General features: G+C 37.8%; 3 protein-coding genes across 5 annotated transcripts in view; all 3 read left to right on the top strand.

Annotated features, from left to right (window-relative positions):
• Positions 1 to 3,269: 3,269 nt before the first annotated feature.
• tlx2 (T cell leukemia homeobox 2) lies at positions 3,270 to 18,422 on the top strand. 2 transcript variants are annotated; one of them, XM_046848853.1, is made up of 4 exons: positions 3,274 to 4,508; positions 12,633 to 12,870; positions 16,622 to 16,802; positions 17,343 to 18,422. In XM_046848853.1, exons 1-4 carry the CDS (start codon positions 4,040 to 4,042, stop codon positions 17,352 to 17,354), a joined length of 900 nt encoding a protein of 299 aa, XP_046704809.1. In that variant the 5' UTR covers positions 3,274 to 4,039; the 3' UTR covers positions 17,355 to 18,422. The 2 variants fall into 2 exon arrangements, with proteins under 2 accessions (XP_046704808.1, XP_046704809.1); XM_046848852.1 differs by lacking the exon at positions 17,343 to 18,422 and having other exon boundaries at positions 3,270 to 4,508; positions 16,622 to 17,328.
• Positions 18,423 to 23,577: 5,155 nt separating this feature from the next.
• Positions 23,578 to 48,457, top strand: npm1b (nucleophosmin 1b). Its single transcript, XM_046849585.1, has 11 exons — positions 23,578 to 23,696; positions 24,252 to 24,334; positions 25,076 to 25,195; positions 28,876 to 28,969; positions 29,139 to 29,233; positions 30,088 to 30,170; positions 31,448 to 31,499; positions 35,806 to 35,889; positions 45,126 to 45,233; positions 46,545 to 46,619; positions 48,059 to 48,457. The coding sequence occupies exons 1-11, from the start codon at positions 23,648 to 23,650 to the stop codon at positions 48,101 to 48,103; spliced, it is 888 nt and encodes a 295-aa protein (XP_046705541.1). The 5' UTR covers positions 23,578 to 23,647; the 3' UTR covers positions 48,104 to 48,457.
• A 10,579-nt stretch (positions 48,458 to 59,036) lies between these two features.
• The window catches only part of fgf24 (fibroblast growth factor 24), an 8,747-nt gene continuing 6,738 nt past the window's right edge, over positions 59,037 to 61,045 (top strand). Inside the window, exons 1-2 of one of the 2 annotated variants that reach the window (XM_046850494.1) lie at positions 59,037 to 59,856; positions 60,044 to 60,080. In XM_046850494.1, the coding sequence (XP_046706450.1) occupies positions 59,825 to 59,856; positions 60,044 to 60,080 (69 nt within the window). In that variant the 5' untranslated portion in view covers positions 59,037 to 59,824. The remainder of the gene's footprint in view (positions 59,857 to 60,043; positions 60,081 to 61,045) is intronic. The other variant, XM_046850493.1, reaches the window with a different exon arrangement.

Raw genomic sequence — 61,045 nt, 5'->3', positions numbered from 1 at the left:
TAGCGTATTAATACTAACATCATCATTCTCATAATAATTAATAACAACAATAATCACTGTATTAATTTACAAATGAAACAATAACTGTAATAATAACTGTAAATAACTGTATTACACTTTTGCAAATATGCCATTATTATTATAAAAGATATTAAAGATATAATAATAAAACATCTTCACCGTTTTCATCATCATCATCATCATCATCATCATCATCATCATCATCATCATCATTGTCTCTAATAATAGTTTCATGCATTTTACGTCATAATGTACTATCGATTTTTGTCAAATTACATCACAATGAATGATATCATAATAATAATAATAATAATAATAATAATAATAATAATAATAATAATATACTCTTCATCATTATCATCATCATCGTCGTCACCATCTTAAGTAATGGTATTGATTAGCATTTTAAACAATTAATTACCATGATATAACAATGGTGTAAGCTTTACTTTTAATATACTTTTTACATTATTTTATTTTATTTTTATTTTACTATAGAAAATCACCACGGCTAATAAAAGTGATTTTTATTTAGAATAATAATAATAATTATTATTACTTGCTAAAATATAATCTACATATCGTATTAGGCAACTTGTATTGAAAAAAATTATTATTAGTATTAATAATAATAATAATAATAATAATAATAATAATAATAATAATAATAATAATAGTGTGGGGTTTATTTAGTTGTTTCGTTCTTTTATTTACATATTGTTTTTAATTCAGAGAGCATAAGAAAGCCACTTCAGCACTTATAACCAGTCTGATGCAGTGATAAGACCAGGTGGGGGCTCGGAGGCTGCTATGAAGCCTGCAGCTGCGCGAGGTTTCCTTTCAGTTCCACGTGTCGAGACCGAACTGAACTGAACTACGCTGGCAGGTGTTTCCGGCGACGTAATGCCAATAGCCATTATCCTGTTATTCTTTCATTGCATACTTTAACTATTTGCGAAGCAGAACGATTGCAGCTTTTATGTACCGGTTCTAATCGGCATTTGTCAGTATGGCCTTTCCCATATCAGACCTGTAGAAGCTGATCCCTGTGGCAAGATGGCAGCAGTTATGTGCAGATCTCAGAAAGCTGACTGAACCATGCACCATGCGCGAGGGCAGCGGGTCACTGAAAGACGACAGGGAAAAAAGACCCGTGAAAAATTTCTCATTGTCTTTGCGTTTCCCACTTTATTACAGAGCGCAGCGTCACGGCCCGGGGCCAACGATTCATCACTGCTCCATACAAACTCCTGCAGGGCCAAGACAGCGCCTACTGGCCACCAGTTCTGCTTATTGTCCTTCTTTTGTTGATTGAGCTCGTGTAAATAGATGATCGATTTTCTGACAGTGCATAAACATCTCTAAGGTAGGCCCTTGTTACGTTTTTTGATCTAGCATCCAGCCACACACACCTATGAAGCCTATGTAAAATAACTGATTATCGACTGTTATTGTGTATTGTCTGCTTTGCTGCATAAACAGGGCAGTAATTAGCGTGTCTTTTTTTTAATGGACTGTTCACTGCACAAAGCCTAATGAAATGAAACAAGTGAGGTAGGCGCGAATTGTCAGTTTCAATAATGCGAGCACTTCTTAGCATTCAAAATAATGGCAACATAAACGAATTAGTAGATAACATTTGCCTCCCCGAGAAAAAAAAATGGATTGTATTTAGCATTCAGTGCTGTCGAAAACATCTCAAGAACGCGGTGCACGGTTGTCCTGAAATTAAATTCAAGTCAATAACCAGAGCAAGAAAGAAACACAATTAAAATAGCAGCGCGCTTCTTTTCGGCACATTTCATTTAGTCAGATAATAATCGTGTTAAAGTATAGCATTCACACACCAAATCACTGCTGAAGTAGTCGTTGTAATTGTGGAGGGAATTACTGCTTACTGCTACAGTTACACACAGGCCAATGCGACCACTATCACTATATATATATATATATATATATATATATATATATATATATATATATATATATATATATATACACACACACACACACACACACACACACACACACACACACACACACACACACACACACAATAGATGCAAGTTAGTAAATTAGTAAACCTTCAACTAGTCTGATATTGCCTTTATATATTAACACACACACACACACACACACACACACTATATATATATCCCTTGTGATGTAGATCTTGTTCCTGTAAATATATACATGTTGGCCATCATTTTTTTTTCCCAAGAAAACGTTAATGTTTTCCCCCGTCATATTGCTTTTCAACAAATTTTAGAAACAGCTCGAGACACATATGGAATATCTGAAATGAATCGTCACACTGCGGTATAAAGAGCACAAATATGGCTTGGTGTTAGAAGCCCGTACCTTAAGTGGCTCTTCACGCTGTCTGTACTGAGGAACCAGCATGTTCTTTTCCTATTGAGACACACAGGAACGCTGCTTATTGATACAGCCTCGAATTCACAAAATTGATTTTTATTCTTCCCCCTAGCCAGTTTGTACGGCAGAGAAATATTTTTATTCGTGCGAAAGCTGAAATAAGTGCGTAATAAAACGATGATATATTAAATTCGTTTCCCCCGTGTTGAGGTTTTATTATGCGTCATTTTTCATTTTTATTGAATTGAAAGCGGCGAATCCTCCGTGTTGCTTGAGGCGCAGGAAGGTTAAATTATTTGTGCCAATCAGGCGAGCCTGAGTATCACTGAAGGCAAGCGAGGATGCTCTATAGCTTGACACCCCATAGGCTATTACATATATCAGCTGAATTTGATTTCATTTGATATAACAGGCGCCTGTCACACCTAAATATTTCCACCTGTATTACTGAATCATTAAACAAATATGATTTTCATCGGTGTCAGATTGAACGAAAGAGCTCGCTAAGATTTATAAGGTGAGATTTTTCGCTATCTATCTATCTATCTATCTATCTATCTATCTATCTATCTATCTATCTATCTATCTATCTATCTATCTATCTATCTATCTATCTGTCTGTCTGTCTATCTATTTATCTATTACACACGAGCACACACACACACACACACACACTATCTGTCTATGCACTATATATATATATATAGTGCATAGACAGATAGTAGTCATACAGTAGATGCACATGCAGGACAGCATTCTTTAAAATAATCAAAAATTTAGTTTTTGTATAAGGATTTGTCGTTCGCTCGGGACAACCAAGAGCCCATGGATATATATATTTGGACCATTTTCAAATTCAATTAAAATTATTTTTAGATTAAAACTATATTCGATATGAATATGTCGTTTTTGTGTACTCCTGGTCCGTGTACTTTCGGATTGAGAGCACTGTTATGGAGCGCGTATGGAAAAGAGGTGCGGCCCCTTTAAGAGCAGGGCAGCGCATCTCAGTGTCCGTCCACGCGTCCAGCCAATAAGGAAGAACGTGGCAGAGTTTGGGCTAGAAGGGTTGTCTCACCTGCACAAAATCACTTCAAGAGGAACAGGCCGTTTTCCACTTTCTACAATTAATACACACATATCAGACAGTTAACTATTCACTTTAGATAACCATGACGTGTTGAAGTTGCGTTTATCAAAAGCCATGCGATTTTCTTCGCTACCGGTATCTGAGTAGTTCTTTTTTTTTTTCGCTCACGGCAACTTATCAACTCGTCACAAGGAATTAATGGTTAGTAAGGATACATTTTCTTTCTTTTTTTTACGTGGTCTTTTTTCCTGGTTTCGGAGATGATTGAGAAGAAATGCAAGAAGTTGGTGGATAATTTCAATTGAAAGCCGTGTGCATGGTGTCTGACAGCAGATGGATTCGCTGATTTTTTTCTTTAGGCATCAGGCCAGTCTTCCGTCGAATGGCTGCATTGCACATTTTTTAGTGTTGTGAACATTTCCAGGGAACACTTTTGCTAAAAAGAAAAGAAAAAACCATTGGGAATTACGACCCGAAGTGAAGGAATACGTTCAACGCGCGACGCTCGATTGTCGTGGCTTTTGCGTGCATACAGACCGTAACCGCAAAACGATGGAGCACACGGGTATTGAAGAGGTGAACCAAACGCACCAGCAGCACGAACCCATCAGCTTTGGCATCGACCAGATCCTTAACAACACGGAGCAGCCGAGCAGCTGCATGGTGCCAAGCCGCGCGGGAGACGCAGACTACCAGCTCGCACCCAACGTATACACCAACGGGTACGGCGGCGTGTACAGCCCGGCATGCTCCATGGCACCCGGCCTGGCAGGTTCATACAACGTCAACATGAACATGAACGTGAGCATGAACATGAACGTGAATGTCAGTTCGGGGAACGCCGGGGGTGTGATCCGGGTACCAGCTCACAGGCCCATGCCCGCTGCACCTCACCCGCCTCCCTCTGCACATCCGCCCGGTATCTCGGCTGGCTTGCCCACCGTGCCCATGGGCAGCCCATCCAGCTTCACCTTTCCCTGGATGGAGAGCAGTAGGAGGTTTGCGAAGGACAGACTAACAGGTAAGAGGGTTTGCATTTTAAAGAAGTCTATGAACAATATAAATATCTGCAAATATCAAATCTATCATGCGACATAATAATATTCCGAATTAGGCCTTAGGTCACACATATTTATGTCATTCAACTGAACATACTAACTCAGCTGTAAGAAACTAATAATAATAATAATAATAAAAAGATTTCTTATTGAAAATGAGATCAAACCAACACCAAGAACAGTATTAGTAGTAGCAACAACAACAGCAGCAGCAACAACAACAACAACAAATAATAACAATAATAATACTAATACTAAAAATAATAACAATGATATGATGATAATAATAATAATAATAATAATAATAATAATAATAATAATAATGCTATATAATTACAATGCTTTTTGGTCCTATACTAGTATTGTAGGACTTTTTATTTGCTTTTTATTTAACAACGTAATATATATATATATATATATATATATATATATATATATATATATATATATATATATATATATATATATATATATATTTAAATTCTTCCTCGTCAAATATGTTGCAATATTAATCGAAATCTACCCCAAGGCATTAAAAAATAACCATAAAACTGTGGCATTAAATATATTATTTCTATTCAAAATATTCAGAAAGGCTACGATACTTTTAATTTTAAATATGAAACCTTCCACGCAAATGTTTGAAATAATTTCATAAGAAATATAGAATTTCTTAGTAGGCTTTCAAAATCAAAGGTATGTTTACTTCAATATAACTAATGTGGGCTAAATGCTTTAATTGAATTTTACAATTGTTTTATTTAATATTGTGTGTGTGTTTGTGTGTGTGTGTGTGTGTGTGTGTGTGTGTGTGTGTGTGTGTGTGTGTGTGTGTTTGGGGGTGTTCTTTGTAGAATTGTGTGCGTGTACACAGGGATGGGGGGAGACGATTTACAAAATCATGCGTTGGTCAGTGTAATAATTTTGTACATAAAAAAGGAGAAATAAAAATCAGCATTCATGTTAAATATAGTTTTCATAGGGGACTTTATAATTTATTACCGTAGGCCTTGTAGCACTGTAGTAGTAGTAGTAATAATAATAATAATAATAATAATAATAATAATAATAATAATACTTGTTTATTAAAAACTGTATTGTATTATATATTTGCAGTTGTATGTATATTTATTTGATGATATATACGGCTTTGTTAGATTATTAAATAAATTATAAATTGACCTACGATTATGGATTATTAAGGCATGTCGGAATATAGGCTATGTGTAGTTGATTTCACAGTGGTCTTTCCATTTTTAAGCCTGAGAGCAACATATATTTTAAACAATTGCCATTTTTTTCAAAGTCACCAAATAAAGACAATAGGGAAAAATTCCGTGTTTGTGTGTGTGTGTGTGCGTGTGTGTGTGTCGGTTTCTCACTCCGACGCGAGCTCGCTATGACGTCACCTTTATTAAGATGAAAATGAAGAACACTATGGATTTCTCCACATCAAATATTCACAGGAGCCGCTCTATTCTCATCAATTATTAAAATGAGAGAATGATATGTCAACTGGAAAAGCTCTTTTGTAAATATGCTTATCAATTTTACTCATAGTCACTTTGGGCCACTCGTTTAATATGTTTTATCTTTGCCCAATCTTTGAATGGTTTTTTGAATGGTGTTGCGCAGCCCCCTTTTGTGTCTTTCACACTACAGTGAATTGTGGCAAGCGTTCATTTTTTTCCTCCTGTGGTTATGTTATAGGGATTTTGCAGAATCTGGTCTCTGGTATATTTTTTTATGCACCACGAGCTTTTTATTAAGATAAACGTTGTTTTTTATGAAACACAGGAGACCTGTGAGCTTTACATGGAGTTTTACACGTTTATAGGCCTCGACCATTTGTTTGCGAAATGTACACGCCTTCATACACCCGTCCTTTCATTATTATAGTTTTTCATGTAATTTTGTTCCTGAAAATTCTCACACACTATATTACATTTTGTATTTCTTAATATACGTTTTTGATATATATATATATATATATATATATATATATATATATTTTTTTATTTGCAATTGTTCATATTATTTATAAATTATTTGCGCAATCAAAACGTCATCATTTTTTTAATGATTTTTTTTTTATTTTGTTATATTTTATATAATTGTGCTCGATTAATACTATTACAATCTCTTCTCACATTTATTATTATTTTTTTATTTTTATTATTATTATTATTTATTATAATTCCTCGTTTATTTTTATTCCAACTCATCTCTGGTTTAATTACAGCCCCGGTTGTGTAAGAGTGTGAATTCTGTAGGACTTTCTCCCAGCAGTGTTCTCCATCATCTCAAGTCGCATGTCCGCATTTCACAACAAGTGTCCCACCAGGGCTGGTGGTGCTGCCTGAGACCTGATATTCACCGCGCGCCGCACATCTCAGGACCTGCGAGGCGATGAAAGGCAACACCGCGTGTTTTTTTTTTTGTTTTGTTGTTGTTAATTGACTCTTTGGCAGTTTGCAAGTTTGTTAAAGAGCAGAAATGCATAAACAGCCCAGTCAATAAAAATAGATGGTGCGGTGAAAAGGACAAACTCGGATCGGCGTTTATTTATTTATTTATTTGTTTATATCTGAGGGGGGTTTTGCCCTAGCCATAAACGCGTTTAAAATGGAATTATCACGAGGCAGTGTGTGTGTGTGTGTGTGTGTGTGTGTGTGTGTGCGCGCAATGCGTGCAATGAACACAATAGTCATTATTGCTATTGCTGGCCTCGTGTCTGTAACCTTAATGTGTTTTTTTTTTTGTGAGTGTGCATTTGTGCTCTAATGTTGCTCGGTTGCACAGCATGCCGCATTACAGCAGCACGAGCAAAAACCAGGACACATCAGCAAGCCGTTATTAACATTACGAAGGAGAAATGAAATTGCACGTGATTAGTGTTCAGGCTGAAACGACCATAAGAACCACGCTGTCCCATAAAAATCCCCGTAATGAAAGCCAGTGGCCATTGCACAGCGTCATTGTCCGGATCTCGAGCGGACGTTTGATGCAAATGATTGCTTTTTGATTTTATTCCATCTTTTCTTTGAAATCTGGAGGAAAATCTGAATCATCCCGAAGCGCCATTTCCGAGCATAAAGTGCGACATTGGGTTCCAATATTTTTTTGCAACACACACACTCCATCACCACCACCACCACCACCACCACCACTGCATCTATTATATGTATATTTATTAGATTGGCACAAAGGTAATATTCGCCACGGGAAAAGGCGAGCGTTGTCGCATGAAGGTGATATTGCGTTGAAGTGATTTTATTACTGTCCGCATATTCTCTGAGGTAGGATTTGATATTTTGTGTATGTGTGTGTGTGTGTGTATCTGTGATGTACCCACGCTAAATTCTATTATAGCGACATATCATTTAGAATTCCCTCTGCTTGTCTAGCTCGCAAAGGGCTCATATGATTTTGGTTTCTAGCTGACCCGTTTATTTATTTGCTTTCTCAATCTTACTCTCTGTGATATAACATTCACTCTCTGCGATACGTTCACCACTGGCCCTGTGGTGACAAAACAAAATAAGTAAAATACCTTCTTAAATATTAAATTTCATCACATTCCTTTTAAAATCCAGTATCTACTTTGGAAGTGTTTATTTATTTTTGTATTTTTTTTCTAAGCACTAATTTCATTTATAGTAATTATATTCATATTAATAAGCTCACATTGTAATAAGTCATTACCGTCTGATCACATTGATTCTGTTGCGACCTTGAAAGGCTGTCAGTCAGACTCAGGGCTGTAATTAAAAGCAATCAGGTTTCATTGTTTTGCAGAATTGATGTGATTGAGCATCTGATCACATAACAAGCCTCCGTCACTTCACTTTAACTCTAAGATGGACAAAGGTGCATGCACACATCCAGGCTCATTTGTTAGAGGAATTCTTTTTATTTATTTATTAGTATTTTTTTTTCCTAATGTTTTTAGACCTTAAAGTATTTAGTCTGCAGTCCTGCTGGACTGTAAGGAATTCGTTTTACATTTAACAATTCATTTTAAAATATCTGTACTTCATCATATCTTATATTTCACATCATTAAATAAATAATAATAATAATAATAATAATAATAAAAAACATGCTGTTGCTCACTACTTCTAAACGAATACATAAATTGCATTCATTGATAACCTGTAGACCATAAATACTAATCTCAAGGTTCTCAAGAGAGTTTGCGTGAAATGAGTTTGCTCTCCATGTGCAAATGTAACAATAGAATACGCTCGCCTTAAAAAGCTGTGATGAACATTAAATAACAAAGATTATTATTAATTTAGTTCTCATAGATATTATTTATCTTCGATACTTAAATCAATTCAAAAGCAAGCACTTTTACTCAAGTAGAAATGTAAAAGGATTACTATTACTTAATTACAGTTTAATAGGGTATTTGTACTTTTACTCCAGTACTGGATGGCATGCTTTTTTTCAGGACTGTTAAACTGCAGGAAATGAAAGGTCGGACATAAAACCTGAACCAGACTTTTAATTTATTTTTATAACTAAATTAGATCGGGTGTCAGCTCTTGTGTATTCTTTCCAATAATGGCAAGTGTGGATAATGTCAAAGGTCTTTTTGAGTTCCTGTCTCCTGGCATCGGCTTGTGCAGGAAACTTCTGTTACACATGAGCGTGTCTGAATGTGGAAGATGTTTTTGGTAAAAAAAGACTTTATAGAAACCTAGCTCAGTATTAATCCCATACTGGTTCATATGACACAGTGTTAGCAGAAAACCAGTAAAGCTTCACATAGTATCCTCACATCACATTTCACCCATTTATCCCACATCTGTGTATGTCAGTTATCTATAGGCCTAACGTAATATAAAATCAATTTTTTTGTTCTCGGCTGTGACAAGACCTGTCGAGTTTCGAACACGGTGTAAGCATAGACCATGGCCAAGAAAACCAGCCTAAAAAAGGTTAAAATATTTGTAATCATTTCCCTAAATAGCTTCTTTATTAGCTTCTCAAGTGTTAACATGAGAATGCTTCTGGGGAAACCCGGCCGTGAACCAGTAGGCCGTGTAAACGCTGACTTTTAAAGTAATTATACAGAGCATCTGACATTTCTAGGTTAAATTACAAAGCTATACTGTACCCTCACCACACCCCCACTGCAGATGTTTTGCACCATTAACACACGTCAAGCGCTTTTTAAGGGTTCATTTCATAATTAAGAGTTCGTACCTGAGTTCTTCTCGGAAGTCCTTTTCAGCTAGAGAAACACTGATGTAAGGATCGTTACAGAATCTTTTAGGTAATTTTTTTTTGTAGAATGCTATTTGTAGGATCGTTCTTTTTTTTTTTAGAGTACACCTTAAATGCAAACAAATATATTGAGCAGAAAACATTTATGCTCTAATAAATGTCTGTACAGTCTTAGGCAATTATTTGACAATATCTAATTATACATTATAGTTCAATGAGTATATCCAATTATTTTTTTAGACATTCAATTTGTGTGTGTGTGTATGTGTGTGTGTGTGTGTGTGTGTGTGCTTAATTCCACTTGATCTTCATACAGTGAAATCCTTTATTCCATATATATATTGCATCACATTACTTTTCAGCTTGATCCAGCAATTGTTTATTTATGCAATGGTGTATGTATGTCTGTATGTCTGTCTGTATGTATGAATATATGTGTGTATGTATGTATGTATGTATGTATGTATGTATCTTTGTGTGTATGTATGTATGTGTGTATGTATGTTTGTATGTATGTATGTATGTATGTATGTGTGTATGTATGTATGTATGTATGTATGTATGTATATATGTATGTATGTATGTATATATATGTATATATATATGTATGTATATATGTATGTATGTGTGTATGTATGTGTATGTATGTATATGTGTGTATGTATATATGTATGTATGTATGTATGTATGTATGTGTGTATGTATGTATGTTTGTATGTATGTATGTATGTATTTATTTATTTTTTGTTAGATTTTCCAATTTTGTTATCAACTAACAAAATATATTGCAGTGAAAATGTACATGGAAAAATCTAATTCTATATATTTTTACACACATACAAATACACATACAGAGAAAGCGAGAACGAGAGAGAGAGAGAGAGAGAGAGAGAGAGAGAGAGAGAGAGAGAGAGAGAGAACGAGAGAGAAACATTAAGTGTAAACAAGACACTAGGTTTAGCCAAGCTCATATCAGTTACTCACCGCTGTCAGTGAGCAGGCCCGGGTGTGTGTTCGCGATTCACCCCTTAACACAGTGCACTGTTGATAAACTTGAACAGGCTGTCGATAAGCACTCAGAAGGCCTTTCTGTGCCTGGGGCTCTCCTCAGGTCTCTACAGGGCTACGGTGCCTGCGAGCCTCATCTGAAGTAAACTCAGCCAGGGTCTTCTCACATGGTAAAGTTAGAAAGCAGTAACTTTAGTTCCCATGTCTTTGTCAAGCTGTATGTGTCCAGGTGAATTGCTTATCTTTTAAAGGCTCTGGCATGCAGGAGTTGGTGTTGGAACTATGATGATCTCAAATGTTGCGCTATTTTATGAGTTCTGGTTCCACATTGTCAACTGACTGTATAAGACTGTAAAAAGGAGTCATAATCACACATACTCTGGTACAAATGGTAGTTCTCACTCTCCAGTGTTCTGTATTTTTTTTAAAGATTTATAATCACATCCTTGATATCACCCAAATATGGATGGGTTCCCCTTTTGAGTCTGGTTCCGCTTATGTTTCTTCCTTATTCATCTATGGAGTTTTTCCATGTCTCTGTCACCCCAGGCTGCTCATCAGGGATAAATACACATCATTCACTTTAATTCTTAAGTTCTGTAAAGCTGTTTTGAGACAATGTCCATTGTAAAAAGTCCCATAGAAATAAACTTAAACTTGAACTTTACTACAGAAGTATCCACACATAAATAACCTTAAGAGCACACTCAAGAGCAGGCCATACAAACCTGTGTCCAATTATCCAGGCAATCTGTTCTCACACTGAAACAGACAAAGTGTAATTAGAGTTACTGTTATGCAACAAGTAAAAACGTATGCATCAAAATTTCAGGCTGTGGAAGAAAATACTGCAAATTCATAGCAGATATTTGTATTTTAATCTAGTTTTCTATTTAGCAAAAAATGTATATTCATTTTATAAGTAGATAAACAATTGAAGTATAATGAAAAGGTCCTTCTAGATCTATTTGCACATTTAAATCTGGAAAGTACCTCTATTTTACATATAACTTTTTATCTAGACAGGTGCATAGAGTGTACATTTAAAATGTTAGCCTTTCATAAAGATACTCTTTATAAAGGTACATTAAATACACATGCCCATGTAAAATATGCATATGAAAGGTATTAAAGATTAAGGTATTACACCAGGGTCAAGGAAAGGTCATTGTTATTATTATCATAAGAATGTATTACAAATTGAATTCCGGTTAAATAATAAAATATTTCATTTATTTAATTCGTATCTATCTATCTATCTATCATCTATCTATCTATCTATCTATCTATCTATCTATCTATCTATCTATCTATCTATCTATCTATCTATCTATCTATCTATCTATCTATCTATCTTTTTGCTTGCATGTTTGTTTGTTTGTTAGCTACATGTATTTACACTGCACATCTGTGACGCTTTGACAGTGCCCATATCTCGGATGTTGTTAATCCTGCACATCTGTAATGGCTTTAGCTACGCGCGTTTGGGACGTTTTAACGCTGCGCATCTGTAGTGTTTTCAACATTGCACATCTGTAATGTTTTCAACATCATTTTTGCAACACTGCACATCTTTTGTGGTTTGAACACTGCGCATTTGTAGTGTTTTTGTTACCACTGCACATCAGTAATATATTTTTTTTTTACCACTGCACATCTGTAGTGTTTGTTTTAACACTGCACATCTGTAATATTCTTAACACTACACATCTGTGATGTGTTTTTAACGCTACACATCTGTGATGTGTTTTTAACGCTGCGCCTCTGTAATGTAATTAAACACTGCATATCTGTCATGTTTTTAATTTAACGCTGCACATCTTTTGTTTGTACATGTTTTCCAGCTGCGCTCTCTCCGTTCTCGGTAACGCGGCGGATCGGTCACCCGTACCAGAACCGCACGCCGCCCAAGCGGAAAAAGCCGCGCACGTCGTTCAGTCGCGTGCAGATCTGCGAGCTGGAGAAACGCTTTCACCGCCAGAAGTATTTGGCCTCCGCGGAGCGCGCGACACTCGCTAAAGCGCTCAAGATGACGGACGCGCAGGTGAAAACCTGGTTCCAGAACCGCAGAACCAAATGGAGGTGCGCAAAGTTTCTTTCTTTTATTCAGCGCAACTCTTCCAAAACAAACAAACAGCCAACCAAACAACCACCAACCAACCAACCAAAAAAACAAACAAACAAACAAACAAACAAAACAAAATTGTATTAGCACAGTAACTCCAGAATAAATGTATGAACGAATAAAGAGAGATCATGTGTAATAGAATTGTACATGATTAAATGAAATGCATTTTACTGCAAACAGTTTTACTGCGACAAGTTTGCCAACCTCGTTTACTTTAACACCAACACCCCTCTCCATCAAACAAACAAACAAATAAACAAACAATACTATTGGCTTACTAAGGATAATAATATTGGCTGTGGCTATCTAACTCTCTCTCGAACAAAATATATTACAGTAAATAGACAGTCAAATAGTAAAATATATAGTAAATAGTAAATATAAGGCATGTTTTTCTCATATATCTGACATATTTTTCTGAAGTTTCTTTTTTTTTTTTTTTTGGAGATCCAGGTCCAGAAATGTTTAAATACAGTGATTAGCTGACACCTCCAGGTTTCTGGGATATAGATAAAAATATATATTTAATATACCCAAAAGCACTACAAACCTAAGCGAAAACTAATATTCATTTCAGATGTTAGATATTTGGTAGCTTAGTTCAGGCACACTAACATCACTAACCTATTACAATTTCTTTAAAATAAATAAGTATTTAGGTATAAATGTAGAACATGCTAGAAGATTTCAGCACAAAGAACAACTAAAAGAATGATTTAACAGGTCAAAGGGCAAAAACTGTACAGAAAACTCAACAAAATGCAACACAGAAAATACTGAAATAAATTATGAATAAATGATCGAGTGTTTGATTAGACAACAAATGTTCAGAGCTCTGCCTACATATGCAAACAAACTTGTCATTTTGGATACACTGTTTTGTTTGCAAATACTAGAGCTGTATGTCTCACTAGTTGCATGAGGAAGTGTTGATCCAAACCTGTGCAATGAAGTGGATGTAGGAGAAAACAATCACAAAGTGCAGCTTTAAAATTTAATTTGACATATGTGAAAAGTGCTGCAGGATACAAAATGTAGCGCATGTAATGAGAACAATAAAAAAAGCACGACTTTTAGATTGGAACCGTTTGTTAATATTTGGGCTCGATCACACCGATCCCCTGTTGGCAGTAAATGTTTGTGTTTCTTTCGCACCAAGTCAGACAGCTCTCTTTGCCAAGAGTGAGATTCATTGAAACGGGCACTTTGCATCTCGTGGTAAAACAACACTTTGGTTTTGCTTAGCTCTGCTAAACGTTTTCCCTTTCGTTTTCTTTGCATGCCATTTTCCTCGGCCAAGCAGGAGTGCTACAGCTCTTAAAAGCTTACATTGAAACTTGCTTTCTAGTGCATTATGGAGCCCATAGGTCTGAATAATTGAGTGTATGTCCATCCTTTCGCTTTAATCCAATCAACCTGTTGCTGTTGGCTCTTTTAGGACAAATGAGTGTGCAATCTAATTAAGGCCAGGCTGACTTACCTTGGTCTTTTTTATCAACGAGCTACAGTGGGCAGGCGAGATGCTGCTAAAGCTGATGCATTTATAATGAAGCTGAGTCATGGCCTTTAAAGAATTAAAATAGATTAAAGCCATTTTGATGTGTCAACTCAATAATATATCCTTCTCTATTTCATTTAGACATTAGAAGAATCGGTTGTTGGCTACTTAGGTGAAATTAGTAGACCATATAGTATGAATGTATCTTACATATAGGGAAACGTGAGAGCTTCATTATCTTCTGACAAGGTATTCGCTATTTTACTGTAAAAAAATATTTGTGCATTCAGATAAGTGGAGCAAGAATATTTGGAATATATATTAACAAATAAAAGTATGTCATATAATATGTCGTCGATGTCTATTATATAAAGAAATTACACTCAATACATGATTTGGTATTTGACAAACCCACTAATAAACAAACCTACAATACTGCATATACTACATAATATATATTCATAACTAAACTCCATCTCATTTCCCAAATTGGCAGTCTGAACCGCCGAAATGTTCAAAACGTAAAGGTTCATTAAAGGCCATTGATCCGTTGCAGTATGAGAAATCTGAGACCCTGAAAAGGAAGCTATGTTTACTAGCTTCATCATATCTATATAAGAATAAATGGATGGATTTGTGTAGTGTATTATCATCAAATTTGCTCTAACGGTTGCTTAATGGAAGCTGCATGGATATTACAGCATTTTAGGTCAGCATTTTCCTTGAAAGCATCTCCCAACAGGTTTCTAAATTATTTACAGTGTATGAGGAGTGCTTATCATGGGCAATACCCAATGCATGTCACACACTTACCTATGTAGCTTTTCCGATATTGACCCTGGGTGGAAATGTTGCAGAAATATGATGTTCTCAAAGTAGAGACCACAGCATCGTTTCAACACGTTCACACCCTCTATGTGTTAATCAATGTTTCTGCCTTAAAATATACATCTCGTTGTTTTAATTCCCACACTACAAGAAAATGATTTGGCTTATCTACAATGTCTCTATAACATGTTCAAACAGGATCTAAAACAGGACAGGAAAAGTCTATGTCAAATGATCCGTTGAAAAAGCATTCTGCCTTATAGGAACCTACAATAGATGCAATCGATTCTAAATACGGATATTGTGTAATGTGAAAGGAAAACATCTCGTTAATTTATTCATTTTATTGGAAATTGGTGTTTCTTCTGTCAAGCTTGTGAAGTATCTAACAAAAGTGTGATGCTTAAAACTAAATATAACATTTTTATTTTCAAAATACAAATAAATATTTGTAATTAATTCAATGCATTTATTTAACTACATATTTGGCCTGCATAATGTGTCTGAATGTGAGTTATATTTATTAGATGAAATTATAGATTATATTTATTTAAGTGACAAATCTACAGGTTTGTGAGCAGTCATTTTAGTAGTCATTTCTATAATTAAGTTGTAGTTAAAAAAATATATATATTATTACAGATAAATATGAGGTATATGAGAACAGACTTCTGTGAAGTATTTAAAAAAATATTTACTAAAAAATCGATACTAAAGAAATGTTTGCAGATATAATTATGGCTATCTAGGATATAATAGTATATGTGGAATAATTATTTCATTTTTTGGCATCTTTGATCTCAAGCATTACTTTACAAATACAAGAAATGCTTGAGTGTGCTGTATTTATTACAGGATTATTTATTGGGTTTTATTCACATCTTAGTAACTCACAAGCAAATGAACCTATACATTTTCCCTAATTTAGGCCTTAGGTGTTCTATTGTTGGGAAATTCAGGAATAAAAATGCTCTCGAATAAAAAGCTAGAACATTACTTTGCCTATTTGAATAATGAGCCTATATTTTGAACTCATGAAATTTCTCTTACAATTAATGTGCTCCATGGTTAAAAACAAACTTGAGAACTCACTGGTTGATGCTTATTCAGTGAATAAGAATTTTCATTGAAATATAATCTTTGGTATTATTACAAAAAAAATATAAACAATATTTTTCATCTGTCCAAATCACAAAATGTTTATGTTTAGACATGATCATTGGGCATGTGTGCAACTTTCAAAACGCATGAAGCCATTGAAAAAAAATCAGCAATACTTCCTATAACTATGCTGAAACTAATTGTTTAATCATTATGTTGAATGCTACATATTGTGCTAGGAGTTATTTCTAAGTCTTCTCTATTATCTTTGCTCACAGGAGACAAACGGCTGAGGAAAGAGAAGCTGAGAGGCAGCAGGCAAACCGTTTAATGCTTCAGCTACAGCAGGAGGCTTTCCAGAAGACACTGAGCCAACCGCTCCAGCCCGACCCTCTTTGCCTCCACAACTCGTCGTTGTACGCTCTGCAGAACCTCCAGCCGTGGGCCGAGGACAACAAGGTGACCTCCGTCACCTCTGTCGCATCCGTGGTCTGACCCACACCTCCCCATTTGTATTGGCTAATGAGAAAAGAAAGGATTTTTATAGCCAGGGTTTAATAGGATTATGGGACGCAAATTAGGGGAACATTTGGGTGGATCTCAGACACACATTTGGACTGGTTTCAGGAGCCTCATTTCTAAGCCATAAGTTAAGCGTATTTATTTTGTAAAGCCCTAGCAGAGATCTTACTTCATTCTCTCCTGCTCATTGGGTTCTCTTTCCAATCATATATGGAAGGAACTGAATCATTTAAATGCTTAATTTTACATGAATGGTGTGGAATCAGCTTCCTCTTTGTAATGAGATAATACTGACTTGGAAGAATTGTGGGGGAGGTCAGTGACAAATGAGTGTGTTGCATTTCTTCATTCCCAAATGGACTGTAATGGAGGTTGAAACCCAACACACTCCTTTTTTTCTGATAAATATTGTTACTCCCACCTGAATCTGGTCATTAGTTCATCGCTTACACTCCGTTTTTACTCCTTTTCCTTCAGCTGCCCGTATAACAGAGGGCGGCATCCTGTTGTCTCTTCCAACCCAAACGCGTGGATGAATTTCGCCCATCAAGACGGCTGCTTGTCTACGTGCCATCTGGCATCAACGAGGCCGACTCAACCACTGACTCGTTTGTTCTTGTTGTTTTGCTTTGAGCTCCGTAAGATGTATTTGTGATGCATGTTCACCGCGTCTCTTGTGTGTAGACTGGGACTGAAGACCCGGAGTTCTTCTTTACCTGAACTTTGCAAGCAATTACAGAAGTGCTCCCTGTGTATTCTTCATGATATGACATTGAAAAGTCCTTTTATATTAAACATGATTGTGACTTCTAAAAAAAAAAAAAAGGCTATCGTTTTGAATCACAATTTTTTTTTTTTTACTGCGTCTACCTCTGTCTTTGCTTGAACCCGATAATGAAAACCGACAGATAATTGAGCGGATAACTGCACTTGACAATACTCATACTCTGTAATGTTTTCCACTATCGCTGTCTGTAGCTAGGAGGCTTTGAGTGGGGTTGGTATAAAACCTGATATGGCAAGGTGTTTTGTTGCCCGTGATCCATGTCTATCCAGTGCATGTGTGTGCTGGTAAACAAGTATTATCGTCCAATTTTAAAAAGGAAAAGAAGAGTGAGTCAAAACAAAACATTTCCTCTCTGGATGCCACAGCACAGTGCTATCAGGGTTAATCTCCCGAGGAGGGGCACAACGCTCTGCTGTATTCTCTGCACCAAATGAGCCTTCACACTCCACACTATACATGGCTGCCTCTCCCAGGAAATGCTGAAGAAGTAAACTGATTAGAGGAGTGTGTGGTGTGCAGTCTGTGGCCCACAGCAGAGAATCCACAGCAACATAAATCACAGGCTGCTGCTTGGATTGGAAAACAGACTATATTTAATACGAATGTCAGCGTTATCTCAGTAAAACATTACCCAGCTTTCTGGGTTACTCTTTTTTTTTTTTTTTTTTCTTCTAAACATTATTTAATCTTGATAAAATGATTTACTCAATTGCTTAAAAATGTTTAAAATAACATTTGAAGGTTTGTCTGATTAAAAATATTTCTTTTCACTAAAGTGTTTTCTGATCCTTTACAATGTTCAATTTTAAATATACCATTAGGGTAAAAAAAAAAAATTGCTCTTAATGGTTTAGAAAACAGCAACATAGTGTTTCCTTATGAACCAGTCTTACAGTAGATCTATAAGAAACACTGAAAAACTCCTTTATAGACTATATTATAAAACACTCTAATTCTAATTGTTGTATATTAATTTTTTTAAATTAATATAAAACAGATTACTGTGGCACTGAATCACCTTTAAATATTAAAAGGGTAAATATTTGGAAAACTTTTTAATTGATTATTATTATTTGAAAGCTTTTACTATTCATATACAAACCATAGCATAACATAACATAAAGAACAATGCTAGCATCTGTCTGTATTATCATTTCCTGATACTTTAGTGAAAACTCATTCTAAACTCCAGTCCCTTTTTACATCCTGATGTTTACATTTATCACTGCTTATCTGTAGTATGAATAAACTGAAATAAAAAAAAGAAGAAAATGTATCTTTAGAAACAGGACCTATGACCTCAGATGTTCTCGAGAGGTCAAAGGTCGAGAGGGTTTCATATTTCCATAATTTCTGCAATCACGATTGCAATGTGAAACTCAGCAAACTCACTAGCGATCCTTTAACACTGACAGTCGAGCTGTGTGTATGAATACTGGAGGTGTTAATTCCACACTTGCTTGTGTGTCTGGTGGTATTCAAAATCTGATAGCTTGATAATTGTATAATGTTTATTTCATATCTACATATAACTTTATTTAAAGAGGTAAAACTCAAAACATTTAGAAATCTAAATATGAATTACAGAAATACTTTATCGGGTGTAGAAATCAATATTTTAAGTAAAGTAAATGCGTTTAAAACCAGAATCTGAAAATCAGAACATTGTAAGTTTAAATAATACAATGTGCATTTCTGCAGGTTAATATAAATATGTTGTGGACTGTTTTCATGTTGGCAACTAAACTGTAGCATAAGAGACTTATTCACATTCCTTATTTCTTTTTTAAGTGTTCATATTGTCTGAACTCATAATGATGGAAAAAAAAAAAAAAAAATATATATATATATATATATATATATATATATATATATATATATATATATATATATATATATATATATATATATATATATATATCTTTACGTCTTCACTCAACACTGGTCTGAGTTTATAGTCAGAATTGATGTTGTCTTGCCTGGTTTAGAAGCTGTCAGTATGAGCAGACTACCTGGTGATACCTCTTTCACCCCTATTTCCTCCTCTAGCCCTCAACCACTTTCATCTCTCTGTCTCATTGCCGCTGTTGCGACGTGACTTGGATCCATTTACAAAGCAAAAAAAAAAGTCCTTTTTGCTCAGTTTTCAAAACCTGGTATTGTGTTTAGCTACAGGTGCTGTGAGATTCTTTTTATCACTGAAGATGCCTCTTCATTTTTACAGTCTACACAATGGTCTTCAGAGTTTTGCGTAACAATAGACACCACATAAAGCAGTCTAGGTTAGAGGTAGATGTTTACAGACAGTACAGGGGTAAATCAGTCTACAGTGTCTGGTCTAGTGGTGGAACGGTATTTAAAAAATCAGAGTATGATAAGCATAGAATCCAGTACCGCGGATTCCAACGTACTGTGATATCTATAATAGTATCTTCAGAACAAGCAACAAATTTTTCGTTTACAGGAACACATTACAATTTTATTTTTTTATTTTATTTAATTTTTTTTTTTTTTTACCATATATTGTTTATTAGATGATCTTAAGATAAGCTATATACATAATATTTATGTCATATGTCATGATCAGTCCACATATACTATAATATCAAATTAAATGTATATTTTTTTATAATTTGTCTTACAATATTTTAATTAACTATATTTTATAAGTATCATTTTTAACAGTCTTATTATTGTATACTTAGAAAATATATACTCATACCCAGAGTGTGACCCCTTCGTGCTTCTTGTTGTACTTTGCTTTGTTGATTGATGCATTGATTTCATAACCTCGGCAATTAACGAAGCAGGAAATTAAAGGCTCGTCCCACACCAAAAAAAAAAAAAAAAAAAGAAGCAGCAAAAAAAGACAGTAAATAGGCAGTAAATTTTTTTTAAGCTACTGTAATTAACATTTTAGCATTCTTAGCGTATAATTTGTTGAAAATTATACCTTATACTGTATTTTTTAAATTGGGTGCCACTGTAGTTCTCTATTTTAAAGAGAATTTGAACATTTTGATATAAAATATTAAAAATAGTAGGAAATCCTAACATTGGAACCCAAGAAAAAAAGTATATATATATTTGTTGTAGGTTTAATTAAATTTTACATAAGAACAAAGATATAAGAGGACATAAGAAAATGCTTTATACGGTGCCTCTCACAGTTTGAAAAGACTGATTTAATTGTTTTTGAGACACACGCATTCCTTTTGTTTATATGAAATAAACTAGGTGAATGCAAAAGAACAAGAATTGGACAATGAAGGAATAGAAAAAAATTACTGCGGACAAATGACTCCAAATTTGAAATTTTTGGCTCATACAGAAGAACTTATGTAAAACAGAAAACAGGTGAGAAGATGTTACAAGACTGCCTCACAGCCCCAGTGAAAGAGGAGGTGGAAGCTTAGTTGTTTGGTGTTGTTTTGGAGCAGGGAAATTTAGAGATTTCAGCTGAATGTTTGGAGAACAGTGTGGAGAACAGTGTGAAAAGTGTGTAAAGCTGCTGTTGATGGTGGGATTTAAAAATAAACTTTATCATCTTTACATTAACAACAGTATGTAAATCCTCAAATGAAAGGTTTCACAATAAGAAAGTGTTAAAGCATAAAAAATAAGAATGACAGTAACAGAATCTATGTGGAACCAGTAAACGTGTAAACAGTTACCTGAGCTCAACCCCATGTGAAAAAAACCTATACAGTGATGTGCTGGACATGTCCTTCTACTATCCCTGTTAAAACATCAACCACTACACACCAAAATATATGCTTTTGGATGAATGATGTAGATCTGTGCAATAGAATAAAGAAGACTCAGTGGCGAGGCAAAATTAAACATTTCTTAATTAAATTTCCCAAAGAAAAAAAATACAAACGGTTAAGAAAAAGGTTTTGAGTGATTGTATTGGTAATAATTAACATTTTTATGGTGGCACAGTAGTAAATATAGTACTGTTCCTGTCTCACATGTACAGTCCACAGTTTGATCCAAAGCTTGTGTTACTGTCTGTTTGGAGACATGTCATGTCTCCCTGTGTCTGACTGGATTTCCTTTATATTATACAGTTTCCTCTTGCCTTGCCCTTTTGCCCCTATTCGTGAATGAGTGTTCCATCGAAGATGTATTCCCATCTTACTCCCAGTTCACTCATTTAAAAAAAAAAACTCTGTCACTCTGAACTTCATAAAATTTTTATGGAAATATGACAGCATTTTCCCCAAATCTGTCAGGATCATGCTTATTTTACACCTGCACAGATAACTGCAGGTAGCTGGAAAACTGGTCTATTGGTCTATTGGTCTATTGTGGCAGTTTAGTCACACCACAGCGCACAGCTCAATGAGCCAATCACAACACCTCACACAGCTCAATGAGCCAATCACTACACAGCACACATATCCACAGGATAATCACAACAAAGCACACAGCTCAATGAGCCATTCACAACACAGCACACAGTTCAATTAGCCAGTCACAACACAGCACACATATACACAAGCCAATCACAACACAGCACACAGGTCCACAAGCCAATCACAACACAGCACACAGGTCCACAAGCCAGTCACAACACAGCACACAGGTCCACAAGCCAGTCACAACACAGCACAAGGGTCCACGAGCTAATCACAACACAGCACACAGGACTAGGAGGCCAATCACAACACAGCACACAGGACTATGAGCCAATCACAACACAGCACACAGGACTATGAGCCAATCACAACACAGCACACAGGACTATGAGCCAATCACAACACAGCACACAGGTCCACGAGCTAATTATCACACAGAACTATGAGCCAATCACAACACAGCACACGGGTCCACAAACTAATCTCAACACAGCACACAGGACTATGAGCCAATCACAACACAGCACACAGATCCACAAGCCAGTCACAACACAGCAGACAGGACTATGAGCCAATCACAACACAGCACACAGGATTACGAGAAATCACAACACAGCAGACAGGTCTCTGAGCCAATCACAACACAGTGCATGGCTCTGACACTTTTTCAGGTCTGAATCTGTTCTTTTTTCTTCTAGACTTGAGTATATCCGAAGAAATGCTTCAGGATGCATTGAGGTGCTGCATTCATAATTTTGAGGAAGGCTATTATTATTATGACAAAGATATTAAAGATAAAATTTCATACACAAACATAAACTCCATCCTTGCTCTTAAAGCTTCTCACTGATTTCAGCAAGCACCTGAATTAAATAAATTATAGACAGAATTCTCAGGAATTAGAACTGTTGTATGATTGTAAGTATGAATGAAAGAACGGGAAAAGGATGAATGAAAGAAAGTGGGAATGCAAAAAAAGGAAGAACACATGTGGGTCTCAACAAACCTGCACACAAGCTGCAAAAACAGGTCTTTGAAAAGGTTCTGCATGACATGCACTTGAATATAACACTACACCAGCATCTACCTGCTCTATTCTGCACTTCATACCTGTCGCTCAACTCTGCTTCAACTGCACACAACGCTAAATACCTCTGCTGTGGCGAAAATAGTACAAACCCTCTTCCAAAACAACAAACCAGTGTCTTGGCACCAGATCACTGTGCTGCACTGACATACTGTAGATGCCAGGCTAAGGCACAGTAATAGCTACAGCACTGTGGTGGTTTTAATATTCACAGACAAATTAAATAATACCAAATAGGAAAAAATAGATGTGGCAAAAATAAAAACTAAACTAAAACATATTTAGTTCGTTTGCTCAAATTCGTTACAATTAAATGATTTTTTTCTTTAACATTCATTTTGTTTTTGCGCCATCTAGTGGACAATTGAGTTACGTTACACATTTCGGTTTTTTTTTCTATTATTAAAAAAAAGGAGACGAGGGCCCGCCAGAAGGACTGCAATTCAATTGGACGACAGATATCCTATTGTGCTCGCCGATTGGTTCGCGTTGCCGTCAATCACGAGGCAAGGCGTTACCTTCAAGTCGTTTGTGGCGCAAAAAAATGGCAGAGAACCTTAAAGACCCAAGCAGACCCCAAATGTATTTATTTGGTGAGTTCCTCCGATATAAAAAAAAAAGTTGCATAATTATTTTAAGGCGATAAATATTCCACATGCATGCAAACTGGTGAAATATGAGGTCTGGGAGAAGTAACTTTATATTTGAAATGCTAGCTAGCAGTTAGCCTGGTTTGCCTTTGTTTTTAGCTAGCAGGCTAATCTGCAGAAACATAAGGTAGAGTCTTCGTACCTCTCCTGTAAATCCGGTTATATTTACAAATATTTAGCTGTATTCGATTTTTTTTGGGGTGCATTCACTTTTACAGTCTGGTACCAGTGTATATAATTGTGTACATGATTAGCCTGTCCTGCACTGCTTCATTTCGATATTGAGCCTGTAAGTGGGGCTGCATCCCAAATGGCTCTTTACTTCTTCTACTAGTGACCTTCATGTGCAACTGAACTCCCTATGCAAGTGTACCCTATTTAGTGCCTTAACTGTCTAATCTGGATTCAGTATATGTTTATATGTTCAGCTGAAGAATTGCATTGTACAGTCCAGATGTGTTGATGGCTTTTTTTTTTTTTTTTTTTGGTGTTGCACAGGGTGTGTGCTGAAGGCTGATAAAAAAGAGCACAAAGTCGAGGTCGACGATGATGAAGTTGACCACCAGCTCTCCCTAAAAGCGGTAATTTCGGACAGCTGTAATGGTGCAAAGTTTTGTACTGGACCGCACTGATTTCACTAGCAGTGCCGAATAGAACGTGTTTAGAATCGGCTTAATCGACTATGTGTTTCTGAGCAAACCAGGAATTTGATTTCAATTTAAATTAAACCGTTTTTATCATACAGGAACTGCAAGACCGCACACTCCAATGCTGAACCGAACAAGACATACAAACAGGATTACAACTAACCACAATTGCATAAACAAGCATAGAAGACAATACACATTGGCCTTTGGGAGAAAGTAAAATAATAGTGCAGTGTTTGTCAAGTTGGTTTAAGAAGCATATTTTAAGGCAAAAACTATTACATCCATGATCACACATAGCACAAACAAAACACAACTAAACAACCAAGCATAGAAGAAGTACACATTGGCCATGCCAAAGTGACAGTAGAGGAGATCGAGGTTTTTGACAACTTATATGCATTTTATTTTGTTAGCATCATTTAGTGTTCATGGCAGGTTTGATTGTTCCATTTGATATAAGCAGCCATTGCTGGGCCCATGAGCAAAGCCCTTTAGCTTTTAGTCACTCTGGATAAGGCCGTCTACCAATTGCCATAAATTTAAATATTCACGAACTCATAAAACATTATGCAAAATGTATAATGCACGTAAGGCTCTTAAGAGGGTCCAACAAATGCCTCGTATCTTTCCAGTACTTCTTCACCTCTTTTGCTGACCTGCGTATCTTCTCAGGTGTGTCTGGGAGCAGAAGCCGAGGATAAGTTACACACAGTGGAGATAGAAGGAGTGACATACGATGGCAAGACGACCAAAATCCCTCTTGCTGTGCTGAAGCCGTCTATCCTGCCTTCTGTAAGTGTTTTAAGCCAAATGCTTTCATTCCAAATCAAGTCCGGTTTATAAACTGTCTTTATTGTGAGCGTTCTTTGTGTAGCCAGTGTGTATTTTGTTGTTACTCTAGTTATAAATGTGTTCTATGTAGTAATTAGGCTAATGTTTTGAGCTTATAGGGAACGTAACATGTCGTATGCCAGAATCAGCTCAATGCTAAAAATATTTTTTATATGATGAACACATAAGATTTAGCTGCACATTTGTCAAATTCGTTGTTGTTGTTTTTTTAGTGTGTGTGTGTGTGTGTGTGTGTGTGTGTGTGTGTGTAGACTGATTACCTGACTGTTTTTGTTGTTCCGTGTTTCTCAAAGTTTGAACATCAGCACTGATCAATATAAATTTTCTACCACGTTTGAGCTTTTGCACAAAAGCATCATTTCAGTAGTCATGCTTTTAAAGCACGATAAAAGAATGTGTTTTGTAAAAAGGTTGAGTCATGATTGACGGATCATCCGAGGGTTGGGCTGGCTTAAATCTCTCTCTGACTTCACCGATCACTCATCCCTATTCAGCATCGGTGTTGGAAAACATGACTTATTCCGTAATGAACGAATGCTATGTCATATAGATCTGTGCTCACATGACACAGGGTTTGTTCTCAACACCACATGCTTAGATGTGCATGATCTTGGTTGACTGTTGACTTTTAAAAAAGGTGTTTACAGGATAAAAAGTATTTTTCTTTTAGGTTGTAAGTATAGATATATCCGCATAGACTATATGGACAAAAGTAATGGTGCGTCTGACTTCCCGTTCGAGTGGAATATATGGGGTGGCCTGCTTTAGATCTCTGACCTCAACCCTATTGGACACCTTTTGGATGAAATGGGACACTGATTGAACCCTGAGCCTTCTCACTCTCCATCAGTACCTGACTTTCTAATGCCCATGTAGCTGAATAAGTAGAAATCTCCACAACCACATTCCAAAATCTTGGGGAACATCTTTCCAGAAGAGTAAAGGTTATTATAACAGCAATTGTGGACTGGGATGCTGAAAAAGCACATACAAATGTTATGGTCAGGTGTGCACAAACTTTTGGTAATAATTTTATTTGTCCAAGATGTATTGCTTTTACCACAGGCTGTTAAAATTTTCAAACTCGAATAGTCAGAATGGATCATTTACATTTTCTTTAACATTATGGCTTGGAAAACAGTTTTATATGAATGCACTTGTCATTTAATGGTTTCTATTATTCCTTAATATTATTATTATTATTATTATTATTTGCAAACGTAATAATTTATTAGCTGTAATTAATCTCATTATAAAATTGAAATAAAGTCCTATAAACTATGCATACATGTAGTATGTGGTAGAGATTGTCTGCTTTAAAATGAAGAAACCCTAATAAACGAGGTCTGTTGGTTTTTGTATTTGAAAACCCTTTTCTTTGCTTTACGAGTAAAGACATTCACAGATTTCTCAAGCACAGACTTGACAAGCACAGAATCCGAAAATGTTATTTTTTTCTCTGCTCGAGAGTCAGCCATGCTTATCGAGGCAAAAATAGATAACATTTTTCTTCATCTTAAATACATGTAAATCTCCCAACATCATGATCATCTTCTTTCAGCTGCTCCCATTTGGGGTCGCCACAGCGGATCATCTGTCTCCATACCCTCTGTCCTCTACATCTGCCTTTTTTAAACCAACTACCTGCATGTCCTCCCTCACCATATCCATAAACCTCCTCCTTGGTCTTTCTCTTTTCCTCCTTCCTGGTGGCTCCATCCTCAGCATTCTCCTACCGATATAACCCATGTCCCTCCTCTGCACATGTCCAAACCATCTCAATCTCGCCTCCCTCACCTTGTCTTCAAAACGTCCTACACGGGCTGTCCCTCTAATAAACTCATTTCTAATCCTGTCCATCCTCGTCACTCCCAACAAAAACCTCAACATCTTCAGCTCTGCTACCTCCAGCTCCACCTCCTGTCTTTTACTCAATGCCACTGTCTCTAAACCATACAACATCGCGGGTCTCGCCACAGTCCTATAAACTTTCCCTTTCACTCTTGCAGATAGCCTTCTATCACTAAATCTCCCAACATGTTAGTCATCACAAATGAGTTTTGATACCGTCATCAATTATCCCAAACTTTCATCATAACATGGTATACTAGGCAGGTTGATTTTTTTTAGGGTTCGGTCTAGCAATCGTATTCACGTTCAAATCTTCGCTCAAGTCACAATATAAAGGCAGGTTAATCACAAGATATCTATTCGGGAGCACAGAAGTAGATCAAAATGTCGAAACCTAGACGTGTTGAAATGGAGATCGAAGGCTCACAATTGCAATTTAACGTTGACACGTCACACAGAGGCACAGGTATAGGAAGGTATAAGATCACAAATTATTCAAAGGTGAGCAGGATTGAGTGGCAGAGACAAAATGCAAACCAAAATCACACACACTGCAGTAAACAAAGAGGTACAAAGAGACTGAAAAGAGAACAGCAGCAGCATGCCCATTGATAGGGATTATTTCACATACAAAAGGAGGCAAAATGGAAAAAATATTTTTGCCTGACAAGGTTCCTGAGAAAAAAGAGAGGCTAGTGAGGGAGTTAGGTGCTGAAAGGAAATAATCCACAATATTAAACTTTGAAGTAATACTAATATACATTACAATTACATGTCAATTAAAATCTGTAGAAATATATGGTTAAAGGTGTGTTTTTCACTAATATATAAAATATATGTGTGGAATAAGAGGAGCAAAACACTTGCTGTTGGAAATGACTCAATTTCAGGGTAAAAAAATGTCATTTCATGTCAGGCCACGTTACATGACTTCATCCCATATTATTTTGCAATAACACCACTCCCTGTCTTCTTTTACTCCTCTACTGTGAGAACACACACCCATCTCTTACCCATTTTTAAACGTCAAATCGAATTAAAACGTGCTTTTAATGAACCTTAATTACAGACTACTGTCCAGTTTTTTACTCAGGAAGTGGCTGACATTATGGAATGATTTTGGATAATAGCATTCTTTGCCTAGCTATGTAATGTAATTGCACAGCTGTCATGCAAACATTAACCAGGACACGCTTGCATGCCGTTCGCTGTTTACGTTCAGTTGCTATGATCGCACGCATCCTACCTTTACCTGGAATGTTCATTCAAAAGCTTTGGCTGCATTTCGAGATTCCAGAGTTGCTCAAAGTTGTTTTTAAAGACGAGTTTGTTTAACTGTAGGTCCATTTGAGAATTACCGGTATGTAACGTAATGTTCAGAATGTCTCACGGCTTGGGAACGCATCAGTTTTTGGAAAATGAAGACTAAACATGAAGGATGCGGGCCCTTTCACTGTCAGTCACTACTGTGTGTGTGTGTGTGTGTGTGTGTGTGTGTGTGTGTGTGTGTGTGTGTGTGTGTGTGTGTGTTTTACAGACAAACTCTTTTCCAATTTGTCATTTAATTTAGATTTAATATTTAATATATATTCAGTGTTGAATCCGAAACCTAGACTGTCTTATCTTGATTGTAAATCAGCTCACACTTCTGTAAATATATGTGATGCATGTAAAAGAAAAACTTTAGCAACGATAACAACATGGAAATAACACTAAGATAATTACATGGTAATAATCTTCTTTTTCTGTATTTTTATTTTTTTTACCAGCTTAGTTTAGGCGGGTTTGAAATCACTCCCCCATTTACATTCCGTTTGCAGTCCGGAGCCGGCCCAGTCTACATCAGTGGCCAACATTTTGTCAGTAAGTTTCTTTTTTCTTGTGTCCAATTTTCCTTTATTCAACATTTCCTCATTCCTTGTTAAAAAAGATGCAAATTATCTCCTCTTACAGTTAAAAAAATAATAAAATAAATCTCATGACTGTAGTGTACATCATATAATTTTTATTTTACATTTTTTTGGTGGTTTAGGTACGAAGGAGTCTGATGATGAGGATGAAGAAGAGGAAAATAACACATCACCGGTGAAGAGACCTTCTAACATGGTCACTGGAAAAGTGCCACAGGTAAGCAAATACTTTCAATATCAATTACTTCAAATAGTTGCTAGACAGATGAGCTAGGAAGAAGTCTCAGTTGTTGCACCTTGTCAGAGGCTGCCACATTCATTTTTAATTTCAAATATTTTTTAAAAATAAAATCTTTCGGTACACTGCAAGTGAAAGTGTTTTGACATTTAAAAGTTTCATAATTGTATGTTTAAATTGAATGATTAAAATTTTAGTCATTTGGATTTTTAGATCACTTAGTTTCAGCATTCATCCTAATTTAATCTGGAATCTTTATTTAATAATCATAAACAAATAAATAATAATAATAAATGGTTTGGGATCTCAAAATGATAACATCCTTTGCAAGTCTTCAACTCTGATCCTTAGAGAACTTATTTTGTGTGTGGGCAAAATACACTTCCTTCCTTTACAGGAAGGTTCATTAGAAATTTGTTTTATATGCCTAATTATTGCCAGTCGTCATGGCATTTTCATTCATGTAGCTATTTTTCAGAACCATTGTCTGATTCCCCCCACCCCCCCATTTAGTTTCTTTATGCCTATTCATTGTTATCTTGATGAATGACTGAGTTTGGCTGTTGTCACCTCATAAGTGTTGCCCAATAACAGGAAGTTACCACTGCCTGCTCAAGAGTTTATATTTGAACTCTTGAGCTTATTGAAAATAATATTAAATAAACTTTGTTTAAATTTTGTTTGTTGCCAGTAATTCAGAAGCTGACTGCTGTGCTTAAATTAAGCACTCTAGGACCAAAGAAAACCCCTAAATATTATATATTATGTGATTTAAGATTTCAGTTTATTGATTCATGTTTGTTTTATGCTGGTTACCTTTGATCTTTTTGCAGAAGAAGCTCAAAATTGATTCAGACGTAGACGAGGATGACGAGGATGATGACAGTGAAGATGATGAGGAAGACGATAGTGATGAGTGAGAAATTATTTCCAGATTGAATTGTTTATTTAAAAAATCCAAGCTTTCAAGCTATTTAGAGGGTACTTACATCCAAAACGTGTAAACAGAGTAGAATTTACAACACTTTTATTTGGTTCCATTGGACAATTGGCTACTCGGGTGTTCTCTGGCCAGGTCTGTGTTATTCCCTCTTTATTTCACTTACAAATCAAAGGATGCAAGGTGTATGGTTGATCTCAAATGTGGCCCTTGTATTAGAAATCTCTTGCTGTTAACTCTTCGTATAAAGTCCAAAGAGCTGTAACTGCCAGTGAAGCACGCCGTCATTAGACTGAAATATCAACACAACCCCATCAGAGAGATAGCGAAAACATGGTGTTTAAACATTTTGTGGTCTACATTTTTGAAGAGCAAGAATGCACTTTTAAACCCCTTCATTACATTTGAACACTTTTTAAAAGGTATGCATATCTGTGTCAAAATTAGGATGCCAACAAAGTAAATATAGATGGTTTGGCACACCATGTATACCATTTGTATGAATTGAAAAGTGTAAGACAACATTAGAAATAGCCAAAAACTCTTTTATTAAAAAAAAAATTTTAAAAAAGGGAAAACCTGTACAATTCTGGCACAACATCCTTTGAACAAATGTAACAAAGTTCGACTACTTCTTGAATGATGTGAGGAGAAAAGTATGGAAAAAGGAAGGGACTGCTTATTATCCAGAGTATTCCACATCTTATAGTGTGAGTCGGTACGGCTGCCAGTGGAACTGGTTCCCGTGATTTGTTAATTTAAATAGTGTTTAATAAAAAAAATGTTTAGCGTTTTAATAATTAGTCAGTTGGACAACTCAGTAGATATGGACAGTTACATGAAGCAACTTCCATTGTTGGCTTCATGTAACTGTCCATATCTACTGAGTTGTCCAACTGACTAATCCAAAACATGGAGACAGTTTAGACACATTTTTGCCACCCTGCCCCTCAATGACTGAAGTCTAAAACTTTTATATCTCACCAGATGTTGAGTTTCTTCCCTGGTGAGATATAAAAGTTTTAGACTTCAGTCATTGAGGGGCAGGGTGGCAAAAATGTGTCTAAACTGTCTCCATGTTTTGGATGTAAATACCTTAAAATTACAGCTGAAAGTCTGCAGTTTAACTTCATATTTATGAGCAACTTCACCTCCATTTTCTTTTGTGGTTGACAAAGTTAACTGTCTAAATGTCTGTCTAAATATTTATGCCATAAAATGTATTCAAATCGAAATTGCCTTTTATCTTTTAGACATGACGATGAAAAGCCAGTTGCACCAAGCCCCATCAAACCCTCATTGAAAGTAAGTTATTTAAATCAATTGTACTTAAGATACAGAAATACAACTGTAGATGTAGATCCCTATTGATGAAACTGGAGGTGACCATGGAAAGAAAAATATCTGAGACCTTAAAAGATACCTCGAGGGCAACATGACCCAGATGGATGCCATCAATGAATAATAGATAGAGATAGATACAACTTTTTTACAATTATTGTCATTGCATAGTACAGGTACACGGCAACCAAATGCTTCGAAATGTAGTTTAACATCTACCAGAAGTGCAAATAGTAGCAATTGTGCACATTGACAAGTGCATGAAAATTTATGAATGTGTGAGCATATGTACAGTTAATATAGTCTATACCAGTGAAGAGATGCGTAGACACTGTTGAAAAGTACTGGGATTAAATATATGAATTTACTCTACACAGTAAATCAATATAAACTTCTAACCAGTGATATGAATAATATGTTTTTAAAATGGCACCTTTAAGGGGTGGGATACTGTAGATTAGGCAGCAAGTCAGTTCTCGAATATGTTTTTACTTTACACTGAAGACATCTGGGTTTAATGTCAAAATTTAGTATGGGACGAATTCCATCTTCCATTTTCTGATATTTATGTCTGGATGCACTAAACAACTGTGGCAGATCAATTTTTAGTTCAGCAAGAGTATCAACAAACTATTGCATTTTTTCTATTATAGTACTTTTTTTTCCAACATAATGAAGTTCTTTTTTGGCAGAGTTTATTGGTTTATTATCTTGTTTCATGATTACGTTTCTCCTAATTGGACTAGAGGCATTTCTCTGTGAATTGGCAGACAAAATGATTCTGTAGAAATTCTACATTCATTCTATGGCTACCATTATCAGTTACATCATCAGTAAAACATTAGTGAGTCTGCTCCAGGAACAGCCATGCAGACCCAAACTATGATCTTGTATGTTTCGGATTGTGAGCAGCAAATTTCTCCACATTGGATTTTTCCTTTTTTCCCATTTCCATTTTGTTAGAGGTTAATCTTCGGTCAAGAGCAATTTCTTGGCTCGTTTCTTTTGTGGGTTCTTTTCTTTGTGAATTTTATTCTTCCTGCGGATAAGTCATTTGAGTTTCGTAGTATAAATGTATTTCAGCTCTTGGAGTGGAACAGTTTTATCACTATGGCCTATGGAGGTTATAATGTTACGGTCAGTTGTTTCTGTCTTTTTTGTAACATCTCTAATCTCTTCATTTCAGGACATTTCTAAATGTTGTATTGGCCATGCTTAATGTTTGTTCAGTGACTCTGATAGATCCCCATAGACAGCTTGCTATCTGATGGTTTATTCCTTTGTAAAAAAACAAGAGTTGACCCCTAGGACTTAACACAAGAGTATTATTCATTCGAACTATATTACATATACAAGGGCAAACCTTGTAGGTAAGAAGAATCACCTGCCATTCACATTGGTCATTTAGAAAAACAGGTGGGTTCAATCACAAGTTGTTTTACACATCTAGATCAAATTTCAGTAAATGAAAGCTAAAATTGTGATCTGTCATCTTTGATCTCAAATCTAATTGTTGCTAATGTAACAAAAAACATTTGGTCTTGCTGTTACAGTACTTCTGAGGGGACTGTCAATGCTTATAGTTCTGTTTTTGAGATTAAGCAATGTAAGTGTTAAGCATAACCTGGCCAGCAGGTGCCAGTGTCTGCCTTAGAGATGAGTGAATGAAGCTGATCAGCAGAGAATGAAGGAACTTTTGTGTTTAAAATTCCTCTTTCACTCATTTACTATTAACAGAGACCTGCTGGACCAATAACATGCATTAGTGGGTTTTTTTAGAGACGTGATTGCCAGCTTTCATTGTTACCAATTAGAGCATTACATATAATTAGTAACCTGAAAAATGTAGAAATATTGATTGATGTTCTGTATTGCCTAATTAACAGGTAACTGTTAAAATTAATATTATTTATATGTATAGTATTGTCTGCCTTGATAAGTGAATTTTAAGCGTATAGAAGGTTCTGTCGCTATGCATTGTGATAATTGGTGCATCATTCGAATTAAATTGTACTGTCCAGGGAATGTACTGTCCATTGAGAATTTGGATACATCCACAATAATGCTATTTAAGGTATATGGGAAAACCATTTCAGAGCACACAGCAAATGATTTCTGTCTAATATTTTACACACAACAGTAACTCAAACACAACAAACTCATCCCTCGTGCGCTTTTATCATATTTTTTTATCGTTATCGTTTCTTGTATTAAACTATCAAATTGGAAGTGTTAAAAAATGAGAAGTCAAGCTTAAAACCATTTGAACAAGGGCTGTAAAGATATCTCAAGTAATTTGATTACAAAAAGTCATCGAGGCCATTTAGTCCATTTAACTAAACATGGGAGGGCTGTGGACATTTAAACACAGAAGAAGCTGCAGAATGAAAAAAATGGAGGAACGGATAGAAAACATTGAGGGGTGAGAAGAAGATTCAGGCCAAAGAAAAATTAATTTTCCAAAGTTTGTGTTGATTTCAAACTAAAACAAAGAAAACACCGTACAGTGCGGTTACTGTTTTTAAAGGCATTTGAAATAGATTTTTATTAATTATACAGTGCGTTTAAAACGTCCCTCCACAGTGGCCGTGTGGAGCAGGTAGTGGAGCACAGTTTTAAAGCAGGCGATAAATACACAGGTTTAGTACGTGGGAAATTTCAAGCAGCTTTCCGGGGAGACCAGAAAACCACATCACGATACAGAGATTTAATAAATAAATACAGTCTTTCATTAGTCTAATATTTTCCCTATAGTATTTATATATAATATATAATATTTTACTTACTCTGCACAACCACTGCGGAGGGACTTTTGGAACGCACTGTATTTGTATTTTGATGTAATATGGCTATTAAATGCACTAAATGGGTTTAGTTTTCACCGATATCCTTGTATGCAATTTCAGCAATAAAAATGAACACATTTTCGAAAAAGAAAACTCAAATCACTTGATCATTTTTAGAGACCTGTCTTATTTTCTTTTTTAATTAGTATTGCTCTTTAATAAAGAAAAAGTACTTCTAATCCGATTGCTCTATTAATCGATGGAATAATCGTTAGAATACTCCATTACGAAAATAATCGATAGCAGCAGCCCTGATTTAAAGAGGCATCAACGGCATGCGTTAATTACTGAACACTTTTGACGCATCTGTTTTTTGGGCTGTAAGAATGCTGTTTGGAGACCACCGTAATCCGACTAAATGCTTACGGTCCATCCAGACACACGCAGCAGGTATCGGCACTAAATACTGTAAGAGACCGTGTCAGCCAGCACAGCATGGCATTACTCAACACCTTTTTTTCCTTTCTTTCCGATCTCTCATTTCTCGCTCTTTCCATCCCCTCTTCCGTCTTGTCGCTAAGTTAAGTCTTTCCTTCAGCACCTGGCTTTTGTGTTTAGACTGTGTTTGGCATGTCTGGAAGTGGGTTTGTATGGCTTGTGTGTGTGTGTGTGTGTGTGTGTGTGTGTGTGTGTGTGTGTGTGCATACATGTGTGTGCCTTGTATGTGTGAATAACCATGTGTGTGTGGGAGGCGTGGTGTGTGAGCAAGAAAATGGGCTAAAGGAGATATATGTTCGGTAATGTCTGAGAAATAGTTTTTGTGTGTGTATGTGTGTGTGAGGAGATCAAAGACTTTGAGTGCATACCTGCTTTGTGAGTGCTGATTCCTGCCCTAAAGGGGTGGGGGGTGACAGCTGAACACTGCTTTCACACACTCTCTTAACTGAGTCTTTCTCTCATTTCTAGCTGCCCTCTCATTCCTTTATCCCTCTCCCTCTGTCTGGCTTACTTGTGATCTAACTCCAGCTCTCGTTTCTAGCTTTCTCTTGCATTTTCACATCCCTTTCTCTGTTAACCCCCCAACATGCAACCTTACCTTTCTCTTTCTTTTTCACCCCTCCGTCTTTCTGTTTGCATCTTTCTCCCCCTCTCCCACCATAGGGTTTAGGAGTGACAGTGTGGTGCGAGGCCTCCAGGCCATGACTCGACAGGCAACACACTTCACAAATTGCAGAGCACTTTTATCACTCCTTACTGACAACCTCTGCGAAAAAAAGATCATAAAAGAGTATTCCATTACACAGATAAAGACGGAGTCAATCAGAACCTCAGGGGCTTGGTCACAATGCACCGTTCGACATTATAGACAGCTAGTTTGACACTTGGAGGGATTCTTTGTTTCTGACACATGTTCTTCTGTTTAAGCCCTGGATATAAGGATTGTGATGTGCTGTCTTTTTTTTTGTGTTTTTTTTTTTTACTAGGCTCCAGAGAAAAAGAAGGGTGCAGACAAACAAAACGGCTCACCAGGAAAAAAAGACGACAAACCAGGGAAGCCTCAGAACCAGGTAGGTTTCCCATAATGTCAAATACGCTTTTACTTTTGAATTCTTTTTACTATTATTATTCATTTAATAAACAAAATTAATTATGCAGTTAATATTTTATTTATTTACAGTGCCCTCCACAATTATTGTCACCCCAGGTTAAGATGTGTTCTTAGGCTTCTAATAAATAAATTTTTTATTGCAGAAGCATAACCTCACACTGGAAAAAAAAAAAATCAAACTTTTACTGAAGTGAATAATAATAAAAAAAAATCCATGACTTAAAAAGTTTTTTTTTTTTATCAAATCACCTGTTCCACATTTATTAGCACCTCTAACAATTCATATAAAATAATTCAATTCATTTTTATTTGTATAATGCTTTAACATTGTCTACATCGACAATGTGGTGATAAAAATGAATATGTTCTTTATAAGTGTAAGTTTGTCCCTTATGAGCGGGCTGGTGGTGACTGTGGCGAGGAAAAACTTCCCGAGATGGCATAAGGAAGAAAAAGAAACCTTGAGAGGAACCAGACTTAAGAGGGAACCCAGCCTCATCTGGGTTGCACCGAATGTCCATTTATTACAGATATACGATGTTGCGGGGTACAGTGATGGTGATCAGAAGCAAACTGTAGTCCTGAGTCAATGTAGCAGACTGTTGACATTAACTACAGTCCAAATCCATCCTCAAAGCGCCCGTTCTTACTCCGGAATTCCATGGAACCACCCAAGGCGTTGATAAATAAATGTAATTGAAGCATTTTTGTCATTTTTACTGTAGTTTTTAACATTGATCAGACTATCTAGAAACTTTTAATTAATAATTCATGATTTCCTGTTTCCCTGTGCTACAAATATGACGTGACTGAGGCCCTTTTCTCTTTTCCGCTCTTCAACATGGAAATGACAAGAGAACACTTCATAAGTCAGGCAATAGCCACTTGCCTAAACTTGCCCATATCTACAGTTAGAGGAATCATTAAGAAGTTTAAAACAACTGGAACAGTGACCAACAACGCTGGACGAGGACCCACGTTTATCTTCTATCTATCTAAAAGTAAAAAAAAAGCTCACTGTTGGAGAATTGCATCCAAAAGTGGCATCTTGGGGTCACAAAGTCTCCATAACAACCCTCAGACGCTGTCTACATGCCAACAAGCTGTTTGGAAGGCATGCAGGGAAAAAGCCTTTACCTACAATCACAAACGGAAATGTCTGGCGTTTGCTAAGTGGCACTGAGACTAAGATAGAGCTTTTTGGCAACAAACACGCTTAAGTGGGTCTGGCATAAAACAAATGATAGCTATGTGGAAAAGCACCTCATGCCCATTGTGAAGTATGGTGGAGGGGATCTGTGATGCTGTGGGCCTGTTTCTCTTCCAAAGAACCTGGGAACCATGTTAGGGTATATGGCATCACGAACTCTTTGAAATACCAACACATTTTAAATCAAAACCTGATGGCCTCTGTCAGAAAGCTGAAGATGTGTCATCATTGGGTCTTTCGGCAGGATAATGACCCAAAACATGGCGAAATCTACACAACAGGGGTTCAGCAGACACAAAATTAAGCTCCTCACATGATCATCTCAGTCCCCAGACCTCAACGTGTGGGGTGAGCTGAAGAGGAGAGTACATAAGGGAGGACCCAGGACTCTGGATGATCTAAAAAGATTGTGCAAAGAGAAATGGTCAAAGATCCCTCTCTCTGTATTCTCCAATCTTGTGAAATGTTATAGGAGGAGATAAACTGCTGTCTTGTTGGCAAAAGGGTGCAAAGTATTAACATCAGGGGTGCCAATAATTGTGGCACACATGATTTCATGTAACAAAAAACAACACTGTGGGGTTTTTTCCACTGTATATATATAAAAAAAGAAAGGAAAAAAAAGGAGTGTTTTAGACCCTTTAACCAGGGGTGCCAATAATTGTGGAGGGCACTGTAAATCTTGACTAATACATCTTGTCTAGGATTTGTATTAATTTTTGCTGTAAAACAAAAAAAAAAAAAGCTTTAAAGACCACAGTCATGCAGGTTGAATATGTCTGTCAAGAATTAGCTAAAAGACTTATGGCCTATGAACACAGAACTGGACAATAGACAACAGAGCTCAGACGATTGCAACGGTGAAACTGATTCTTCCTGGACACCATGGTCACAAATCCACCATGCTATTTGATCTCTTTGTGAATACAGGCTTAAAATAGCTTGCGTTTAATAATTGATGTCAAAAAAGGGGTCTCCGCATTAAGACAGAAGGACCAAATCTACTACACGTAGACAAGTGGTAAACCTGTCGGTTGGCTAAATAGTTCATAAATCAATGTTCTAAAATGATCATCCATCAATTCACAGTTCGGACCAACACGTGTGACTCAAAATGCCAGATTCTAAAAAGCAGGTGATATCGTGCAAAACTGACCATCAACTAATTGCTAAAATATGGAATATGTAATTGGATTGGACTTCATTTATCTTCAATTTTATTTTTTTTGTAATTTTTTGAGAACTTTTTGTCCACTCTTCTTATGTATGAAGCAGAGCCAGCTTTGTATATAACACTTTCTTGCAGAATGCAGTCTGAAAATGGGCACAAACAGCATAGTACATCAGACCCAAAGAATGTTTTCTCAGTGCCTGTTAAAGGTTTGGCCCTGTCCCCTCCAAGGCAGACATCACCTGGAGGTAATTTTGTGCCAATAGTTAAAACAGCCTTTAAACCTATTTGACCATAATCACAAGCATTCACAGTTTTCAAGCATTCAAAGTCTCATTCCACGGTATACACCATAACAAATCCCATTACTTGAGAATTCCACCAGATCCTTAACCCTCTCGCTTGTTTTTCTTCCTACAGATTTCGGTTTGTCAGAGTTTGCTGCGATTTATTCTGAAATCACTGCACTGATTATCTATGCTGTTCATTTCACAAAGATTTTTTGTCAAGGGTACAAACGGCCAACAGCTTTTGTATATATGAATTATAATTTAGACAGTCTCTCAGCTTCTGTTCATATTTAACCCCATCCCAAATCCAGTAACATTTTTAAGAACTAATTAGGAAAAAATTTTGCCACACAATTTCTTTTCATGCTCATAGAATGCGAGGGCTTTTCCAGTTGATCAAGAGTTTTACAAGGGAAAGTTTTTTTTTTTATTTTTTTTTTATAGTGTTTACTCATGAAAAGTGTGCTATAAGTTGGTGTGCAAGGTCAAGATTAAGCAGAACCATGAAGGCAAAAAAACCTTCAAAACAAACTAACAAAAAAAGCTCAAACCAAATAATAATTTGATCAGTAATTGGAAATTTGAACGCAAACGGAAGTGAAAAATGTCTATGCGGAGAATCACGTATGTGGAGAATTGCTCGACTGTTATATTCCTTTGGAATTTGTGCGCTTTTCGCATTTGCTCTGGTCATCAATAAATACAAATTGCAAAAATTGTTTATTTTGTGACTGTGACCTAACGTGTGACACAATTTAAAGACACCCCTCCCCCACCACCACTTCAGACTCGATTAATCCAAATGGATCGGCACTCATAAACGCATAATTACATACATAATCTGCCATTCTGGATCAAGTATTTATGGGCCAGAGTTGTGTAGAGTTGTCAGAATATAAATCGATGAGGGTTCATATCGTGCATCTCGCCAGGCATTTATAAACTGTGTAATACCACAGTTTCCTGAGACCGAAAACAACTCCGAGTGATGAGTGTTTCTAATTAGAAGTCCATAGCACAAGGCAAGATTCTGTAAAATCTGACAAAGGTATCTGTGAGCTCCATGCTGTCACTTTACACATTTTTCACAAGCAACACTTCTCTTAGTGCTGCCTAGGAGGTAGCTATAGCATACATCAAAGGGCATTTAATGGTCACCTCTTGATCTGCATTCAATTATGCCTGTACCATCGCTTCCTTTTTTTCCAATAGACTAACTTGTCTTTAAACAGTAGAATACCTTTATGGCATTAAGCAAACAAACAGGTAGTTAGTGGCGTACCCTCTGGTACACTACCCCATAGTGCTTGAGAGCCCTCTGTAGATACTGGACTGGATAGATTTAGTGCTATAATGCTAATTAAATTTTTCACAACGTAGTGTTTGCTGTCAACGTCCCTATCGGATGTAGAAAGTCTGTATTTTGGTGGTGTGTGACAAAAAACAAAAGTGTCTGTTTAGATGCCTTTAAACTGCACAGTCTGTCGAGGTGTGAAATAGGTCTTCTTTTAAATGACCTTCAAATCTAGAGTTTCCATATATGAGTTAAGGAATACTTTCTGGTTTGTTACTTGCTGTTATCACGGTTAACACAGCTGCCAGTTCTGCAGACGCATAGACCACAATGTTTTAGGGACTCTTGGGTAACCCTTACATGAGCACCTTCTTTGTTAAAGCGCAGAGAGAGGGAGTCTAATCTGATTTGTCATTTTAGGGGAAATTTGTTTGTTCTTCACCGCAATAGTAAAATGGAAACATGCATTTTTGAGATCAATGGTTACAAACCATCCAAGTTTGTTTACCTCCCGCCGTTGTGGTCTTTGAAATCCAAGTCTGTGGGAATACTGTACCACTGCAGACGAATGCCTGAGGGCAATGTGTTTTGCTCTTGTCTCAGACAGGAGGAGGCAATCATTTGATGCTTCCAGGGCCTGTGCGCCAAAGACCTGTCCAGATACCAATGGCAGCTAGGAGAATGTGTTTTTACCAGGCTCCGACAATGACACTTGTGCCAAATGAACTTATCTCCTCACCTGTGTTAACAGTCCCAGTGATTTTCCACACCCTGTTACCAGGACTCTCATAGATTGATGGGCTGCCTGTATGACCTCTTTGCCTATTTATGGACGTATTTCCACCAGTAGCTGGTGTGGCACTACATTTGCTTCAATTGTCGGCTCTATATCTAGGCTGTACAAGCCAAACTAGCTCTTGGCTGGATTCTTTGTGGCATAGGTCCCAAACAGTGTGTGCATTGATTAACACCATTGTCCAACAGAACAAATATTCCTTAAATACACAATAAGTTTGGATAGTTGGGGCCTTTTCTTAGGTTGCACACTTCAGGAAAGGAGCAAGTGAGCATTTCGTAATGAAATAAGCAAACCAGAAAACGCCAGTAGTTCTTGAGGAAGCTGGCCTGGTATTCAAGACGTCAAATATTTTCCTACCAGATTTCTTTACATGCTTTGGCACCAAATCTAATCCATAATTGCAAAAGTGTTCTGAAGATCTATATGTCTATGATCCAAGAATATCTGATCTAAAGGGTCATTTGTGGTTTATTCTGAAAAACAAACCAGTCTGGAAACCTCAATGCTTGAGCAGACTGTTTGACTCTCTGCATCTAAAATAAATTCGCCAGACTTCCATGATCCCCAGGAAACCACTATTCCCCAGTACACAGTTGCATGTGTGGACAAAGCGTTTGTTTGATGTTATGTTCCTTGAAACGGATTTTACTGCTTGTTTTAATCAGACATGCAGAGATGGATGGTGTAAGTGACTCACTATAACATCCATATTAGACTTTCAGGATAAAAAAGAACAGACACACACACACACACACACACACACACACACACACACACACACACACACACATACATACATACATACATAACACCTCTAAGCTAAACCATTTTGCAGCAACTACCAACTATGGAAAGTTGTCATTTAACTGAAAAATGCGCTTAATCTCATTACTGTATTAAATTAAGGGGAGTGACAAAAGCTTGAATATACTTTCTAATGTTAAGTAAGCGTTTCTGGCTTGAGGAAATTCGGCCCCTCAGATCAGGCTTGATCCTGCCTGTGGCATTTGAAATACCTTAAACACTGTCTGAATATAGTTGTTCACATACCTACAGACACAAACATCCACATCAGTTACCCCCTTCCACCACCCCAATTTTTTTTTCCCCTGTTGCTCTAGGAACTCTTCACTTGACATAACAATATAAAGGGCAAGTTAGCAAGTTATTTGCTTTAGGGAAACTTGTCAATAGGAGTGTTAATTCCCTGGTACAGCCTGGAGCATACTGTATGTGTGGGTGTACTGCTTGTGCGTTTCTGTGCGTGCACCTGCTTATATGTTCGTGTCTCGCTAACTATAAAGTAATTCTGAACATTTTTGAGAGGATTTTAGAAATACTGCTATCAGACACTTCATCCATCTCTGAAACACACACACAGGCACAAACACACAAAGTGATTTCCGATGGGCCACTCCTCTGCCATTAGTCCTCATTAGAGTTTGGTGTTTGATGTTTCTGCAGGCCCTGAGGACAGCGGAAACCCAGTACTCTGTGATTATAATGCGTCAGACAAGCTTTTTTTTTTCTTTCTTAACACTCAACACCCTCTGCTGTATGTCCATTGCGCTGGATCGCTGTTCCGACCACTGCAGCAAAGTTACACAAGATTCCAAAAGCGAGCTGGAATGAACTAGTCTCACTAGTTTGGACATGTACAGCAGTGCTACACTTTGAAAAATCCAAAAAGGGTTGTTTAGGTTACATGGCCTTTTTTTTTTTTTTTTTCCTCCTCTATAGCATCCCGCTAAGCTGACTTTGGTGTCGATGTTCTCTTGTGAGTGAGTTGATGAGGAACAGATGACAAATGACGTCGCTGTTTCTGGACAGGTGGTGGGCTCATAAAATGCTTATCAACTGCTGGAGTCAAACCACTGTCTGGTGATTACAATACTCTTCAGGATAACGGAGAGCTTTTGCACATCACACCTATTTTTATTACGCTAGCCTAAGAAACCTAATGACCTAGTCTTCATTCTTCAGTTTTAATGAACCATGGCTAGTTAAGCCCAAGCTAGTTTTAGACATATTTTTTTTAGCCATCATAGATAAAATCTTTTAGTACAATTTTAACCTAAATTTCAATCTAAACCTTGATTCGCACATGATCGTAAAACCAGCTATTTGATTTTATTTATTGTAAGCTGGTCAAGTGGGCCATTCAGTCATTTTTGTTTGTGACCTGGCAAGCAACTAGCAGGAGTCACTTAACGCCTCCCAATATGGCAATAAAAACTTCATTCATTCGCTACATGTATAAATACATGCCGAAGATCTTTGGCTTGCTTCACCTAGGTGCGCTGTGGTTCGGCATTACTATATAAATAAACAGGTCACTGCACTTTAACCCTACATCCTTCACCAGCACAGTACCATAAATCAGGTCCACGATGATGGTAATGATTCCCGTCAGCGTTCCCAATTCCTGGCTAGAAACAAGTTCCAGAGTTTTGCTCCCCAATTCCAACTTCCAAAAATCTACATGAATTGGCACTCGGCAGCGTCAAAGAGGACACACTGATGTGCCTTGGCTGTGTGTGTGTGTGTGTGTGTGTGTGTGTGTGTGCACAATTACATCAAATGCTGGCGTGCTAGTGATTAAGTGTTGTCCCCTGGCATCTGTAATCAGCGTCTGGCGCAAATTAAAAAGCTGGCTGCACTCTCTGCCTATCAGCTGTCTCTGCTCCACAGCTGTCCTCTCCCAAGAAAAAAAAAAAACACCCAGTTTTATAATGACTGCACTACACCAGGCCTTCGTGGCTTATAGCCAGCACTGTAAGAGCTTGTGTGTGTGTGTGTGTGTGTGTGAGTGCAGGGGCATTTGTCCTTTAATTTTATACCTTTTGATCTCCGACACAATTTGATACCTTTTGATCTCCGTCATTCGTTAAAAACGGGAAAAAAGGTTTTCTTTTTTTTTTTTTTTACAGTTTGTGGTTAACGTGGTCGTTTTGTCACGAATTAAGATAAGATACAAAAGACTTCTATAACTAATTCTTGTGCTTTTACTCTTTCAATTCCCTGATCTCTCAGTTGTAAAAACATGGCTCTGTCCATCAGTGAAACCCTGCAATCAGAGAGGATTCCAGGCTGTGCAGCATGTATAGACAGGCCAATACTTGCGTAATATGCGATTTCGAATGTGCCATCCTTTTCTATTGGTAGACTTTGTCACCTTGTATAAAAAAGTTAAATAAATACGTTGGGGTTTTTTTTTTGTTTGTTGTTTGTTTTTTGTTTTTTTTTTAGATTAGATAAGCTACAAATGCTACTTGAAGAGAATATAAAAATTCCAGTCTGAACATGTATTATTTTTTTCTCAGTATTACAAAATCTTTTTGCTGCTGATATGTGTATAATTTACAGTATATGCGAGTCCTATATGTTTAAATGTAATTGTGCTTATTTTTATTTGAAGATTTCCCTAATCCCTTTGATTGCTTTATCGGTTTTTACCGGTTGTCAGAGGTAAGAATGATTTACATTTTATAGTGTTAAATTAATGTCAACCAAACTTCTGGTGCTGATTAAATTACAAGGTGGACACGTTTATGTAGAAATTACTACATTGATCGTTTCTTTTATCGGTTAATAACTTATTAGTTGTTCATTCAATATTCACTGCTGGGAATCTTTATATCTCTGTCATGTTTCTGTGATCATGTGACCTCTTTCACACTCTGGGGCATTGGGGAAACAAGGATCCCGACACTGAAAAACAACTCCTTTATGTCTTCTCTTGGCATGGAGTCCCTACTCTCTTTGCTGCTGAGCAGTTTGGGCTTGTTCTCTCCTGCTTGGAAGCAATAAAAGGATAATTTGTACCCCGCCATATTTGTCAGAAGGTGCTGTCGTGTCATTAGCAGAGAATTCTGTGTCCTTTTTTCACTTTAATCCGACTCCAGTACCCTCGCTTGGGTTGACTGGGCCATTAGTTAATAGAACTAAGAAGTGCCTGGTGCTGTTAGGCTTAGATTGATTTCAGTGACTGATTCCTGGCAAGAACACAATGACAATCTTTGCCAGTGGGGTTTTCTCAACATAAATCAGGAATCAGGTTGTTGAGAATAGGACTGATGATAGATCAGTGCTATTTGGCATTTTTCCCTTGCCAACATTTCAATCACTTATCAGATTTGCCCGGGATATATTCCGTTAAAACACTTCTGAAAGTTGCCTAAACACTGAAGCTTAGCTAGAAAAGATAGTACTGTTTTATCTAGTGAATCGGTTCATGCTTTAAAATATAATAATACCTTTTTCCGTATGTGCTGATGTAAACAAATCGCAAGTACAACCATATGCACGCATGTAAGACAGTATGATTGATTATCCCTGATTAAAGTAAACCTGCATACACATGAGAGCTGCAGACAGATATCGCTGTTTCCTGAGAGCTGCAGACAGATTTAGCTGTTTGTTTATTCACAGGTTGCAATAAAGGGGAAAGACAAGACTGGAGCAGGACCTTCTGGGAAGACTCCCAGCAAGCCCAGCATAAGTGAGGTCAAGAACAGATTAACAACTGCTGCTAAAGAGGCAAGAAAATACACCCATTCATACACCACCTGTCTCGCTCATGACTACATTAACCTGTAATTAAGACAAGTTGTCAATTGCTTCCTCTTGAAACGGTTTATTTCCACCGACTCTTTCATTTTCCCTGAAGACGTTTTACTCAGACATGTTTTTTTTTGTTTTTTTTTTATTAAGCTTCACCCACAGTAGTAATCATAACAAGGTGAAAGTTTTAACTTTAAAGTTTCGACTTTTTAGCTCTGTGTATACTGTCTAGGTTATCTATATCACACTGACATTAGAGCAAGATTAAAGCCTGACTGTTTTGATGTTTCAGGCTGATTTAGCAAATTATTTTTTATTACTACAATAAATACAATTTGAGACTTTTTTTTTAATTCACATTAAAAATGTATACATAATCCATGCATTGTATTTGCCTGTGGATTTATATGTAACTGAGCCTTTTTGATGTTTATTAGCATCAGTGACAAACAGAATCTCTTTTGGCAGACATTGGGCTCTGATTTGGAGTTACTGTAAATGATGTAGCTGCTAGGATATAGCCAGTGTGATTTTCAGATGGTAATAATTCTTGGTGATCCTCTCTCTCTCTCTCTCTCTCTCTCTCTCTCTCTCTCTCTCTCTCGTTTTCATGCTGTCGAGATTGTCTCATTCCATTCGGCCGAAGGCCAAGTCGATTCCTCAATCAGCCTATCAACAAGTGATTCAGAATCGACCCCCACACGTACAGGTTTTTCACTTAAAGATCGGCATTGATGCCCCTGGCCAAATGAGCTCCAGAAAGGATTAGTGTAATGCCGATGATGATGATGATGGCTGCACACGGAGAGTCCTGTAATCATGATAATCATCCTCACCATCACCTTACAGTTAAACTGATTAGGTGCTGAGTCATGACTATAAAGTACTTTGCCGATTTTATCGAACCAAATCTCTGCCACTATGGAGAATAGGCGCATGAGCAAATTAAAAAAATATATAAATAATAGTGTGCTTGCTTGAACATTGACGGTTTTCTTTTTTAGACTGTCATAACAACAATAAAGAATGTGGACGTTTGATTTAATGCAGTGTGAATATAGCAGAATGGGCACCTGTAGATACGGATGTTTTTTCACATGTACCATCATGTAAACTTGAACGTAGATGCGGGCAAACACAAAAAAATATGAACTTCCAACACCCTGCAGTTGAACCTATTCGTCAGTAGAATGATGATTTGGCTGAAATTCAGCAAGATCTCCAAGCTCAGTGGAGGAGCGAGGTGCTGAAAATGACGCTATTTAAAAATGTTTTTCCTCTGAACAGGGTAAGCCGTTTCCAAAAACGGAACAGAAATTTGAGAACTACGCCAAGAACGCTTTCAAGATCTCCGATAAAGAAGTGAGTGTCTCCATCCTTTTACCTTCTAGTTAGCCATTTAGTGTTCACAAGCTATATAAAGCTCATACTTCTTTTTTCCGGCACTAATAGTTCCTTGTTGTCGTGTAGAGGTGTGTATTTATGAACTAACTACACTCACTTGAAAGACCAAGTTGCTTCCACTTGAAAGATGAGTAGGCCCTCGAACCAATGAGTACAAGTGCATGAGCTTCTTGACTTTTTTGCAGCACAAGGGGCCACATGCTAAAGAGCTTCTGACACGGCCTGTTCCTCCCTCTGTTCGTTCTTCTCGTTTTTTGGTTCTCCAGAGCCGCTCGCTGCCTGTGGAGTAGCCGATGAAATATGCTTAAGACTGCACCTCTCACAGCAGAGAGAGAAGGGAGCTGCCAAGGCTGACGTCTCTACTTATGATTTACCGGCCTCTCTCTCTCTCTCTCTCTCTCTCTCTCCCTCTCCCTCTCCCTCGCTCCCCTCCTGTGTTCTCTGTAAAGTGTTTCTCTCGCTGTCTAATGAAGAAACTGGATTAAAAGTATGCTCTTGGTACCAGGCAGTTCAGCCGATATTAAGTTCTCACAGACTTGCTTCTAGATTAGAGATAATCAGTATTTGGACAGATTTTCCCACTTCAGGATTAAAGACGAGCGTCTAAATGCTGATAACTGTATCAGACTTGATAAACTGTATTAGATCATTACCAGCTAGACCAACAGTAAAACACTTTGTTTTATTTCCAAAAAAGATTGCTGCCTTGTACAACTCCGGTTACACCGTAAATATAATTACATTTAGGTCAAACGAGGTTCACCGACAGGCCCATTGCAAAACCATGCGTGTGTATGCATGCACGTGTCCTTGTATCAAAGTGTGTGAATGCAGGAGACCGCATGGTCGCGCGCATCTGTATTTGTGCGTATGCACCCATTCGAAGACGAAGGCCCTTTGAGTCAGCACCATTTATTTGTTGTGAGGACACAGTGTATCCATTACTGCACGGTTCTGTTTTCCAACCTTGGAGCAGAGCAGGTGTAGTTTTTGATTGAAACTGGAAAGTGTGTGTGTGTGTGTGTGTGTGTGTGTGTGTGTGTGTGTGTGTGTGTGTGTGTGTGTGTGTGTACCAAGTGCTCTGGAAGCACTTTGGTCCAGGCAGCAGGCAGAGATATGAGACCGAGTGAGGCACTAGTCATATGTTCTGGTATGTCCAAGAGCGGTCGGCCCGCCCCTCCTGTCTTTCAGCACCCATTATCCTAATGTAATACTAATGTGGGTCTTTTTAGACAAAACTGAGTCATGCTGCTCTAATTATGAAGCTTCTTAATGAGTCCCCATATGAGAGGGACCCGTTTACATTTTTTGCTAACTTATCCTTTCTTTTTGTCTTGCCCTGCTCGCTCTCTCTCTGTCACTCTCTCTCTCTTTTCTGTCCATTACTCTCCTTGCAGGTGATCAAAGACCTTTGGAACTTTATACAAACACTGAAAAAGTAATGGCAGCTTTTTGCGACATGTCTCCGTCTACGTTCCCCCTCCGTCCCCCATGTACCAGAGGAATATCCAGTGATGGCCTTCAGCTGTGAATTCTGGCTCCTTCCGCTCTAATGGAACCCGTCCACTTCCCTCTGTGTGTAATAAGACTTTCAAAATAGAAAGACACTGAGTAGTTAAAGAGAGCCCATTACCTTGTGTTATTTTAACAAACCCCACCAATGTGTTGTGGATGTGTCAGACATAGGTCTTCTATCAATGGTGGTAAATGTTGTACGACAGCTATGAAGTAGCTAGGGTAATTTGTGTTGAAATACATCTGCGGGGTTAACTGCAGTGTAAACTGCAATTTCAGTATTGAAAGAATATTTCTGAAGGAATCTCCTGGTGTATCTGAGCAGGTTAGCCTTTCGCTTCTCGGCAGCTTTCCTTGGAATAGTTTTAAAACGACAGTCATTTGCTGTAAATAGTGCTATTCATTTGAATGTAAAAACATGGCAACTGAAATATAGCTGAAGAATGCCTTCGCTTCTGAGTATTCCGTCTGGGCCCGGAATGTTCCGTCTGACTGAGGATTCCATCTGGCTCGCAGTTACGCCTTGTAGCTCCGAAGATCCCGTCTGGCTGCGTTTCTATAGCTCTCTGTAAGGTGGAAATCTTGGAGAGCCAAGGTATCTTTGCTTAGGTACTGTAATCAGATAAAGTGATCTTTTAAGGGTTTTTAGCGATCTGCTGCCAGAAAAAGACAGCAAAAAAAAAAAAAAATCATTGGCTTAAATTGTAAAAAACGATTTCACAGACGCATTCCAGTTTGTTTAATGCTTCGAATTCCAGAGGTGATGCTAATGTGCATTATCTTTTCTGCATTTTTTTCCCCTCTTGTTGTAGTATTTCATTTTATTAATGCACTCTTGAATTTTGGGTCCTTTGTTGTACTTCTACTGTAATATTTTACATGGGATTACTTAATCCTTTACATCTTCTAATTGTATTTGTTTTATGCTGTACTTACTCACCGATATTTCAAAGGGGGTTTAACCCTGAACGGTTAAATCGGTTTTAAACATTTAATATAACCCGAGCGTTACCTGCGTGCAAAAGATTGAAGACCTTGAGCCCTGGTGTTTCTAATGCGTATGTGTAGTTGTTTTAGAACAAAAGAACTCCATATTATTATACAGTTTGAATTTAAGTACCAATTGCCCAGTCTTTGAGCATATTTGTCTTTGCTCTGTCTGGAAAAATTACAGTTAATAAAACCTAGGTTTAACCCTCATACAACCTCTAGAATCATCTACAATAAATTTACATGCACATTATAATCGTGTGTTTGTTTAAAAAATAATAATGATTTTGCATCCATGCCCCATGATTTTTTTTATTTGATTTTTATTTTAAATTTACATTCATTATTTCTTTTGCATGAAATAAATAAATAAAATTATCTCAGACTGTTTCTTGTCTTTTTTGTGCAGGCAGGTTTTATGGCTACTACAGTAAGTAAACATGTGCCACAAGCATCTCCCTAAACCGAAACCCTTTTCAGGGTGGCCCTGATGGATCCAGATTAGGATGAAGATTACATCCTTGATGTGCATGAACTTTTTCCATGTACCAAACATACAATTCATTACTCAAATTAAGGCTGTGAACAAACTGTGAATGCTATGCTAACACCCAGCTGGCCTGAGTTATGCTATATAACCTGTCACGTGGTTTTGCCTCCTTAAATAAAATGAGCTTACATCATCATGTAGTCACCACGTGGTGGCGATAATAGCTTGTCATGCTGGTGAGATATGATTAATGTCTCCTAATGTAGCTTAAGTAATAATGACCTATTACCTACATACACATTGTACTTTTTTTTTGTGCCATGCTAGTGTTACATACATATTCCTTTATCTCTGTGTTCAAAAAGTGAGCTCGGATTGTGTGTACAGTTGATTCCGTATAAAGCCACAATGTGTATGGAATTTCCAGAAAACGTCAAGTTAGATAAGATCCGACTCACCTGAAATGCTGTGCGTACGATCCACTGCTTCCTAAAGAAAATTCGCAGCAGGATCGCTGCATGTTGTAATTGTTCAAAAGTCAACGAGACAGGCTCGTGTTCAAATGACGTCATAAGACGCATAGTTGCGTGTCCCAGATCAGACAGAAAGGTGAAGAATTGATCACTGTTTGACCTCCATCACTAATCCTCTTCAGTCTACACTTACAGAGGTGTGGTGAGAACACTGTGTCCCTGGGCTCAAAACTTTCAGCCTGGCCAGCCTCGAAATAAGAACTGGGCTTGAAATGCTGAAAGCCTGAGAGGCCACAGTTGCAGGGATTTTCATTTTACAGGTTGTCGATATTTTATACTGTTAAAACACCTGCTAATAATTTGAAAAGCATTGTCATTTTCTTTAATATTATCTGTTATCTTTTTTAATCTATTTTCATGTATTTTTATCATTCCATCTATAATATGTATTTACAGTGGCCCAAAATGTAATATCTCTAGAACCATGGTGCAGCAGGAACCTAGTAAAAAGTTTGTGCATTTTGAATAAAACAAGTGAGTACAGCTTACGGTAAATTAATGAATTATTGAAATTACAGATGTATTAGTAGACCCAAATTGAAGCATGCAAAATGTTAGCTTATAAATTTACCTTTACTGGTCATTTTCAGTGGAACAGGTACCCGAATTAACCAATAATCTGGCAGCAGCACAAGATTTAAATTCACACAGAGCTTCAGGTGATGCTGTGCTGATCTCTTGGTATGTTTACACAAAATGATGTGGGGAGGGAAAAAAGAACTGTCCTGCAGCCTGAAATACCTTGTTGGTGGGAGAGACCAGACAAGACTGGTCTAAGCTGACAGAAGGTTTATAGTAACTCAAATAGTCTACAACTAATACCATTGCAACCATGCTGGGCAGAAAAGCATCTCGTAATACACAACACATCAGAGTACCGAATGCATGGGCTACAATAGCAGGTTCCATTCCTGTTAGCCAAGAACAAAAATCTTTGATTAGATGTTCCTAATAACCTGGAGAGTTGGTTTATATACTTTGGTTTTAAAGCTACAAAAACCTGGATGTGTAAAGGATGAGAGTGTATTTTTTTTTTTTTTTCATTTACTTTCATTAACTTGAGGTTACACCTCCATGTGTTGCTCCGAAGGTCTGGATGTCAACTCTGGGAGCTTTTGTGAGCTGTTTTCCTTTGTTAAAGCTTGGAATTACTTTATTCTCCTCGATTCTTCTTCGGAAACTCAATTATGACTCAATACAAGCTTGTTATATCTGAAATCAACACAGTCTCAGTTGAGATTTTCTGCTCCTGTTGCTTCTAATGCACTGCATGATACAAGGGGGGAGAAGTTATAGGTTATACAGGGAGTTCGAGGATTAAAGCCTTTTCTCATCTTGTGAGAAAGGAATAGTTGGACGTAGTCCTAAACATTTTATCTAATAAATCGATAGGTTGACAAGAGTTGAATCTACAGACAGAGACTTCTTGTCATCTACTTTCATGAGCTGTATTAATTCCAGGGTGTTTTTTTGTTGTTGTTGTTTGTTTTTTGCTTAAACTTGCTGCAAATCCAGCAGCATTAAAGCAGATTTATGTATAACCAAAAAGTTTTCTAGCTACGGTCAGGTGAATTACAGTGAAATCTGTGTGAGCTGTTTAGGAATTCTTTCTGAGTTGCGAAATAAAATAAATGTGTCATGATTTCAAATTTTTTTAATTAACAGCTTGACTCAACTTTGCCTCTGTGCCACTTTCAATGCAATACATACAGAATAATTAGTCCATCAGTCTCGTTTGTCAGAATGTCTTTTTCTTTCTCGGCTGCCAGCAAATGGATTATGCAACCCGCACCTCCTGAGCCATACACACACTACCTGATAGAGTTCACACCGGCACAGGCACAGCAGAGGACTGTGGGAAACCTAGTACTGCCTGACAGCTGCGCAACATTAAAACAACGTCATATTGATGGACTCAGAAGGTCTAGTTTGTTGCTTCTGGAGTAGGCTATACAGTATATGAAGCATAGGTAGGATATGCTTTCAGACTTTTTATTCATTTTCTGGGCAGTCTGCCCTGAAAGCACTGAAGCAAATCTTTCATGTCTGTGTGCATCCCACCCTACTACATCCTATCAAGCTGTAGCAGTGGATTTGCTTCCATTCTCAGTGGAATTATTGTTAGGCATTAGCGCTTTCTTTCACCTGAATCTGAGTGAGATGTACTTTCATGAGTGAAAAGGCATGAATGAACTATTTTGCAAATGTTGCAGCGATCATCTCGAGGGGGCCGCAGTGTAAAAGAGCAACCCGATGGGATGGGGATTTTGCACTTCTTGGACCATGTAACAAATACATACGTGTTAAACCCTAACAATCCATCTATACAGCAGATGAGTCTGTCTGGGTAAAGGTGGAAAGTGCATGTTTTTACACGTGTCTGTGTATATGTAAAAGGTGTGTGTGTGTGTGTGTGTGTGTGTGTGTGTGTGTGCACAGTTGTGTCATTTGTGTGTGCTTAGCTGTTGGCAGTCACGTACATCAAAAATGACACGTTAACACATTGCCTAGTTACAGTGCAATAAAAAAGCAAGGAAACATTTCAAGCATTTGTGGAGAGCTTTCGAAATAGAAGTGGAACAATACTGCAGCCTGAGGGAGAAAGAACTGATCATGCTGGTATGTTTATATTAGTTGGAGAGGAAGCCATCATTGTCCTTGTCAGGGATTTCGCTCCATTTTCTTCCTCTCATGCCTCAGTTTTTTGACAATCTAACCTGCTTTAATCTGTAAGGAAAGACACACAGGACCCTCTGTCACCCGGCTGATCATTGTCACATTAAAGTGGTGGGGCATGAAAGGAACAGAAAAGAAAAGCTGAGAAAAAACCTCACAGCTGGTGTTTGATGATTGCAGGTTACAGTCTTCAGGGTTCTCTCACATGACAAAAAAGATAAGCACTGTGTTGGTACTGCTGGCTCTATTAATATGAGAGAAGGTGTGCTTACTTTGACATGCAGTAACACGCGAAAACATTACCTGCATCACTGGCTATGGCAAAGATATATGTTGCATTCCACGACCCACAGCAAACCTATGCTAGCGCCTCAACGCCCACTGAGACTGAGACAGGGAAACATAGAGTAGGACAGATCATCAAGTTAAAGCTTCCTGGATTGAGCCTACTGTTATTAATAAGAAGTAAAGGACTAAACATATATGTGTATACACACAGTGTTTGATCAATTAAAGGATGTAATAAACACTGATCATCTTGCTTTAAATTCTTTCCCCTTTCAGATCTGATTTGCATGGGCAGTTTTGGGTTCTGTCACTTCAACTTTCAGCAAAGTGCTACTATAGTAGTCAGTGAAAAGCAGAGCGGCTGTAACTCTGACTGTCTTTGTGATGTTCTTTATGAACCCACGAGAGGTTGGAAAGTGCGCTTCACATTGAGCAGTAATAGAGTAGGAAAATGACGGGAAAAGACGAATCATTTACCTTTTCCCAGATCTCCTTTGTAAAAACAAAAAAACCTTCCTGGCTTTCCCTTCATTGTGGCCTCAGCATTTGAGGTCATGTTTCATACACAGACCTTTTTCGCTAATGTACCTCTTATGAAATAGAGAAGCTAAAAAGCTCAATTTGTCACTTCTAAACATCTCCCTAGTGGAAAAATGGGATCTTTAAGGTGATTGTTACCCTTGAGGTTTACAGCAGTGCTGCACTTCAAACGCATTCTCTCGCCAGGGTTGCATGGGGCACCTGTAGGATGATTGGGCGTGGGTCGAGGGTTTTTCTTTTCTTGTACTATGCACTCATGAGTATGTTCTGGAGCATCTTATCAAGATGAATTGAGCCCATTTGCAGCTAAATGGTCCATGTAAAAACGTGATTTACAGCTTTTTTGTGCCAACGTGATCTCCTCTGTCTATCGTCCAAGCTGATTCAGACAACAGATGTGTGTTTGTGCTTTAACTGTCCAATCCTGCAACAATATATGAGGAGCAGAAATATTGAAATCAGCCAGCAGTGTCATGTTAACAGATTGAGATTTGAACCCAAACTAAAGTTCGGATCAATCACAGTAAGCATAGTGAACCTTTGGAAAATAACATACTGTATATTCTGCGGCACAGTGACCATCATCTCAATCTTGACTTGACCTTGACTTTGATTTGTCTAATAGTCTGTTCAAAGAATGGGTAAATAGTGGTCATGGATAAATTGTATTTTTCATTGGTGTCCTCCCCTTGATACGTGCAACGGGAACGGCTTATTAGTATTCGATAATTTGTTGAAGTTATGACGATATGGCAGCTGCTGCACTTCCAGGTCAATGAGGACAGAAAGGCTATGGCTTTCAGTTAATGGGTGGGACCAAAACACTAACACTATTTAAACTTACACTCTTTCTTCGAAGATCTGTCCTTATTATTCACCAAAGTGTAAGGTATGAAACCTATAACTCGCTATGCCAGCCTCTTTCTCTTTGATATTTGAATTTTACACCTGGTATGGGCACCTTTTGTCTCTTTCTTTCAAATAACATCTGCAGCTAGAAACCAGACAGGTAGTTAGAATGGATTGGTCATGGCTGAATCTCTCTCTCTCTCTCTCTCTCTCTCTCTCTCTCTCTCTCTCTCCAGAAAGCCCAGAGGCTAGTATTTCACTGATTACAGAGTAGCCATGTGAATGGCAGTTTGTGTATTGTCAGAACAAAGGAAGCGCAAGCTCTAAGGAGGTGTTAGACAGGGGAATGGATTGGACCGACCCATTAGGTGTTAGAGGGGGGGGAATGGATTAGCCTATTGGGGTAGACTTGGCCTACAAGTTGGGACTAGCTTGAGGGGCACATTTAACTCTGCGTCCATATACACCTGCAGGAAAGATTTTTTTTAACCTGTGTGTGTGTGTGTGTGTGTGTGTGTTTAAATTGAACTCAACTGGAGAGGTTCAACAGAGGAACCATAAGAACCAAAGCCGTTCTGTTAAACTACAGTACATTTTCAGATTTATTTTATTTATATTAACTCGAGATTGCGTTCCACACATCTGAACATTTTGAATGCTTCGCTTTAGCTCTCAAAATACTTCGCATCTGTTCCACATCATTTAACATTGAGCATAATGTAATAGATGCCATCGACACCTAAAATGTTTGAAATGCCTTTAGGTATCCTAATTAGAGACAACAATTAGGTAATGACAGCACTGAAAAATGGGAGGTTGGGGTCAATTAAGCATGGCGGAATTTTGTAAGACATCATGTTAACCCCCATTGGCCAGATCCACCCACTTCTGAATTCGGCGCTCTTGCATCATTATAACGCAGACCTCATCTTTCAGCAACTGATGAGGGCTGATGAGACAAATGAGTGTATGTTTGCAGTTGCTGTTGCCCTGGATCTTCAGCCCGGATCTGCCAGACAGGCTGAATGTGCCAGCAAAGTGGGGGAAAAAAACAGCCATTCCCGAACCAATTACGCACCCTGGATTTTGAGCTTTTCTCCTATTGTGACAGGCTCTTTGACAGCCCGGCTCTTTAAAATCTATTAACCTCCACAGCAAAATAGTCTCCCCAAACAGCTGTGGAATAATTAAGGAACGAGGAGTGCAGTGAGGCATGCAAATTGATGCGGTCGCGAAAATAAAAACACATGTTAGCGCTGAGCAGCGAGGGAGCTGTAGCGAGTGTTTATGATGTTGGACAGTGTTCGGAGAGCAGGAGAGGAAATATCATCATTAGCGGCGTGCTGTGCAGCTCACTCATAGGCCTCTGTGAAGGTATTCTATATGAACGCCAGTATTTGAGCTCGACTGACAGGATAATTATCAAAGTCAGCAGCCAAAGGAGCCTCGGTGCAGCATGCCCCCTCCTTTTTCCTCTTTCCCCTCGACACACACACACACACACTGACACACACTGGCATGCAGGTTCACAAGACAGCCATCTTTACACTCACATTCGAATGTTGAGGGGGTGCGAGCACATCCACTCACTTCCACATTCTCCTGCCCAAACACTTCAAGCCCACCCACACCCACTTACTTCTTCACACACACTTACTCCTGTTCCCACACCTAGCCAACATCACCCGCACCAAATACCACGCTTTAGTAGTTCTAAATTGTTTCATGCAGTCAAGTTGCGACAGAGACAAATTAGGACTACGCACATGTCCTTAAAAGCAGTGTGGCAGTCTTAAGTGACCCTCTCTTACACACCTTCTCTGTCACGCTCCGGAGGGTCATGACCCCTGGGCGACCCTGCTCGGTGCAGCTAAAACTCTTACACCTAAAACGGACACGCCGCTTGAGTTTTACTGCCTTCCGGACCGCTCATGTTTGCAGTGTTACACTTCGAGTGAGTCCTCGCCCGTGCTTTTGTTAAGTCGAGTTCTCAGCAGGAGTTTAGAGGAGTCGGGTCCGATGGAGTGGGTTGTGACGAGTCCTAGAGAAGATGAGGAGCGAAAACGGAAATGCGTCTGACTGTCAGAAAGGTCCCTGGCTACAGAACATCCAGCAAGGCCTCTGCCTCACCTTCAGATTCAATAAGATGCAGATGCCACCCCTGGGCTCCCCCCTCTCAGTCCATATGTTTGTGTCAGAGATGAAAGAGGAAATAGGTGGGAAGCTATGTATGTGATAGAGTGAGCTCTGACACTAACATAGTATATTGGGGCTTACTTATAGAACTGTGAAGTTGTTTTGTCAGGTTTAAAAGGCCTTATAAGCCTTTGAACAACTGAGTGTGACTGCCCCTTAAAGATTTCTTTGAAAGAAAAAAAAAAAACTTTTCGTCTTCATTTAAATTTGCGATCGCCAACATCACAACATTCCTGGTGATTACCACAATAATGAGAAAATAAAACCCTTAAAACGTATTGGTTATAAATTCAAGGAAGTCTTCAGCCCATTATCTTGCTCATTTTAGTCATAATTATTTTTTAAGCCTTTTTGTGGCAAAGGATGTCTAGTTAATCTTTAGTACATAATAACCATGACAATTATTTAAATTGCTGCATTATTCTGATCCTTCTAAACCACCTTCATTTCTGACCAGCTGCAACCTGCTCAATGAAAAAATTAAGAAAAGGACTTTAAAAAAGTCTTTTTTTTTTTTTTTTTAAAGACATGTATGCAAATGCATTTATCTAATTCACATGACAAAAAAAAGAATATCTTACACGCACTTTTTTCCTCCCAGGACTTGTAATTTACTGCAGACTTGTGTGCATCAACTTATAATTATCTGCAAAAATAGATATTAGGATTTTCAGCTAAAACTTATTTTGCCCCTGCATGCTTTATGATAATGATTAACACACTGCAAAGACCTACTCTAATAATACAGATACTCTGGAAGATGTGCTGTTCTTTCTCTCTATTTTTTTTCCCTTCCCCACATCAATGCACTGTAAAGCTGTTAAAAGCCATGGCGCAGAGACTGCAGATTAAATCGGTCAAGCTTTCGCCAGTGCAAATGCTCGCTCAATACATCTTGCTGTCTATTAATGTCCTAGTCACCATATTGCTTTGATGCCAGCATTAATACTTATTTCCACACACACCAGGTAATAAGCACATCAGATGCCTGGGATACCTGTCTACGCAAGTGAACCTACTTTTTCACCTTATAATATATGGTTTGGGATTTATCCGGGTGTGGTTTCATGCCATATTCCCAGATTCATACCTGAGATGAGGGAGAGTGCTAGCATAATGAATGTTTGATGTTTACACACCCTGACTTGATTTTAGTTTTTATACAAAACCTGATGCAATCAAAAAAAAAAAAAAAATTGCAATGCAAAACATGCATCTCTCCTGATGTCTACTGCATGCTTCTATATTTTTTTTACATGAATTATACTGAGAATTCTAGAGGTCTAAGGTCAGTAATGAACAGGTAAAGTATTTGTTTAATGGGAATAAGGCCTGCGTGTGATGCTATTTATAAAAGCCTCAAATGCGGTCGTAAACTGTTTGTCTTTCCAAAAGCCTCCTATTGTTTGGACAGACAGAGAGAGATGTTGGAGCTCGAGTTTATACCCGGTAATGAGGGAATAAGCGTGGAGAGCACAATGCATAGAGCTGGCAGGAGGGGGATTCATGCTCGGAGGGAGCATGTAAACGCATTCACACCTCGCGCGCATTTCAATGCCTGATAACTTATAGCACAATATTGGCAGGTCGAGCTCGACAAGCGCTTGCATGTGAATGGTGTCTGGGAGCGCAGCGGCGAATCCACATAGACCCCCGCGCGCCTTAACGGAAGTGGACGAACGAGATCCAGTGAAACTCCAGCACATAGCATCAGCCCAAATCACGTGTGAGATCACCGTGGAGGTTTAAAAACGGTGGGCAAAATCATGAACTCCACCCAATTCCTTAGATTTACACTGTCGGTAAAAGTAAATCAGCCTGAAACTTAAATTTTTAAAAAAGTGTGGGTGTTAGTGTAGTATAGAGGTCAATTTTTTATTAGTTTTTATGTATTTATTTTTACATTAACACGTGAATGTGGTTGCTTAATGAATGCACTGATATGAATGATGAAACGTTCATGCACCTTTTCAAGAAGATACACAGTTATGGAGCTGTGGTGGCTGTGGTGGGGTTTTCATAAATTGCTCACTGTCCAAAATTCACCATATCATAATCTGGGGTTTCATCGTTGAAGCTCTGCACCTGCGTCGTGTTCTGTCCAAGTTCAGCTGAAAATTGCAAAAAATTTCCATAAAAAAAAAACTTATAAAGCGAAAGAAAACTTATAAAAACTCAGTGAAGGCAGGGAAGCATGTTGGGAAAAAAAAGTCTCTGATGTACTGATGGTCCTCTCAGATCGCCCTATCAGGTGCAAAAACCACTGACAGGTTTCCACCCACTAGCGACCAAAAAAAGCCCCTCGCGGCGCACCGAGTCTCCGCGGCACATGAACCGCTGACACGCGCTCCGGATCGTAACACACTCCGACTGCACGCGCTTTTTGAATATATACACACACACCGGATAAACTCATCTCGTATATATTTTTGCTATTGCTGATCTCTGTCAATAACTTTTTATATACATATATAGAGTTTATATATATTTTAATTTTTTTTTTAACTTCACATCTACCGGACACGGAAAGTTACCAATGATCCATGCTGAGATGGACTTTACCGGCAGGTACGAGCGGAACTGAACTTCTGATTACCGGACCGACACTCCCTACACGTGAGACAAGAAAAGGAAAAGAAGAAAAGAGAGAGAGGGAGAGAGAGAGAAAGGGGGAGAGAAGCGCCTGTGGAATTTGAAGGCGGCGAGGAAGAGTCGCATCCCGCGTGCAAATTTAATCTTTCCGCGCTCGAAGCGAGAGAGAGAGAGAGAGAGAGAGGCGTGCGCGCGCGCGGCGGAGCCAAAACCGCAACAAAAAAAAAAAAAACCTAACAAACAAAATAAAAAAACAAGCGTGCGGGGGAATTAGGAAGGGAGCAAAACGGACAGAGATCCGCAGCCGCTTGTTCGCATTCAATCCAGGTTTATTGAGGAAGAGCCTGATGTGGCTCCCAGCGGCACAGTTTTACTGCGCTGATCTCTCGTGTCACTGGGAGCGCGAGACTCCCCCAGGATTTTGCGCGTGAGGCCTCGGCGCCGAGTTTCGGACTGGACCGGCGAGTGCTGGAAAACAGGTGGATCTGACCAAGATGTCCGTGCTGCCTTCGAGGTTCAGCTACGTGTAAGAAAGCCGTTTTCATTCCCCCCAGTCAAAGAATTCTTGCCAATAGAAGTCGCTCAAAGCTGTGATGTGAGAGTGTCGTTCTGATGCTCTTTTCCCCCCTTAATTTCGTCTAATTCGTTGTGATTTACTCCTCCTTTTTTTTTGTTTCCATCCTTTCCCCCTATCTCTCTGTCTCTTTCTCCAGGTGTTTACATTTTCTGGTCCTCTACTTCCAGTTACAGGTAGGTCTGACTCATCATAAAACTGTATTAACACCATCTGATATATGAATACATGTCAATTCGGATTAATTGTGGATTAGGATTAATTGTGCAATGCCTTCCTTTAAAAAAAAGGTAGATTTTACTCTGTTCTTTTAATGCAATTTTTGTTCAAAGCTGCACTAAATTGGTTTCAAAGTACACTTCTGAAGATGAAATGCATGCACACCATTTCTAAACAACGTATTCCACATTTCCAAGATCATTTATTAGAATCCACGAAATGCACGTCTAAAGCAGATATTTCAAATTTGTAATACAAATCAATCAATAATGCGAACATCGATGATTGCGCAATAAGGAACAGCACCATACGAGATAAGTTCAATATCAAAACTGCTCTGTGAAAAGTCATTTTCCCTTTGGTATCAGCCTTTCTTTCTATTTTCTCTATGCAAGGTTTTTATTCAGTCGACAGACATTTTTGAAGTGTAAATTCTCCTTTCACATCAATTCAAGGACAAATAGCGACAAAAGGTTCAAAACACTATAACAAGCCTTTTTAAGATGCAAAAATTTAAACCGAGTTCAAATCATTTCAGTTTCTTTCCCCTGAAGAAAAACAATCGGTTTTTTTTCCCACTCTGTTACTCCTGGATAAGCTAATGCAATGATTATAAAATCTTGTATTAACATGTCATACCAACAGCAGGCACCTACAAAGACAGCTTCAATTACTGAACAAAGGCAGTTTATATTATGTCGATATGGCTAAAGCGGGTTATATAATCGTGCACGCTAATATCTTTATTCTGAAAACAGTTGGTGCAAACCAGACCATAGTGCAGGCTGTCTGATTCCTCAGCGTTTTGTGTCAGTAATTACAATACTAGTGCTTTAATTGCAGGTCACAGATGCAAGCGTATAAATGCTTCCTGCTTCTCTCTATCTCTCTCCCTCTCTCTCTTCATTCCGTCACTCAGTAT

The sequence above is a fragment of the Silurus meridionalis genome, chromosome 5 (assembly GCF_014805685.1).
Source record: "Silurus meridionalis isolate SWU-2019-XX chromosome 5, ASM1480568v1, whole genome shotgun sequence".
Classification (NCBI taxonomy): Eukaryota; Metazoa; Chordata; class Actinopteri; order Siluriformes; family Siluridae; genus Silurus; species Silurus meridionalis.
This window is presented reverse-complemented; position numbering and strand designations above follow the sequence as displayed.

What these genes read in the sequence shown, in the direction of transcription:
- tlx2 (XM_046848852.1), top strand. Translation starts at nt 4,040, where the DNA reads ATGGAGCACACGGGTATTGAAGAGGTGAACCAAACGCACCAGCAGCAC. An exon ending in TGCGAAGGACAGACTAACAG is followed by an intron (nt 4,509 to 12,632) that starts GTAAGAGGGTTT and finishes CATGTTTTCCAG; the next exon opens with CTGCGCTCTCTCCGTTCTCG. An exon ending in AACCGCAGAACCAAATGGAG is followed by an intron (nt 12,871 to 16,621) that starts GTGCGCAAAGTT and finishes CTTTGCTCACAG; the next exon opens with GAGACAAACGGCTGAGGAAA.
- npm1b (XM_046849585.1), top strand. Translation starts at nt 23,648, where the DNA reads ATGGCAGAGAACCTTAAAGACCCAAGCAGACCCCAAATGTATTTATTT. An exon ending in ACCCCAAATGTATTTATTTG is followed by an intron (nt 23,697 to 24,251) that starts GTGAGTTCCTCC and finishes GGTGTTGCACAG; the next exon opens with GGTGTGTGCTGAAGGCTGAT. An exon ending in CCATCAAACCCTCATTGAAA is followed by an intron (nt 31,500 to 35,805) that starts GTAAGTTATTTA and finishes TTTTTTTACTAG; the next exon opens with GCTCCAGAGAAAAAGAAGGG.